The 71,392-nt window shown below is 35.4% G+C and overlaps 7 protein-coding genes across 7 annotated transcripts; 3 read left to right on the top strand and 4 right to left on the bottom strand.

Annotated features, from left to right (window-relative positions):
* Positions 1–297: 297 nt before the first annotated feature.
* Positions 298–2,734, top strand: LOC144559837 (DUF538 family protein (Protein of unknown function, DUF538)). Its single transcript, XM_078308984.1, has 3 exons — positions 298–519; positions 1,093–1,147; positions 2,091–2,734. The coding sequence occupies exons 1-3, from the start codon at positions 433–435 to the stop codon at positions 2,468–2,470; spliced, it is 522 nt and encodes a 173-aa protein (XP_078165110.1). The 5' UTR covers positions 298–432; the 3' UTR covers positions 2,471–2,734.
* A 1,721-nt stretch (positions 2,735–4,455) lies between these two features.
* Positions 4,456–8,132, bottom strand: LOC144559836 (26S proteasome regulatory subunit 8 homolog A). The gene is made up of 9 exons (XM_078308983.1): positions 7,785–8,132; positions 7,403–7,500; positions 6,703–6,927; positions 6,293–6,355; positions 6,037–6,200; positions 5,701–5,857; positions 5,149–5,247; positions 4,951–5,061; positions 4,456–4,837 (listed from the first exon to the last, which is right to left on the bottom strand). The coding sequence occupies exons 1-9, from the start codon at positions 7,978–7,980 to the stop codon at positions 4,697–4,699; spliced, it is 1,254 nt and encodes a 417-aa protein (XP_078165109.1). The 5' UTR covers positions 7,981–8,132; the 3' UTR covers positions 4,456–4,696.
* Positions 8,133–11,094: 2,962 nt separating this feature from the next.
* Positions 11,095–13,175, top strand: LOC144559226 (uncharacterized). Its single transcript, XM_078308222.1, has 2 exons — positions 11,095–11,413; positions 12,404–13,175. Exons 1-2 carry the CDS (start codon positions 11,206–11,208, stop codon positions 12,991–12,993), a joined length of 798 nt encoding a protein of 265 aa, XP_078164348.1. The 5' UTR covers positions 11,095–11,205; the 3' UTR covers positions 12,994–13,175.
* Positions 13,176–20,922: 7,747 nt separating this feature from the next.
* Positions 20,923–22,108, bottom strand: LOC144559419 (nodulin-related protein 2-like). The gene is made up of 2 exons (XM_078308438.1): positions 21,762–22,108; positions 20,923–21,402 (listed from the first exon to the last, which is right to left on the bottom strand). The coding sequence occupies exons 1-2, from the start codon at positions 21,949–21,951 to the stop codon at positions 21,083–21,085; spliced, it is 510 nt and encodes a 169-aa protein (XP_078164564.1). The 5' UTR covers positions 21,952–22,108; the 3' UTR covers positions 20,923–21,082.
* A 1,659-nt stretch (positions 22,109–23,767) lies between these two features.
* LOC144559861 (nodulin-related protein 1-like) lies at positions 23,768–25,122 on the bottom strand. The gene is made up of 2 exons (XM_078309013.1): positions 24,815–25,122; positions 23,768–24,234 (listed from the first exon to the last, which is right to left on the bottom strand). Exons 1-2 carry the CDS (start codon positions 24,993–24,995, stop codon positions 23,864–23,866), a joined length of 552 nt encoding a protein of 183 aa, XP_078165139.1. The 5' UTR covers positions 24,996–25,122; the 3' UTR covers positions 23,768–23,863.
* A 5,707-nt stretch (positions 25,123–30,829) lies between these two features.
* Positions 30,830–32,481, top strand: LOC144559751 (uncharacterized). Its single transcript, XM_078308864.1, has 4 exons — positions 30,830–31,067; positions 31,278–31,367; positions 31,458–31,554; positions 32,121–32,481. Exons 1-4 carry the CDS (start codon positions 30,908–30,910, stop codon positions 32,257–32,259), a joined length of 486 nt encoding a protein of 161 aa, XP_078164990.1. The 5' UTR covers positions 30,830–30,907; the 3' UTR covers positions 32,260–32,481.
* Positions 32,482–41,770: 9,289 nt separating this feature from the next.
* LOC144559357 (F-box protein At5g07610-like) lies at positions 41,771–44,055 on the bottom strand. Its single transcript, XM_078308375.1, has 4 exons — positions 43,992–44,055; positions 43,403–43,510; positions 42,163–43,277; positions 41,771–41,875 (listed from the first exon to the last, which is right to left on the bottom strand). Exons 1-4 carry the CDS (start codon positions 44,053–44,055, stop codon positions 41,771–41,773), a joined length of 1,392 nt encoding a protein of 463 aa, XP_078164501.1.
* Between the last annotated feature and the right edge of the window lie 27,337 nt (positions 44,056–71,392).

Here is a 71,392-nt window from a genome sequence, read left to right on the forward strand (position 1 = left end):
ATAAAGCTCCAACTGCTTAATACGTACTTCTGTAATTAGCGTTACTTTGCATCGTAATTGTGGCCTGAAGTGACGAACCCGTATCCTCTCAGGTATTGCACCATTATTGCAGAGGATCACTTAATTTACGGTTTGAGATTAAATCTCAACCGGCTTGGGATTCGGGTCACTGTAGGGGGCCCCATTTTTGTGCTTTGAGATTCGTGCCAAGTTAAAAAGTACGGTTCAGATCTAGTAATTGTAAAAGATTCCCTTATCAGGTATTGGAGAGGATGTGAATTCCTGAAGTGACTGGGAGAGTGTGCCTTCGGCTGGTATAGAAAAAAGAAAAGGCTGGGAGACTGGAACAAAACAAAGAGAAGCCTCTTTCTCTGAGCCACTTGTCTCTCTCCCCTCTTTACCAGAAAAGGAGAAGACGGTGAAAGGGGCGAAATGGAGAAAGCTCTGACGAAGTTGAGTAGCTTCACTATCTCAAAGAAAGCCAAAGAGGAGATCGCCTCCATTGGAGAGGATCTCTCTGTGAGTGTCTTTTTATCTTTTTTTGTTTTGTTTCTATTTTGCTTGTTTCTTTATGGTTTTTAATTTTTGAGCTCTGGTGTGAGATATTTCCCTGCAGATCTATTTCATTCGGTTGATTCGTTGGAATTAGTGTCCTTTACTTTACTTTTTTTTTTTTTAATTTGCAACGTAGATTCCTCAAAATTTGGATATCCTGTTTTGGTTTCTGAAAATGCAGATGTCTGATTCATGTTACTCTATTATGCTTGCAATTGGAGCTATATATCTACTGCTCCAGCTTCTTATTTTGCTTGATTTTCCAATTTGAACTACAAAAATGTGAATTGTTTTAATTACTCGTGTTTCTATTTTAAATGAGACCTGCTTAAAATTCCCGTTCTTTCTAGATATACAGACAAATTCCAATCTGCTAATTCTCTTCAATTTTGTTATCAGCGTGGTTTGATAATTGAATTTTCTGTTATCAGCATTGAGGCTTTTGTTTTGAGGTATAAAAGTTGCTCTGTGCGGAGGAAGTATGGTTTTATTTTAACATTATCAGTTACCAACAAAATTTTGTTTTTGAATCTACAGAGATTCTCAAGCACTGTTGAAGAGAAAGCAAAATGGGTCTTTGAGAAACTGAAAGGTGCATATCAAAAACCACCTTTTCTTTGTTGCTCATCTTCAGCATAATTCAAATTTTGCACAAATCTACTATAACTGTTTCAGACAAGAGATGTCTAGCTTTGTGCAGATTCTTTCTAGTAGGAACTTTTTAGACTACGTTTTAGTTGGTGCCAGCCTTGTATCCTTTAAAATATTGTTAAAATGAGAATCGTTGAACTAATGCCCTTCACTAATGTTTGGCTTAAAAGTATCAGATCCAATCACACCCTTTTACTGGTCCACTTTATGTCCTTTAGAACCAATGCCAAAATTCTTCATGTGAACCTTGATCAAAGCAACTTTTGCTTGCCAACCTTTGTGCCCAAACTACCAAATTTATCTGGCAAACAACAGGTTTATGCCTTTGTTTTGTAGATTATTAAATACTAGGTGAGCTATGCTCACTTTTGTCAAAAAAAATAAAAAAAATTAAAACCCTAAGTTGTAGTTTGCAAAAAGGAACCTGGCAACTAAAACATTGCATAATCTGCACGTAAATTCATTTGCTAATTTTTTGAATACTTTAAAACATTTTTATTAAAATAAAGGGATATAGTGACAACTCTGACAAGTGACAACCGATAAAACGGTTATCAAACTAAAGAAATTATTGTAGATCATGTTTTCTGTAGTATAGATAGGTTCTATATCAATTTTGGTGCAACCGTTTGGAAACCAATCACTTGTCGAGAAAATTGCATCATTAATTTTTCAAAGGGTACAATGGATGCCAATCGGGTTTTCCATTGTACCGAATTTGATACACAATCTGTCTAAATTATAAGGAAGAAATCTATACTTTTACTTCTTTGATTTTTGATAACTGTTTTGTTGGTTATCACGGTTGTTAAACAAATTTATTGTCAATATAACCTATCCTTTTTACTAATGATCTTAATTTTATTTTTATATTATATCTCTAGGTAAACCGTTAAAGTCCCTGCCAGATCTCTTGCGTGAGTATAACCTACCGCCTGGCATCTTTCCAAAAAACATTGTAACCTATGAATTAGATGAATCAAAATCCAGACTAGTGGTTCACCTCTCTTCTCCATGTGAGATTAGCTTCAAGGACTCCTCCATCATGAGGTATGCATCCCGCGTGAAAGCTACTCTCGCAAGAGGCAAGCTGTCAAACATTGAAGGAATGAAAACCAAACTGTTGGTTTGGGTCAAGGTGACTCATGTTGGCGTCGAAAGCTATAAATCTGACAAGATTGCATTTACAGCTGGTGTAAAGAAATTAAAAGCGAAAGACGCATATGAGGTGCCCCGCGATGGAATCAGAGTTCAAGAGTTTTAGCTTAAATTGGATTGCGGAAATGTTTGATTATGATGGTGTTTGTGAATTGTGATGGGTTATTTGTTCTTGATTATATGGGAACATGATTCTTTTTATTTTATTTTCTCTATATGGTGTCCTATGGAGTCTGAACTAGTTTACATTTTTTGTGAACTGGGTTTACATTTTTTTAGCGATGCAAAGCTGTGATCTTTCACAAGGATTTGTGTTCTGGGGAATTTGTGGAGAGTATTTTCTGAAGTAACTTCAAATTTGAGTTTGAAATTTGATCTGTCTATTAAGAATTCAAAATAATTTGAAATTTTATGCGACATATTAATAGAGAGCAGATAATTTTAAGATTCGTGTCAAAAAATGACCGGTTCAAATTCTTCACAAGCAAACTCAAAATTTGAGTTAAGCATAAGCGGCTTAGTTTCTGAGGATGATGATGTACATCTTTCTGTCTCTGTTGTCTCTCCAAATCAAAATGAAATCGTCAATGTAAGACTTGAGCAATGTGATCTAGATTGATATTGGATTGTTGTTTTAAATAAGAACAGAACAAATTTGGCAAACGCTGCATTTCGAGACTTTTCTACCGGACACCAACTGTGGGTAACATGATGGTGTATGTTAGGCTTTCATACCATCCACGGGTGAGGTATCATTCTCTGAAGAAAGTACAAGTTACCAGGATGCAATCACTCTCTTCATCTCTGAAGAGAGTAGAAGTTACCAAGATGCGAGGTTAAAAACTTCTGTTTCGCACTTTCACAGTTTCGGAAGGACCACCACCTACCTATTTGTCGTCTACCAGGTTCGGCCTTTTTTTTATTTCTCTGAAAGGGAGTTTTGGGAGCCTATTGAGTAGTCAACAACTTGAATTCAATCGAAATAGGAAAAATTGCCTACTAACTCAAAGTTTAATAATGTAGTGTGACTATGAATTCGGATTCCCTAAAGTAACTCAAATTTTGAGTTTGAATCCGAAACTTACATTTTACATTTTATTTTTGCACAAATATTAAAGTCACCCTACATTCCACTTCGAACTGAATTGACACAGATTTTGATCGGACGGTCCGGATGTAAACTCAAAATTTGAGTTACTTTAGGGGATCCGAACCCATGTGACTATAGGCAAAACTGGAATATTATAAATAGAGTAGAATTAGGGTGAGTTTTTAAAATCGCCAAGTTTCTTAGTGAGCTTAACTTCAAAACCTATCAAAATGATTTCAAACGACAAATTTAAACTGTTGAAAACAAACATTAAAATTTTTAACCTATAATTTTTTTTACCACTTGATTTTACAATAAATTAATTTATAAATTTATAAATTTGCATCCAGACACATTACCGGTGAATTAGATTGGTTTTTACGGTTTGAATTCATCTTTTGAAGCTAATTCAATATCTAAAGATTAACTCCAAAACATATCAAATTGAATTCAAAATATCTTAATAACTTATCCAAACAGTTACAACTGTTCTACTTGAATCAAATATTATTAGCTTGGCAAAAGCTGCATTTCGAGACTTCTCTTTTTTGGTTTGCTCAGCAAAGCAAAGAATACAATCATCAAAATATTTTTTTAGGTTAAATTTTTGATCCAAAGAAGATTTGAACAAGATAATTTCCCGTTTAAAAGAGCTAGCGTTCCTGTGTGGCCCAGCACCTTTTGCTTTCTTGCTAGTTTTCTTTGGCAATGGGAATTTCATCAAAGAAAGACTAGACGCCATGCCAACGCTATTGCGCGTTTTTTTCATGCAGCAAGTGCTATTAAAGTTTTCTCATGCAGCTACTACTATTTCCTAGTTCTCTTAAATATACTATCATGACATCCACACGCTTGGCTGCATCAGAACGCAACAGAAAATCCAGAAATAACAATGTCCATTCTTGAGGGAGAATTATATTAAAGTTGTAATTTAAAGTGTACGTATACTTGCGCATATTCCTGAGTCCCCACGGATAACTCCATATAGACTTAAGAGGATCTGAATCAGAATAAAACAATGTTCTGAGAAATTGGTAAACACCATCTTGTACAACCAATACAACCTTGTGCAACTAAATGCCTACAAGGCACGACATCCTCAACTTTGCACAATCAAACTACCAGTACTAGAAAGTAGAACTACTTGTTTTAACAGTACAGTAGAAGTCATTTAGCAATAACAAAAAAATAAAATATAACCCTATTTCCAGAGCATGCAAAGCCACGAGTTTTTCTCGGTCCCTACTTCCAGAGCTTGCGAAGGGACATGTTTTTGTCAGTCTCTTTCTTCATCACCTTCGCTACTGCCATCTCGAAATCTTCTTGTGTCACATGGACCCTCCTTTCTCTCAGTGCAAACATACCAGCCTCAGTACAAACCGCCTACAGAGAAGATGTCAAACTCAAAATCAGATTAAAAAGTGGTCAGAGCACCAAACAACAGGTACACACCAACAAAGGCGAAAGCAACAAGATCAGTGGGAGGGAAAGAGTACCTTGAGCTCAGCGCCAGAAGCACCATTCATCTTTCCAGCTATCTTTTTTAGGTCTATACCCCTCATCAAATTCATCTTCCTTGAGTGGATCTTCAATATGTCAAATCGTGACTGCAAATAATATAAAAGTTAAAACCTAATGATGAAACAAAATGACACTATTAACTGAGTATGACTGAAATTTGACAACAACATTACATCTTCATTGGGGTTAGGAAACTCAATTTTCCTGTCGATACGACCAGGCCTGAGAAGAGCTGGATCCAGTATATCTATTCTATTTGTGGCCATCAAAACCTGCAAGACAAGGTGAAATTAACATTTAAAGATGACAAAATATATCATTATGTGCTAAATTCAACAAAATAATCTGTGTGGATGAACTCTTCCAAAACCTATAAACCATGAGGACCTCCCTCGCTCCCAACCCTTCTTTTCTCACTTGTTCTTCAAAATATTTTATGATGTGCTAAATTCAACAAAATAATATCCATGGAGATGTACTCTTCCCCCAGAAACCTTGAGGGGCCCCGTCACTCCCAGGCCTTCTTTTCTCACTTGTTCTTCAAAAGAGAGGTGGTTGTTTGGGCAGATTACTGAAGGAAAACATAAGTGGAAGCATGAAAATTTTCATACTTCCTTACTAATGTAACATACTATTTGCTTTTGTGGGCCCTATGGGTGAAGTTCGAGATTCTGAAGGGGTAAATTCAAATTTTCCAAGAAAAAAGGCAATGTTGAAAACTATACTTTGATCTTGTTGGAAGCTTCAAAACCATCAAGCTGGTTGAGGAGCTCGAGCATAGTACGTTGCACCTCGCTGTCACCATTGCCGCTACCTGATTCCATACGGGCAGATCCAATACTGTCTATCTCATCCATGAAGATAATAGATGGGGCATGTTCTCTGAATCAAACTCAAACAAACTCAGTAATGTACTTTTAAGACAAACATAATAAAAAGAAAACAGATCAGAATTGAATCATTCAACCCTAACAATTTGCCAACTAAGCACTACCATTCAAGGCACAAAAGATAAATAGATGCTATAAAAGCATTTCATGGAACAGAAGTGAAATATGTACCTGGCCATGACAAAAAGCTCACGAACCATACGTGACCCTTCTCCAATGTACTTCTGTACCAACTCTGAACCAGAAACCCTAATGAAGGTACAATCGGTGTGGTGGGCCACTGCCCTTGCCAACAATGTCTTGCCTGTACCAGGAGGTCCATAGAGCAAGACTCCCTAAAGAACAAAAAAAAAAATTGTTTCTTTAAGAAGTCCCAAACCCTGATGATTTCAAAGAAGTAGAGAAACATTTCAAGTTAGGACTGTACCTTAGGTTGAGCAATCCCAAGGCTTTCGAATAATTCAGGGTGCTTGATTGGGAGCTCAATAACCTAAAACAAATAGCATACCATTAGCATAACATAAGATTTAATTCAAACCAAAAGAAGCTCAACTGCATTTTTTCATAAGAATTGATTAATTTTCCAATGTGACCTTAACCATAAGATATGACCCAAGATAATATAACAGTAGGATGATAAAGGTATTGTCATTACATTTTCTATTTATCTCCTTGACCTCAACTTCATCTGATATATTCGCTTCAATTTTAAGGTCAGTTAACAATTCATGTAAAAACTTATTAGAGGTCTAGACTTAAAGCTTCAACCATAATAAGAGATTTAAGGAAAAAAAAAATACATGGAAAAGGTGTCAACCGGATACAACAAAATATTACCTCCTTGATCTCTTTAATTTGCTGGTCGAGGCCACCAATCATGTCATATGTTGAATCAGGAACCTTCTCGACTTTCATCAGATTAACCAATGGATCAACCTTGCTTGGCAGGATCAAGTGCAGAACATAGCTATCGTTACGCAAGGCAACCCTAGTAGATGGAGTAATTTTGGTTATGTCGATGCTCTTATCAATGTCAACAACATATTTCCCCTCCGGATGAACCTGAGAAAAGAGGTACAATTATTGATCCAAGACCGGATTGATGGAGTATAATAGGGAATTATGAAAAAAATAATTATATTCAGCCCCACCTATCCCCCAGAGACACAACTTCTGGTTGCATGTTATGAATAATAATGTGTTAATTGTGATTTTGTGAATAATTGACATCTTTTATCTAGCATGGAACATGGCAGCACAGATAAGGAAATTTATCAATTCCAGCATTTAGTATTAGTTAGTTTTAGTTTTACAGCCTTAATTTCACTCAATTCCTAAAATGTTATTCATTGTTTTGGAGGACATTGGGATAGAGTACGGCCTACTACTAGCCATTTCCAACAAATAACCTCAGAGATTGTAAAATTACTGTTAAATAAAATGAATGTTACTTCGATGCAGACATTTTCAACAAAAACACACACGAGAATGCAGGAAAAAACCCAAATAGTATGAGTACAATAAAAAAAGTAATTACCTTGACAAGAACCTTGGATTTACCCATGACCTTTACCACCTCACCAACATAGGAACCAGGCTCTTGTAGCAGCTGTAACTCCTCTCTAAGCATTCTAACTGAAATTTCAGAAAATTAAAAGTAATAAAAGTAAATAAATCCACTAACCAAATTAGGTTATGCATCTATGTAGTATTTTTTGATGTATCCCCTAATCCCCGTGTCAACAGAGATTAAAGAGCCAAATCCACAATAATTCACTACCATTATTTTGTAATTACTCCCTAAAACTAAAATTAAACACACGACCAAGATTATCAGAACTTTGCTTGAGGTACCCATCAGAAAACCAATTAAAATCCTACAATTAACCTAGGGTTGATATGCAAATGGGAATCTAAACCTTTTGAGTTGAGATCGTTTCTTTGCGCCTCAAGTCGCTGGAGATTGTGCGTCTTCTGCCTGACCTGAAGTGTTAAATCGTGTATATGTTGCAAATAATACTGCCTGAGCCCCTCGCCACCGCCTCCGGTAGCTCCCCTCTCCTTCTCCCCTTCGTTCACCGCCTGCTTCTTCACCTCCACGGCCGCCGTCGCCATTTCACAAGATTCCCGACGATCTCGTGCAGTTTTCTTGGATAGGTCGTTTGGGTCGGAGAGGAGAGAAGTGTTGTTTTTCTTTGGGTAAGAGAGAAAAGATCTGTAAATTATGAGGTTTTATGTCTTTGAGCGCAAGCAAGCATGGAGGTGAAGCTCCGAGAGAACGAACCGTCTGTATATAAAACAAGCCCGAGTGACCTTGAGGCCCAAATTCATTCAGGCCCAAGTATATTCAGCAAGGTCCAACCTTTAAAACTTTAAAAACTTTAGTAAATTCAATAGACCACCATGCTATTTGAATTATTTATTTATTTATTTATTTATTTATTATTATTATTATTATTATTATTATTATTATTATTATTATTATTATTATTATTATTATTATTATTATTTTTTGCTTATTTTATACTACCCATTTGCACCTCTCGTGTGGTTGCACGAATCACGGTTTAAATTAATCGGTCTGAAAGAATAAGATTAAGATGTTAGAAAATATATATCTGTCAATAATAGTGAGACAAATGAGTGTAAAATAAATTAATACATCTGAAGAGATGAACATACATAATTAAAATTATACTAAATTACTAATTCGAAATTTACTATATCTTACTTCTTTACTCTTCGTATGACAGTTCGTATTTAATTACTGCTTAAATTTAAAATTAAGCTTATTCTTACTTCATCTACTTTTTATATTTTACATCTTATTTGACAGATTCAGCTATAACATGAATTAATCCATCTGAAAGAATAAGATGTTGCAAAATAAATATCTATTTATAATAATGAGCTCTACAAATGAAATAAGTGTAACATAAATTATTATCTAAAAATATAAAATAATTTACCTCTTATTCCATCTTACTTTTGTTTTACTCTTTCTTTGTGAAATCTTTGCAGCTTAAAAGTATGTTCACCTCTTACTCTGTAGCTAAATAGGAAATAAATATGTTTTGAGATTCGTTCACAAAAACTAACTACTTTTGAGATTCGTGTATTCCAATAAATAAATGGTTGGGATTGAAATCGCATAACCTTGCGATCCTTTGGAATCACAGCAGATTTGCTTCCAACTAAATATGACCATACGGCTTTGGAAAGTTCCTGCAGATATGCGAATAATTAAGCATCCTTATGTGAGCCCTATCTGACGGTCAGATGCTGCATTCTTCGTCCATTAATTCAAACTGGTGGCATCATTTTTTGCTCTCTTTTCAACTGGGATTAAATGAAACTGGATTTACCTTGGCTCAACGAACTGTCCACAATAAAATCTCAAATAATATTCTGCTGAAAAGTATTTCTGCGCACAGAATGGGATTCTTCTCGCCATAATGAGCCGCTCATCCGTCTTTTTCAAGCCCAGTAGCCACTAGACCACTAATGTTGTAAACTACCAACTCCGCTACCTCTCCATTGTATACCAAAAAAGTTCCCCTCCAGTTCATTCCATAATAAAAAATAGGCTCTTCTGAATATTCATCGAAAATTTAATTTTGTATTAAAATTAATGAAGGTTGAATAGTTTGTTCGTGAAATATTATATACTAATCTGTATGAACAAAATGTTTAATTTTGAAATTTAGATTAAAAAATCTAAATAATAAATAATTTATAATTATAAGACAGATATCATGATTGTACATGTCTTTTCATATTCGAATGGTTGGCTAAAATAAAGTTTTTTTTATTATTGGAATTTTTTCTTATGTTTTAGATTTTGAACGATGATTCCATTCGATAAGCAACATTTGTATTTTTTTTAATACTAATCATCTTTCAAAAATCCCAAAAGAAGTAAAACAATTTCTATAAATTTAAAACGAGGTTTTATACAATTTTTTTGATATTTAGATTATATCGAACGATTTAAATGATCTGTTCTGATATGAAAATATAGAATTCGAACAGTTAACATTATTAACAAAATCCTCCATTTTTTTTAAACACAACTGAAACAACAAAAGCTTGTTCGTTAAAAGTCTCACTGAACTTTAATTTATTCTTTCTCGGTAAGAAACACACAACATTCAACATAATTGGTGCTATTTTAAGAAGAATAGGAGCTTGTTGCTCTTCATTTTTCTCTCTCTCTCAAAAAGGAGGAGAGGGAGAGGAGAGAGAAGATAGAGAGATAAAGAGGAGAGAGATAGAGAGGAGAGTTGAAAGAGTAGGAATTTTGAAAAACAGAGGATTTCGTTTCATCAGGATTACGAGAATTAGCATCTCAACGACACTGGATCCACTCTCCTTTATTCGGATAAATATATTAACAGAGATAATTTAACTCCATTCAGTGTATCAGTTACACATTTTTTTCATTTCATCTCTATTTGTTGTCACTGCGTGAAGCTAAACTAATTCTGTCAATATATTTACTCCATGATTCACTCTTTGATCCATCCATAGAAGGAAATATCGGCCGATATGTATCGGTATTGGCCGTGACCGATCCGATATTGGGGATTCTGCATTTTTCGTCCAATTTCTGCTATTTTGGTCTGATACTAGTCATTATTCGACTAAAACAGAATAAACTATGCACATCCATTATGTACCCGTGATTAAATAGAGGAGAACCCGTGATTAATCAAGACAGAGAACAACCACGAAACAGTGAAAGAGTGTGTTTATAGTTTTAATGCATGTATTATATTGTATTAGTAGATTATTTGATTATAATCATTTATCTAAACATAAATTATTAACAAATTATTTTTTTATCAATTTTTTTTTCTATTTTTTGGGTAAAAAAAGTTTCTGATCAAAAAGTCTAATTTTTTGAGCTAAATTAGCCGATACTTGCCGATATACCGATCTCGAATCGATAGGCCGAGATCGATCCCGATACCGATACCAATATTTCCTTCTAGGGATACATCCCTTCTGAATCACTCTTTACGGTCTTACCATTAAATTCAACAACAGGTCAACAGCTATCACATTCACACCGGATAAAGATATTAACAGATATATTTTAACTTTATGCAGCGAATCAGTATTATTTTTATTCATTCTCTCTATTTGTCGTCACTGTGGGAAGCTAAAATAGCTCTGTCAATTACCTTTACCCCTTTATTCGCTCCTTTTATCCATCCCTTCTGAAATTTACCCCATTAAATTCAACAGCAGCTATCACATTCAAAGTTCTCGGTTTCTCTCCTCTTTGTAATCTCCAAGCCTCTGTACAAGAAAAGATCCAGTTCCTCTAACTCAGCCATGGACTCTTACACACACAACACCAAACCCCAGAAACCCAATTCAAGCGGCTTCAGACATGAAGCCACTTCTCCCACTGATCTCTTCTCCAGTGCTCAGGTGCTTGCTGACGCCGCCATGTCGACCTTCAGGCATGAATCAACCAAGGTCAACAAGTCCAAGGCGGCAACTGCTGCCGACAACCTCCTCCATGCTGCCTCTCAGTATGGTAATTCAGTTCAGTCAATTCAGTTTCATTTACAGAATTGATTGAACCTGGTAAGAAAACCAAAATAATTTGGCTACTTGGAAGACCATTTGTGTGTGTGTGTGTGTGTGTTTTTTTTTTTAAATTACCTTTACCCTGCTTTGCTAGAAGGATTTGGATTATAAAGTTGTGTGTGGGAAATTAAGAGAGAAAAGTTTCTCTCTTATTACCTACGATGTGCACAAAATTAAGCCAAATAAAATTAAATTCTTTCAGTTTTAGGCCTGAGGCTATTAAATACATTTATATACTTTCTTTTTGTTTGCTTTGGCAACCCTGTTGGTTATATTTTCGAAAAAAAGGCGAGAGGTTAACGGTTGAATAGATTCGTAATTTTCTAAAGATTCCACTCTTAGTTAGTAGTTAATATAAATTATGTTTTTTCAGCTTAAATTTGTGGTTCAATCCTTGTTATTTATTTGGGTTTATTTTTGAAAGAGTGATTCAATCGTTGTTGGTCTATTCAATCTTTAGGTGAATTCAAACGTTTGGAATTTAGTTACCTTGGTTGCTATCAGTACACAGATACAACAAATTGTCTAATTACATATTATTTGGGACAAGTATATAAGAGTTGTGTTACGGTGTTTCACAAAGCAAACATGTACCGTTGTATCTCGCATAAATCTTGATATTTGAGATTCAAAATAGCCGATCTAATATCCTCAATTTGATCCACATATTGGAATATTGTTGGATTTTTTTATTTTTAGATTCTGTTTATTATCTTGTTAGATAAAACTATTGCTGCTAGCCGGTCTACAATAATATTTTTTTTCCCAACTAAAAAGATAGTAAAAAAGTCTAAAAATATAAAATTTGGTTTCTAATAAAATTTCAATACGCAGATCACATTAATCGACTCAGATCAGCCATTCAAATTTTAATATAGGGCATAATATTGGTCTATTTCTACTCCATTAAACACCATAACACAATATCCAATGATAGGCCATCTCGAAGAGAAAAGCTTCGGCAAGTACATGGGGAAAGCTGAGGAGTACCTCCATCAGTATTCCGCCCCTTCATCACAGCCACCTTCTCACGGTAATAACCCAGGCAAAAAGTACCAACAAGAAGAAGAAGAATATGAAGAGGAAGCGTATGCAAGCAACAAAACTTCGGCACGACCAAATTCTTATGCTAGTGGCAAAACTAAATACCAGAAAGATGAAGAATACGGAGATGAAGAGGAAGCGTACGCAAGCCACAAGACTTCAGCAAGACCAAATTCTCATGCCAGTGGCAAACCAAAATACCACCAAGAAGAAGAATATGAAGATGAAGTGGAAGAATACACAAGCCACAAGACTTCGGCTAGACCGAATTCTTATGCTAGTGGCAAAACTAAGAAGCACCAAGAAGAAGAAGAGGAAGGAGGATCAGGAGGTGGAATTGGGGATTACATGAAGCTGGCACAGGGACTTTTGAAGAGCCAAGGAGGAGGGCATTCTGGTCATTCGGCTGGTGGCGAGTCAGGTGGTGGTACCGGGGTTGGAGACTACATGAAATTGGCTCAGGGTTTCTTGGGTAAGCGCTGAGTTTACTTCTTGGTGCTTGGTTCTATTGTATCAATTTGGGCTTGTTAATTGAATGTCATATATATGTAATGGAACAATATATGGTGCCTACTTAATCGTTGAGGAATATCTGAATATGGGTGTTATGATTGAAATAATGTTTATGTAGTCCGACCTCTATTTTAGTAGTTATGTCACATTATGTATATTTTGTTCGTTTGACATATATTTTTCTTCTCTGTTGATATGTACAATCTAATGATTTATATTTTTATTGGATTATAGAAACTCTTGTATTTGTGCTTTTATGAAATCATTATTGTCAGGTCATCTTATTTAATGTATGAAATTGAATTATTATATTATGTGAATTTTTATTGAAAAATTTCCGCATATTTTGATATTGTATTTAATTTAATAGTCTTTATTTCAATACAAAAGTTCAACATTTTTTATAACATATGTTTCTGTGCATATTTTGATATGAATCTACATTGCAATTTGCAAAGTACCATACTCTCACTCTTATAACTAATACAATACACAAGCAAAATAACTAAAAAAAGTATATACAAGGAATCAAGGACACTGTAATCCAAATCAGGACGGCTGCTCATTTATAACAACTCAAACAAAAGTATTTATGCAATTATAAACGCCACCCCACTTGTATATGAATCCATATCCTTCAAAGTAACAAAATATTTTTGTTTGGATCACAGCCGTCCGATCAGAATCCAGACCAATTCTCTGAAGTGAATGCACGAAGCAGCTTTAATAGTCATGCAAATTCTTATTGGACAGTCCAGATCTAAACAGATATATCCTGTTACCTTAGCCCTTACAGAGACGTGTCGCAACGGATCCGTGATCTCTCTAGCATGCATCACGTATAATGACTGGAAAGAAATGTATCCCGTGTCTGAGTGTGATGTCTCAGGGTTGTTACCAGTTAGAACTACTTTCTGTTTCTATCTATATGTAGCTAGATATGTATTAGGTTATTTTAGTCCTATATTTACAATATTATCTACATTCGAAAATTTAATTTGAAAATTTTAATTTTAAATACTTCTTGATTTATTTATTTGACATAACTATATAACAAATTAGTTATCCTTAATCACATGAAAACAATGATAGTACTCATCGAAATCTTATTACAAATATAATAAATTTATAAATTGAGTGAGGCTACGGTGATATGCCCCTGTTATGGATCTATGATTTCACATGCATATTTCAAAACCACTCAACATGATTTCATATAGAACTGTATTTAAAATGCAGACACAATTTTATATTTCTTAAAAAAATTAACTACTTTTTTAAGATGGTAGGAAAGTCACAGTTTTTTGATGATTCAGAATCTTTAGGTAAAATGATTTTTTGTTTATAAAAAATAGTAAAAAATTATAAAATTTAATTTATAAGTATATTTTATTTTGGAAATTACATTGTACGGTTCAGATTGATTGTTAAAATTAAAAAAAATAAAGATATAAATTTATAGTGCGGATCGCTATGCAATATAATATGTACATTACCATAGCTACCAATTGTAGCATATTTTCTTTATACGTTTAAAATATTTATATGTGACTATCATAATAGTGTTAAATATTGCGTCATTTTTTTCTTCTCCCCACTCACTCCCATGATTCCAATGAAAGATCGCATGAGTATCAATTAATTATTGTATTCTTTATCTTTTTCAATTTTGTAAATTAAAAGCTTGACGAAAGTAATTTTTATCAAATTCATCTCAGTAACAAATATCGTGAGTTCAATTATTTTATTCTTTCTTTAAAATAGGCTGTAGGAACTCATTTATCTATCATTATATTTTTTTTATAAAACTGCAACTGCAACGCACATTAGTTTTATTAATTATAATTATTAGGAGCAGCTACACATTCTAATGTGCCAAATAATATATGATGAAACATGAACACTTATACTGTGAAAATAAAAGCATAAACATGCTGCAATTGCATTCATTATTTAATGATGGTCGATTTAGATTTTGTACAATAATGTAAGTGAACTTGTATAATTTATCTATAGTTTGTTGAGGCATTAATTTAGTGCACAGACAATCCTCCGGTAAATTCTCAGTTTATCTCATTATATAAGTCAATTCCATGTGAACTTTAATAATTAGGATTAACTGCGGACACAGTCTTTCAAGTAAAGTTTTGTGGTTTTTCTGAACCGAAATGGCACATGGCTTAACGGCGCATTTTTTGTAATTATACCACTTATATACGAAGAGAAAATAATAATAATTAATACTATGTGCAATTATCCAATCAGAGGATGGAATATACATAATAATAATCAAGGCTTAATTTGATCATTAATTGTATTCTTATTTTTGAAATAATTGCATTGTCATTTGAGTTTTAATGATTATGAAAACAAATGAAATCAAGGCGATATTCTATCGAATTGAAGTTTAAGTTGTTTCATATAACCTAGATGTAAAATTTACAGTACCAGTAACCAGTGGCAGATTAATTAATAAAGAAAAATAGTTAAACTCCATTTAATTACACTGCTACCACTACCAGTATGGCAGTAACTCAACTAGCAGTCTAGCACAAGATTATAACCAATTATGTTATAATTAAGCCACATAAATGTTACACTGATTCTGGTAGCAAGAGGTCCTATTTATAATACAAATTTATGTCAACCAATGAAATTTGCCAAGCTTATTCTGTCGCAACTCGCGAGTTACTAGCTAATGTTTCCTTTTTTGAACCTTTTTATGAACAAAAAGCAGTGTAACTTTTAATGCTTCCCCACCCCTTTTCTTTGACCAAATTAAAGTCTATTATGGTGTATTGATGTAGTAACTCCTGTAGCGGGTTCATAGCATGTGAAATGCAAATACAGTTGGTTGCGAGGCAACTACAAAATGCAATAATAACTATAATGCAATTTTTTTTTTCTGTATGTCTGAAATATATTTGTAAAGTAAAATGCTACATTGCAACAAGTAAATTTTAAACAAACTCTTTGTTAATCCCATAATATATGTATTAGTTATTTTTTCCTGTATGTCATTAAGCCAATTTTTTTTTTTTCTGTATGTCTGAAATTTATTTGTTAAGTAAAATGCAAGCTACATTCAACTAGGATTGAATTTGTTATACAAAGCACCACAAAAATTAATGCATCACAAAAACCATGTTGAATTTTGATTCTATCTTCCCATTGTCGACCGTATTTAATGTATAAGGTGAGAAACTTGTGATTCTTTTTCTAAAAATTAAGATTTGTTTGAGCCATATCCATCCATTTGTAAAGCTATAACCTTCTCAATTCTTCATCCATATCACAACCTACCTACACCTCCTTTCAATCCATTTATAATCCTGTTTCCTGATCCAACATGGATAAAGATACAAACCATAGTATCCAAAAGAAAAACCCTAACCCTATATGGGACTACAAGAGCATACTGATCTACGATTCGTTCGAATTCGTATCGTTCAGCCATTATCTCGATTCCGCAATTACAAACTGATCTCTCTCAATGCCGCATTTGTCAAGTCTGCCCGCACCGCCACTAGCCAGTGCATCTGCCAAAAAACGATTATGGCTGTCGAAATTATTGAACAAGTTATTTGGCAAGGTGTTTCGGCTAAAGCGAACATATAGTATGCCGGCTGGGAGTTATGATCATTATGTCGAAGATTACTACTACCGGGGATATTATTCCCTATCAGGTCGAGCGCTTTCTTCAATACCGGAGGTGTCCGAGGAGTCGCCAGATGTTGCACCAATAGTGCGAAAGGTCCAGTCGGAGCGACTTACTGACGTCAATAGCATGGTAGAGTTGGAAATGGTTTTATGATGTAATTATTCACTGATTCAAATTTTTTAGCATGAAAATATATAAGAATAGTGGCGTCGAATGTACATTAAGTTGACAAAATTAATTAGGTAATTATGTATGTCAACTACACAAGTGACATTATATTGGTTTGGATTATGTTTCTCCTTTTTATGCTTCGTTTAGTTCAAGTAGTTTAGTAAGGAGAACTAATGTATTTTATATAAAAGAAAGGGGGAGCATGGCTGCTAGAACTATTGAGTTAATAGTATTTTGCACAGCATGATATGCTTGGTTTTTGAGGTGTGTAATTATGGTCTCTGAGTCGATAATAAGTCCACCTGTTCCATTTGATTGCAAGGTGAATGTGGAAGTTTGGATTGACAACTTAGTAGTCCCAAGAGATATCCCTTGTAATGAAATATAGTAATATTGGTTCATAGGACTCTTAGAAGGGTTTTTAACGAATGGAGTTGATTTAACAGAAGTTCCACTAAATTTAGACGAAGGTCCAATTAAGAAATAGTGTGCTTGTGCTATTAGTATCAAGCAATGAAGTAAAACAATAGGAGAACATGGTAGCATTCAGTTGTGAAGGCAAGGATAATTGACCTCTTTTGAAAGGGATAAGTTAAGCACTGCATGGGAAATATACTTCAGCCGAGCTAAAATTATTTCGAAGTCTGTTTAGATTATGAGTATAGGGTAAAAAAGTTCCACTGGTTTTTGATATAACCAGTACCACTATATTTGTTTATCTGTTTTCAAAGTACAAACAGTCGATTCAAACTACTCAATATATATGATTTCATATTAAAATGTGTTTGGAGACCAAATTTTATAATTTTTTAACTAATTTTTTAGATAGATACAAAAATACTGTTTTTGAATGGTCCAGAATCTTTTGAAAAATAGTGTTTTTGTACCTAACTAAAAAAATAATATAAAATTTGATATAATACATTTTATTAGTATGGAGATCATATTGAGCTTTGAGCAGTTTGAATCTACTATTTAGACTTTAATATCGAGAGAACTATGAGGGGCATGATTATTTAATTAGAGTACAAAACCAATGAGGCATACATTTTAACCATACTCTTAGATTATAGGGGCCTTCTTTGAGATTCGTGCTAATTTAAATGAACGACTCATATTTCATTCTACACGGTCAGGTATTGCACTGATTTCTATCAGAAGTGAGTGTAGTGGGGGTCCGCCGGTCCGATCATTCTGACTGGCTTGTCAACACAAATGTTATGATTCAAAAGTATAAATAAACTATTTTTGCAGGTACGTTTGGATGAAATAAGGAATAGAGCAAGAATATAGTTAATTTTAAATTTGAGAATAGTAGCTAATTCAACTTTTGGTTTGGTTATTAGATGAGAGCTAGAATAGCAAAATTTGAGAATAGTAAATAAGAATAGAGAAAAAATAGTGATTTATAGATTAGTGTGAAAATAGTGCTATTCGGATTAGTAAAAATATTATTTGGATTGTATATTTAGAATAGTGAATAGTTGTACCGATAAATAATAGTGTTAATAAGGTGCTTAAGAGAAAATATAGGCAAGTGAGGTCTTATATGAATTGTCACAATGTGGAAATAACATAAAGTAGTGTCAATTTTGTCATTTTGGGAGTGTGTTGATGAAAATCCAAAAAAGAATTATTTTTCCCTCTCTCTTCACATTTTTGAACAGTAGCTATTCCAACATTTACAAAAAATAGAGAATAATAACTATTCTAACTATTCCAAATAAAAAAAATGTTGTTTGGATGCACATTGCTATTCCGAATAGTCGCTATTCTAGAATAGTCTCTATTCTTGACACATCCAAACATAATAGTGAGTTAACCCATATAAGACAAATAAAGAATAGTGGATCAGTGCTATTCTTGCTCCATCGAAACATCAAATAGCTCAAAAAAATAGTACTATTTTCGAATTAGTGCTATTCTTACTCCATCCAAACGCACCCGTAGTATTTTTGAAGTAGAAATCTCGAAATATACATCTTATCCATTTAAGATGTTGTGATGAAAAAAAATGCATGAATATTCATGATTGATATATTAAAATTTGGTTATTTTAATGATTCTTATCCATTTAAGTGGTTCTTACAAGACTTTTGTAATGGACCAATTAATGAGTCCCTCCAAAGTTAAAATATGTCCTATTTTATGTCCGATTGATTAGGATCAATTAGTATGCAATGTATAAATAGAAATAGTTATCCTCACGGATATTTTCAAATTTTTAGAATTGGTTTTAGTATTTACATGACCTTATATGAAAAGAGAAAAAAGAAAGGAAAATAGCGTTTGTGCGTTTTAGTTTTGTTTTATACAATGAATATCAGTGGGTCTTCTAATTTGTCTTGTATTTCTTTGAAAATTTAAATTAAGGTATAGGCTATATATATTAACTACATTAATAATTACTAGTTGGGTTGCACTGTGCGGATATATTCTTTGTCTTACAATTTATAAGTTAATTTTCATATATTTATTTTTCATTATTTTTTTAACGGCTGAATTTTAGGCTCAATTAATTTAAAACTTAATAAGTTTGACAAATTTGCCATTTCAAAGGTTGATCAGTTTCAATGGTTTATTTGCCATTTCAAGTTAATTTGATAAATTTTGAAGTTAAGCTCACAAAGAACTTGGTGACTGAAATTTGGTGAATTAATTTGTGTATAAGCTTTATTTCTCAAATCTTAAATATCTATTTAAGGATTTACAAGGCTAATTTAGCTGTTAATTTAATTATATTAATGGAAAAATAGTCGTTCAGAAAGGACCAAAAACATAAACTTTAGAAAAAGGAGAGAGAATGGATGTGGGGTATAATCGACTAGTGCAAATGGTAATGCTAACTGTCTCCAACTGAGAGCTCTCCAGACATATAGGCGCCATTATCTCCGACAATGAGCTTAATTCTACTCATATATAATAAGAATATATATACCAGTGATAAAGAATTACACCATACAAAATATAAATAATCAGCAAAGTTGTTCCTTTCTTTATTTTACTTTGTGTTGTAAAAAAATAGATTCAAATTCTATCTATCACATATTTGTATGTATATATTTTACATTTCAGCCTCCTTAATCAATTTTTTTTTTTAAATATGCCACTGTGTCCATATATATATATATATATATATATATATTAAAATCACAATATGCTAGAGATATCAGCACAAGTCTTAATACAACAGTGCCCCAGATAGCAGGCAGTAAGCTCATGTGAAGTTTGTAATCATATTTCCATTTTCATTACGATTTAAAAGAAAGGAAAAAGGGAAAATGCATCTCCACTTATTTTTCTCTGCCGGTGTCCTGTGGCTTTCAAGGCCAATGCTATTAAAAGATATCATCGCAATTGGTCAGTACAATCTTTTTTTTTTCCCTCTGGGATTGGGCCTATCTTTTTGTCAATTGTTCCCACTTCATCAATCGTGTGTGATGTAACAGCTAACCGTAAATTCAAATGGGGAATTCAAATCTGCTCCTCTTCTGGAGGAAAGGAACACTGTCCTATTCTTCAATTTGAACCGTTTAAAATTGAACAAACGGCTTCAATTACTTTTTTATTTTATATCAATATAATTTATTAAAACCAGTGTTCTAAATAGTGCGTTATAGCGTTTTTGAACCCTAAACGTTAAGCTATGGAATAATAATACGCTATTTGAGCTACGGACGCTATAGCGGTAATAGCGGTCCACTATAGCGCAAATAGCGCCCGCTATGCAACATGAGCTGTTCTAGCTATTATTTTTTTGCAACCAAACATACCCTTAAAACTCAATATTTTTAAACTGTCTCATGAATCTAAATTGTCCGCACGTATATTAAAATAATTTGTCATAATCTACATATATTAATAAAATTAGTTTCACTAAAATTAAAAATTAGCCCTATAAACAAAGTAGATTATTTTTTATCTATCCTTATTTAATTGAATGATGTAAACTAATTACTATTTTTTTGTCATAATTACTCTAAAAATTATTATTAGTCACATACATATATATTATTATTACTCCGTTTACATTAGATAAGGTATATCTAATTAAACATGTACAAGAAACAAACAGAACCAAAACAAAGTATATATAACACAATCCCCTTGATCAGTACATAGATACATTAAACTGACCCCAACCCAACAAAACATACATGAAAATTAAAAAAAAACATAACCAAAACACACAAACAATTACATAATCCTACAACCATAACTAAAATTTTATTTGAATAAACCCCCGGCCATCTTCAGGGCACCCCCAAAACCTCCTCCGGATTCATCGGCTGGCTTAGAATCACCTCCTTCCTTGTTCTTCTTGTTCACCAAACCTTCGGCCATTTTGACATAATTTGCGACCCCACCGCTTGATTCTTCTTCTTTCTTCTTGGGCTCCTTTGCACCACCATCCTCCGGAGCCGGTGCGGCTGTCTTCACCTTCTCGCCCTCTGTGGTTTCTTTAGTGGCGCCAGGTTCAGAATACTGGTGGAGATATCCCTCAGCCTTCTCTATGTATGTGCCATAGCTCGTTTTGTCAATCTTACCTGTAAGTTTCATTAGTTTAGTACTGTGAAAAAGCCAATTGTGATCTGAAGTTTTAACTGACACATGCCAGTGCCAATTTTCTTTTGCTGTTATCAGTTCTTTGTCTGCTTGATTAGGTAACAAGTGAACCAAATGAAAAAGAAACGATGCATTGCCAACTTCAAACTCAATTATAGAACAACTGAGGCAAATTAGTCATTTAAACATAACTCTTCCAGCATTGTCTATGAATTTCTGTTAATAAAAAAACATAATATGCCCCCAATTCAACCTTGCTCAATTGAATATTAATTTATCATGCCTTTGAGTCATCTGTCAACTATGTTTGCCGATTGAAAAACATAGTTAATTATATTACCATACTGATTGGCTGCTTCGAGAAGGTCTTCTGCTGCAGCGGCGGCCTTGGCCTTGTCAACCTTATCTGTGTCTTTGTTAAAGCCCGATACGGCTGCCTGTCCGAGATATTGCGCACTTGAGAAGAGTTCAGTTGGTGAGGTGCTGGATTCTTTCTTCTCAGTCTCAGCGTTTGTGTTTGGTGGATCCATCACAAATTAAAGAGAGCTTGATTAGTTATAAAAAAAATTGTAGTAGAGGAGAGTTCAAGTAATGGCTTTGTTGTTGCATTCCTCTTTTAGCAATGTTACCTCAATATATAGGTAAAGAAATTATGAAAATGAAAATATCTTCCACATCTTTTTGTCCTATCCACCAGCAACCACAAATTAATGATTTCGGATCTTTTGCTTTTGGATAAAAGTGGGGGCAGTGTTATCTTAATTAAAGATGATTCTATGCTTTAGACGAAAAATTGAAATTAAATCTTTAAATTAATCCCCGTCCATGTCAATATAGCTTTCAATTAGGGGCATAGTGTCGGTCCATTAATTATGTAGTAGATGATCTATATGTGGCTTCATTATTTGATTTCACATGCAGCAAGCATATCAACATTGTATGGATCTGAGTCTCTGACCGATAATAGTAGCATTCGCAACAATTGGATTGCTTTGTTTTATGCGTACAAACCGTGTCTGACATTTAAATTAAGCTGTTAATTTGTCTGTACCTTATGTTTTTGTCGTATGTAAACAATAATTACTGGGAAAAAACACTAAATATATAACTGAGATTTTTTTGGTAAAGATTTTAACAGCAGTTTTGATTTCACGTAGCACGCGAATTATAGAAATAAAATAGCGCTGCATCAAGATAAAACTGCTCTGTTAATTTTTTTGTTTGGGGCGAATGTACTGTTTCCGTTGACATTTGAAATTCGGTAAAAAAACATACATAAAAAACAGCCCGTTGCCATTATCTCTAAAAAATAAAAGAAAAGAAGACAGCCCGTTACAATGTGGACCTTACACGAACTCATTAAATGTAAAAGGTAGTTTACTGGATTTAATGTGTTGGCGCCTCATTTAATTGTGGCCCGCTATAATATAGATCTCATGCAATGATAAAAGTTAATGGGAGATGCATAACTTTATTATTTGGGACTATTTCCTCCGTATTAGGATACAGGGATGTAAATTTTTGCCGTTCTCTGTTGTGATTAGTCAAGCTGTAACTTGGGTTATTTGCCATACCGTGATCAAGTTGGATTTCTACGTGCCGTGCCATGTCATGACTAAATTCGAAGAGACAATCATGGCACATGAATGGTCCCATATTTGTCACTTTTAGTCACATTAAATTATTTGTTTTCTTAATTTAAGTTAGATTATTCAATATTCACAATTCGATCAAGACATAACGGTCCTGATCACGTGTGACTGGTGTGTCTTACATATCGTGCCGTGCAACAACCAAAGCAAACCGTGCATCGTCCCAATTTTTCAAAAAATAATAATATTACGCGAATGGTCACAACACATGACACACGAGTCACAAGATGTCGCGAACCGTACTGTACTACTGTACCATGCCGTGACGTATATAGTCACGGCCTTACTATTTTAGTTACTAACTCTCCCTCCAGAGAAAAGTTACTGATTCAATCAACGCTTTTGATTATCTAAATTTCCTGGTGGTGGTGTTTACTACCAGATTTATGGACCTGTTGGTACCAGCAAGCAGTTGTCGGTTGGAAGTCATGTTGACTCCTTTTAATTAATCTTTTCTGGAGGCGGCCTAAAATGACAGCATTTTAATCTCTGGTATCCTAATTTGCAAGCGAAGTACACAATGGGGATTAATTATCTGCTGTTGTGCTTAAGCTAAATTTCAGAATGTCATACTTCAATCCGATGAAAAGAAGGTTAAAATTGTCAGTTCTATTCATAATTCATGTAATGGAAAAAAAAAAAATGGTGCTATGTAGCAAACTAAATGGTACACTTTTTTGTAACTGATAATATATTTCAGAAGTGAACTTCCCCTCCTCTCAATCAAATGTACATCAATTATCACAGAATAAATATGAGAAGTAAACAATTAAACAAATACTTAATCAAGTTAATGTTTCTTCATGAACCCCTGAGCAAGCTTGACATAACCGCCAACCCCGCTGCCCCCGTCAGAGTGACCTCCACCAGAGTGGGTCCCACTTTGTTTCCCCAAGAAGCCCTGGGCCAACTTGATATAATCTCCGACTCCCCCTTCTGATTTCTCTTCTTCCTTCTTCTTCTTCTTGTCACTGCCATGTGGGGCTGAGGACTCGTGTTGAGATGAATAATGTGGCTTAGATGAATTGTGTTCGTCTGATGAATGCCCGGTCGGTTTTGTTGTGGGGCCGGCAGTGGAAGTCGAATGCGAAGACTCGTATTGGTGGAGATATCCCTCGGCTTTCTCGATGTACTTTCCGAAGCTCTTCTCTTCTAGTTTACCTGTTTAACCATTTATTTAGTGTGCTTTATTTGATGATGGAATGATTGAAATCTAAGAATTCTTATTGATCAGCACGCACAGAAATCCAATTTGCAGATCAATGTTCATTTTAACCCAATTTTTGCTAGATTAAATGATTAATGCTCAATTTAACTTCTAATTTTACAGATTTTATTGTTAGACAGCTAGTGCAGATACCTGAGGTACTGATTGTACCAGAGTTAGCTAGGATCAGTATCAGTGTGGTACCGATTCTAATTTGCATGATGCAGATAGAAGTATTTGTAAGAACGCTTTATATTCAATACAAATTCTTGGTAAAAAACTAATTGTACCAGAGTAATCAGACAAACAGTAACGGTAAAGAAAGAGCTTTAATTTTTTTCCTTTTGGAAAATAATTTGGTACAGAAATTGCTTCCTCAAAAAAAAAAAAAATTGATAGAGAAATTGAACCTTCGTTTTATTCTCACATAAAACTAATTAATAGCAAATGATACTCAACCAATCAAAAGTCAAACCTTACAATTTCTAAGAAACAACATGATACTTTACAGGAATCATTGAATTAATCAATTACCATAATGAGAGGCAGCATTGAGTATATTGGCAGCAGCACCAGCAGCCTTGCCTTTGTCGACTTTGCCGGTGTCTTTACGCAATGTTGACTTCTCCACGTCGGCCACCACTTGCGCGCTCGAGAAAAGATTAGCCGGTGAGGGTTTCGATTCATGCTTTTGTTTGCTGTTCTTTGACTCCATATTAGTTGAGAAAGAATACCTTTTCTTGCTTTGATTTTTTGTTTGTTTGTTTGTTTTTGTATTGGTTTGCTCGTTGGATGCTGGTTGGCAAAGTATGAAGGAATTCTTATATGTGCAGGAGGGGTGGTTTCTTCCTTCACCTACTCGGTTTCTTACTTTTATTTTAATATTTTGTATAAAATTTTGGATTACTTAGAAGCGTTGGCCACTTTTATTGACAGTTGACAAAGAAGATCTATTAATAAAAAAAAAACAAAGAAGATCCTGCTCTGAAACTTCTATTATTAATAATTTAGATTTTAGATTCTGTCTTGAGGTGTTGACAGCGTGTATCGATCGGAAGCGTTGACGCGGTTTCATAATGAATTCGTATCACCTGAGTAGCAGAATATTTCTCTTTTGGCCAAAAAATAATAATATATATTTCTGTTTGGATCTGGACCGTCCAATCGGTATTTGCACGATTATTAAAGTGACCCCATGCGTTCTACCTTAAACTGGATTAGTCCAGATTCCAATCGGACGGCTATAATTCAAACATAAATATTTTGTTACCTCAGAGGATATGGATTCGTTTCATAATTCGGGGCTACCAGGAAGCAAATTTGTCCGAGTTGTTCTATGTAATTGCCTTTGTTGTTGAACACATGAATTTTAAAGATAATGTTGTCAATATAGTTATATATTCTTGTTCGAATATTTTTTTTTAACTCGTTTCTTAAGTTAACAGGTTTTCTCGAAAATGGATTTTACTTTAAATTGTGCTTATAAAAACATGTTTGATAACTACTTCAATAGAATCCTCACCTATTATATTTTCATAAACTTTTCATGCACAGAAATGCAGATATTTAACATGAGGAGGGTTCAAATACCTCCATTTTTTGTGTCTCTATATTGCCTCCATTTTTAAAAACTTTAATAACTCATAATTTAAATCTTAAAATTCAAAATAAAATCATTGGATATGAAATACATCATTTTATCTATGCACGTGTAAAAAATTATGGCATTTCAACTTTGTTTTGATTGTCATCTTGAGCTTGTAAAAATGTATACTAATGTGGATAATTTCTAGACGTTGATTTTTTAATTTATTGATTCACATAAAAGCAAAATCAAAATGTGATAATTTTTTATGGTCACATATAAAAAATAATATAGATCACATCTAACGGTTTTATTTTGATGTTTAAGTTTTAAATTTTGAGTTGTTTAAGTGTCTAAAAATGAAGGCATAACGGAGGCATTTCAACCCTCCTCATTTAACATATTTATTGTATCGATATAAACTTATTATGCTGATGTTTTAATCAAGTTAAAAGGTGTTTTGACAGTGGTCAACAGCTGTTTTGATTTTTCAAAATTACTTTTCGAACCTTCTAATAAAATACACTTAATAAATTACTCTTCAATACATATTTGCAAATTACACCAATACACACTAGACTATTTTCAAATACACAATTGCTATTCAGTTTTTTCTTTTTTAAACCTTGGTAAAAAATAATTAAAAGCTGTTTAGAGAGTGATAGATTGAAGCATATATATTATATTTCTAATTAAAAAAAATGAGCCCAATAAACACTTGCTTATTGCTTATTCAGTTTTTCCTTTTTTAAACCTTGGTAAAAATAATAATTAAAAGTTGTTTAGAGAGTGAGAGATTGAAGCATAATAGCATATATATTACATTTCTGATTAAAAAAAAATGAGCCTATGCATTTAGCGTCCCTTCTATGAATCCGTTTTGAGATTTGTGCAGAGATTAAGAATATAACTCAGATCTCATTCTACCTTGCTAGGTATTGCACTGGATCTGAATTCCATAAAAAAGCCACCAAATATGACATTACCATGCCACCATATATAGCCAGGATGTCGACATTGTGACATTACATGCACACAATAATAAATACCGACCCAGTGATTTATTGTTCTAGCGTGGAGATTCATAACAATAAAAGCGATCCAAACAGTTCTCTATCCATTTGCTGTACCACCAAACTTGAATTTTGAGAGGGTAGATCCTGGAGGAGTGTTCTGTGAACACAGATTGTCGTCTTCTACTTGCAGTTAGTTGCCAAGTAATACTCACCAAAGGTGCCCTCATTGCTTCGGGAACAATTTGGTCTGACGTTCATAGGATTCAAATATGAGTCTAATGGGTTTTCAATTCGTCTGATCCATTTTAAAATCTGTGCTCGCCACTTTTGCAAGAATAATGAAGTGGACCTATATAAATATTAAAGCGGCACGCACGTATTTTAAAACTGATTAGACGGACTGGAAACTCAGCATACTCAAAACGTTGGACCCAAATTATTCCCCATGGCCTCATATGTATTCTGTGTTCTCAGGTCACCCCTTCGGTCACACTCCTCTGCATAATAAATAGGTGGTATGATTTGAAGTTTATCTAAGTCGAGTGCATACTTCCTGCGGTACGGAATAAAATGAAGTCTCAACTAAGGTATGTTTTAAATATAGACTAATAAGGACTGGTAAAAAAAAATTGTGGCTCGCTCGAACTCTGCTCGAGAAAAGTTAATAATGAGTTCTCTCGATTTTGGATCGACTCGTTAAAAAACGAGTTATAATCCCTTGGTTAATGGGAAAATTTCTAGTATGCCCATACAAACTTTTAAAATAGCCAATATTTCCATCAAAACAACATAATATACAAAATTTCCATACAAACTTCATGTTATTTCTTATATCCCTTTTATCTATTTATTTTAAATATCAAATTTACAAGTATACCCTTCTCTCTATTAAGAAGGAGGTGTCCAGTGCTCTCCCCAGTTAATTTTTTCTTATCCTCCCCCTCTCAATCACCCATGTCTATTCTCGCCATGGCTCTCTCTTCCTTCTCTCTTATAAGTAAAAAATCTTTTGTCCTACCTCTTCTCCATCGACTACTTTAAACATTTCCATTTCTTCATTGAACGACAACTTGATTAAGAACAGAGAGAGAGAATGAATAGGTTTGCTTGGATCAAAATTTTGACTTGAAGACATTGCTCATTTGTTTCTTTTCAACAACAATAATGAAGTGACTACATTTTGCTTCTCCCCTCCATTTGAATCCAATGGAGAAGGATTGTGATGGTGAAGCAGTAGGTTTTCAAGAAAAGAGTTAGATAACAAGATATGTCTCTGTATTTTTTTTTTTTTTTCAAAATTGCCAGTTAATGAAGATTTTTTATTTTTAAGGTTTAATGAAGAATTATTTACACAAAAAACATTTCGTCTACTGCATCGAGAAAAACTTGTAATGCGTGCATGCTTCAGCTGCTAACATTTTTCAGTTTAGTGCCTCGACCCTTCATGATAATCAGAGAGGAGATTCCTATCCATCGATTGCTACTCCCTTTCTTTAAAAGTCTATTATCCCTGGAACCAAAAAGAAAAGACATCCGGCCTCCCTTAATTAATTCTCTTTATATGTGTGTATGTGTGTGTTTCCCATCGTCACAGTCAAGAATTTGAAGAAGAGTAGAATAAGAACAAGGAAAGTGTTAATTTGGACTGATTTAGCAATTGAATCCACAAGAAAGGGTTAATTTGGACTAACGAAGGTGAAGTGAGGAATCTTGCCAAACAGATTGTAAACGAAGCGAACTCAAAAGGGAAACGCACCAACGCCATATAAAGGGTATATTTGTCATTGTAATATTTAAAATAATTAAACAAAAAGTAAAATAGATAAAAGGGAAATAAGAAATAATATCAAGTTTTTATGGGCATATTGGATACTATTCTGTTTTGATGGGTATATTGGCTATTTTGAAAGTTTTGATGGGTACACCAGAAATTTTCCCGAAAGATAAAATGATGTAGAAAACGTTTGTGGTTTTAGATTCGCAAATTCTTCATTAATCATCAGAAATATAGACGGGATTTAACAGAATAAAATCCACCACTAAAAACGTGTATGCCCCCACCCCCATGTAATTTGAATGGTCCCCATAGATATTTATGGTGCGGGAGGGTTTGGAGAATTTGGTTGAGAGTATAATTATTTACGTATCTTATAGGTATAAATACTTATATGCATAGGATTAAATAGTTGAAAATGTTAATATTAATACTTTATGAAAAAAAATTTCAGTATTGAAGTTTTATGGTCTCCCAGCTAATTATGGTCCCTACTGATGGTTATGGTGTGAGAATTATCCAAATATTTTAATGCGGATGTTGTTATTAGAAATCTAATATATTATATTAGAATTTTAGATCTGGAAGCGAACTATTTCTAGAACTAGATGCTTTCTTTTCAATACTAACGCCAAAATTGATTTTAAATTCACAATTTGTCACCTGTTATTGAAAGCGTCCTGGTAGGAAAATCAAGTTGTTGAAAATATTTATTCTACCAACTATATAAAACACATGTTTTTTCAATGTTACTCATTCTTCCAAAAATAAATTATTTGGGGTCAAATTTCGGTTTTTCTTATAACTGTTTTCTTTTTCTTTCTTCCTTTTGATGTACAAGACTACAAGGTGTCCTTTTAATTGTTACAGACATTAATTTTAGTATCATACTTCATATAAAGTAGTAGGATGTAATTTAGACAAACCAAGTCACTCTCAAGAGTGGACTCGAGAATTTAGCCAGAGGCACATAATAACAGTATCTAGCTCAAGAAATTGTTGAACTGCGAAAAAAAAAATGAGTTAAGAAGTATCAGACTTAGGGGTGCACAAAAAGCTCATGACTCGAAATTCAGTTCGGAATCAGTTTAGATTCAACTTTACTATAACTTGAGTTAAAACTGACTCAAGTTTACTAACTCGGTTGATTTATGAGTCGATTCCAAGTTACTCCAAACTCGGTTGGATTCATCACACTAAACTCTAATTCATATATTTCCAATTTTTGAGCCCCAAAACCTTATACCTGCTTTTCAGATTGCCGCTTAAAACTTAAAAAAAAAAAAATCAGAGAAGCGACTAAACCTAATCCCCAATTCCCCATTCCCCACTTTGTGTCCGCCTCGCTTTTTCATATTATGTGATATTTTGGTATTTTTTTAATTTTTAACTATGTGTTAGCCATTATCTCATTATGTATTGCCTTTAATTGTGTATTATTTTGGTAAATTATGTAATATTTTTTTTGTTAGAATTGAATTAGACTGTCTTCAGGGGCGGAACTAGAATATTGAGATGAGGGGGGGCTAGAAAATAAATGGTAGTGTAATTTTATGTTATAAAGGGGGCTAAAAGTATTACTACATACAAAAATTATAAAATTCAATGGACAAAATTATAAATTTTCAATGCATGGGGGTGGCTTAGCCTCCTTTTAAGTCTATTACCTTCCGCCCCTGACTGTCTTACTATGTACTACATTATGAGTCACGCGACTCGAGTTGCTTGCGAGTTGATTTCAAATCGGAGTTTTTGACTCGGAACTAGATTAGCGACTTGGACTCAACTCGATTCATGAATTCGCGAGTTGAATTCAAGTTATTTTCAACTCAGACTCAACTCGGCTCATGAGCAGCCTTAATCAGACTCCAACAGCCACCAAAAATATGCAAAAAAGTTCAAGAGGTAAGTACTAAGCAATAATTCAAAAATACATAAACTATTATTATATTTTTAATCCAGAAATAGACAAGCCTTCCTAGGCCTGCCCCCTGATCACTCTTAAATATCTTAAGAGGTCTATTACAGAAATAAAACTATGCAAGGGGTGGTGTCAGTTGCTTGCTTTATAATTAACCCACAATTACCCGTCACAGAGGATCCGGTTCGTAGCTGCCAGACGGCAAAGAGACACGATTAACAAATAAGAGCCCTTGATTTCTCTTCCCTTCTAATCTATCCAAATTCCAAACAAACACTCGGGAAAAACAAAAGAAAAGGAAAAAATAGAGCTCACTTTTACCCCACTAACTATGGTTTCTACTTCATCCATGGTTAGCTCCAATCCAACCGTTGCCACTCTATCCAAGAGAAGCTCCGCCTCCTTGCCAAACTCCAATTCCCCGTTTAAGTCCCGCGTTGTGGCCTTCCCTCTGGCAGCTTCGGTTTCAGTGCTTCTCTGGACAAATCCAGGTATCATTTGTTAGCTAAGCTGTTAATCTGTAATGAAGTTAGCAATAACATAAAAAAAATTGATATTGTGGAAAACCAAGTGTTCGTGCCAGTATAATGTAACAGTTTCTCTGGGTCAAATGATCGACCACTTCGTCTGCATGACATAAACACTGAAATTTAATCATTTTTTATTTCCTGTGAATTAATTTCTTATACTATACATTGCAGTGAATGCTGGTATTCTTTCGGGATTTTCTGGCTTGGAATCTGTACCTGGCCCGCAGCTGCCTCGAATTGATTTCCTTAATAAATGGAATGGTCTGCTTTTAATTTTTCTGCATATATAATTTCATTTGTACTTAATATTAAAATCAAACAATAAACTTTGTTTTCCTTGTTAATTTAAAGAGGTTAATCAGAAGAAGTATGAGGACCTTGATTCACAGTTCAAATCTTCAAAAGTGCTCAAGGAGCTTCTGGAGAAATCCAAGCAGAACAAAGAAAAGTACTACTTAGTGAAAAAAATGCCCCTTACATTAATGTTTTGATTTTGCTCCTATTAATTTGATGCACTTGCTTAAACTCCAAATTGATGCACTGAATCCAGGGTTCCCCTTTTTTAAACTCCCCATCACCAAAAAAAAAAAAAAAATAGTTGACTTAAGCTGTTTTCCTCACGATAGGAACTCGATATGAAAATTACCAAATTGATCCAAAAAAGAAAGTAACATTCCCTGTTACAAGGACAACAAAAATTTCCAATTGTATGCATATTGCTAGATTTTTAAAGCACGGTTAAGAAGTTTTCTGGAGAAATCCAAGCAGAAAAAAGAACCATACTGTTTTATGAAAATATGGTCATTTTATGCTGTTTTTCTCATGAAAGGAACCGTATATAGAAATTCACCACCCATTTAAACAGAAATTGTTATGCATTATTGTAAGTACAACAATTTTTTTTTTTCCATTTTATTTATAAATTGTTAGATTTTCATGTGTTGAGAGGAGTGATAGCATGGTCAATTGAAGTTCTTTTTCGAGGTGCAGTGTTTTATTATTATTTTTTTTCAGGAATCAGCAACTTATCCAAGACAAGTATTGCTTACGCGGGGCCGAGTGGGGCATAGGTGACTGCTCTACTCAAGGCATGACTGAACAAGAAAGGAATGATTTTGTCACTATGCTAAAGAAGAAAACCGGCGAACAATAAATTTGAGCTTAATGCTCTACTCTATGGTTTAAATGAAAGAATTCAGAATTCCATTATCTTTTGGTTTTTACTTCTATGTTAATTCATGGTAGAAGATAATAGAACTTGTGATCTTTTTGTAAATGAATACAAGGTGCTATGCATATTGCATAGCACCAATTGGTATGTAATTGTTCTCTAATTCTAGATTATATATGTTCATGCAAGGTTGTTCAGTTTCATTGAATTGAAAATACAAGTATCCCTGTTTGATAATTTTTATTGTGTACATGTGTGGCTTTTGTTCTAAAATGTCATTAGACACTTAGCATTAACAAAATTAATTATGGGAAGAATTATGTCTTTTTCGGAAAAAGAGAGATAAATTGATACATAGATTAAAGGTTAGCTGAAGCTACTGAGAAAAAGGGTCTCTACCCGTTTTGTTTACTGGTAATCTGGTATATTCTTAAATTTATTAAATGATAGGGAGATGTTATTAATCCTACATGTCTAACAACATGAAAAGTTTAATAAATTAAAGTATGTTATTAAATATGTGGTGGATGCTACGTACTTATCCATGCAATCTCGTACTGTATAAATATGTGTTCGCATATATGATCTACACAGTCGTATTTTAAAATAAAAAGTAGATCCATGGAGTAATTCCTGCAGTAAACAAAGGAACTTCCACTTGGATTTATCAGGATTTATAGTAACAACCCTTGCCTTTGTATGATTATTTCTTCATTTCCCATTACTCGTATTTATTAGACTTTGTTGTGCGCTTTAGCATTCTCTGTTTATACTAACTTTCTGAGTAAGTTGTGATGATCTCGATTTTTACCATCTTCCCTTATTATTGTTTAAAAATTTTCAGTTTACTAGAATATAGATAAAATTTCTAGTGTACCCATGTAAATTTTTAAAATAGCCATGAAAACACTATAATATCCAATATCCTCGTCAAAACTTGATATTGTTTTATCGAGTAGAACTAGGGTGTTCTTTAAGCTCACCAAAGTGTTTGGTGAGCTTAACTTCAAAACCCATTAAATCGATATCAAATTACGAATCCGAATCGTTGAAACCCGCCTACCTTACGAGTGATGAGTCTACATGTGAAAATTTTAAACATTCAAATTAATTTAGTATAAAGTCAAGCGGTCAAAAAACGTTCAAAAAATGAATGCACTAAAATTAATTTATTAACCTTCTAATTTTGACCGATTGACTTTATACTAAACTAATTCGAATGTTTAAAAATTTCACATGTAGACGTATCACACGTAAGATAGACGGGTTCCAACAGTTCGGATTCAACATTTGAAATCGATTTGATAGATTTTGGAGTTAAGCTCACCAAACACTTTGGTGAGCTTAAGAACACTCTAGTTCAACTCTTGTTTTATCTATCCCCTTTTATTTATTTAACCATTTATATAATTATTTTAAAATTTTAATTAACAAGTATATCCTCTAGTATTCCCTTCTTCTCTACTTCTCTCCTCCCAGACAACTAAATTTATTCAAGGGGTTGGAATGGAATGGAAATATGTTTGAAACTCATGGTATCACCTCTTTTGACGGGACATCTCTCGGCGTGTTCAGTTATTTATCATTGACTGAAAGTTTTTGTACTAGCGTGGTGTTACTACTTGTCTGACAAGGAATAATATTTTCTACTTACAGATACCCTTTGCTTTTGCTTTAGATTGAAGCCAACACTCGGTATCTTCCAATCACGCATTTGATCATGTCAAAATAGATCCGCTTCTTCTTTGAACGGGACCCAGATCGTAACATACTCATGATCAATTTACAGAAAGAATGATCAGATGCTTCAAGTAGTGAAAAAGAGACGGTAGATAAATATTTGTTCTAAAATTAAGTTATAGGAATGAATATTCTAAATTTCAAGTTTCGTTGTAGCAGTACAAAGGATTCTTGGAGGTCTTATTTCTTTTTCCATTTGGAAAGTCAACACATCGGACCCTTTGCTTTCATTTGTCTTTTGAGATTGTGTGGACGTGAAGACGATTAGAGTGAAGGAAGTATTAGGCAAATATCAAGCGTTTTTTCCCCTCTTATTCAATTTCAGTTAGAATTTAAAGGAACGTCTTTATTGAGCATGAAGGGCAATTTTGTTATTTCAGATTTTAAAATAATTAAATAAAAGGGGATGGAAGGAAATATGTTAAGTTTTCATAGAAATATTGGATGTTGTGATATTTTGATAGGAAAATTGGCTATTTTAAAAATTTACATGGGCACACTAGAAATTTTCCCTACAATATAATGTAATGTTATGTGTTTTTCATGCCATAAATTCATAATTTGCATGTATTCCAGGATTATATTTATGAATATTTGCAGGTTTTATATATTTTGTATTTTGTATATTTTGTTATAAAAAAAACTTAATTTTATATTATACATGTTGTGTAATGCTGTGTTTTGACAAGTGTTGTAAAAAACGGTCTAAACGGCTGTTTAATCGTTAACGGCGGTCAAACCGTTATGAATATACTTAATGGATGCCTGTTTGCAGATGAAAACGATTAATTGGCCGTTTTCTGATTAATCGGCCGTTTTACAGTTTAATCGTCCATTTATTCCTGTTTATTCCTGTTTATTCCCGTTTATTCCCATTTATTCTCGTTTATTTTCATCTATTCTAGTTTATTCTAGTAAATATTTATTTTCAAATTTATTTTTTTTCTTCTGTGATAATGTGTGATAATAAGTTTTATAAATCATGTATTGTAGTTTTATTTGTGTTTGGAGATACATCCAATATTTTTTATTCTTACTGACTTTGAAATTGATTAATTCTTTTGTTATTTATATACCATATATTTTTCTTACTTACTGATGTATTTTTTTTCAGTTAGTACTACATGTTTATTTATGAAACTAATTAAATTGTCATCATAAACTAAATTTAGTTATTTTATGTTAGAATTTTTCATTTCTTTCAAATAGTATGTTATTAATATTTGAAAAAGCTTAATTCTTGAATATTTTTTTTCATTAAATAAATGTATTACTTATACATGTAAGTGCTTATTGAATTAAGAAAAAATAAGCGTAGTATCATGTTATAATAATATAACTAAGTTAAATTAAATTTATTTCATAAGTTTAATGAGTTAAATAAATTATGATATATATGCATAAATTTAATAAAAACGTTAAATTGTCTGCATAATTCCGATTAATCGGCCGCATAGTGATTAATCGCTTGGTGGTACCTCATTCGTCCGACGACTGCATACCGTTATTTACAACACTGGTTTTGACACACATCTTATCTTGAAATATTCTATAATATTGTTGGAGTAAGGCTACAGTGCTATGGGTTGCATAGAGGGCTACGACTCAATATTCGAATTTTCAAAATCCTAACGGTCGATCGGAACCGTTCATCTTGTTCTCCATATTAATATGTGTTTGGAGACCAAATTTTACATTTTTTGGAAAAAATTTACTATTTTTTTAGATAGGTAGAAAATCAAATATCTGAATGATGCAAAAAATTTTAGATCAAGTGATTTTCTACCTATCTAAAAAAAATAGTAAAAAAATTCCAAAAAAATGTAAAATTTGGTCTCCAAATACATATTAATATGGAGAACAAGATGAGTGGTTTGAATCGACCGTTAGGATTTTGAAAACTCAAATATTAAGCCATAACACCGTAGCCCTCTATGCAACCATAACACCGTAGCCTTATATTGTTGAACACGTACCTTAATATGGTATGTGTTTGATTATGTCAAATAATATGCCGTGCCGTACTGTGTTATTTCAACACCCATACATGCAAATTTTTTTTGTTGAAACTCTGACATATAATGAATAAAATATCTTTCATTTTTCTAAAAATAAGGACATCAACCATATATTATGAAGAGTGTTGTGCTTATGTTTCTTAAATAATTTTAACTAAATAAATTGCCATCATTGATAAATCTGTTCATGTCCATAAATGTAGGGCTAAATGTAATATGCAATTTGTTTATGCTTTGAAAATTTCAGAAATCCTGAACCGGCATCGTTCAATAGAATACAGAATATTAGTAAATTGCTCAAACTTTGTTCCGATTCAACTTTAGCCCAACAGTTCAAATGATGCGAGTCAAAAGATAAATCATACAATATGGAAGATGGTTCTCCACATCGTAGGATATACACAAGAAGATGTATTGAAGATGTATTGATGTCATAGTCTACATGACTACATTGCTACCTCAAAAAAAAAACAAGAGGCAAAAAGGAAATCAATAGTATTCCCATACCAGGCTGTATTAGGTTTAGAGGTGATTAATGAGCAGTGTAGTAATATTAGGTTTCTATGTGGTATGCGGAAGGGCACCGCATACCGCATATACGGTATGCGGCCGCATATGCGGATTTCTATGCGGATTTATATATGCGGATTTTAAAATAAGAATTCATATATATTTGAAAATTGAAATACATAGTAATACAAATAGTAATAAGAATTTATGAGTACAAATAGAAATACATAGTAATGACAACATGCCAATATCATCAGTAATAGTAAATTAGTAATACAGAGTAATACAAATAGTAATACATTTTCTTGAGAATTACAGTAACCTGTTACTGTTATTCCGATTCCAACATCAATGAAATCCAATGGTTGGGATCTAAATAACAGGTTCAAGGAATAACAGCTGATTTATTATCAGTTTGGTCAGGTAAAAACCAACAAGTTCTGTAACAGTACAAATATATAATAATACATAGTAATACAAATACAAATACAAATAGTTAGAACAAATAACAGGTTCAAGGATTATATGCGACCTGTTAAAACATATGCGGTCAAAAATATGCGGCCTAATATGCGGCCGCATATGCGGAACCGCATATTAAACCGCATATTGATTTTCTATGCGGTTCGGAACCGCATACGCATATGCGGCCGCATATGCGCCGCATATTACCTAATATTACTACACTGTTAATGAGCAAGCATGAGCGAGTTGGCTCATGAGTTATGAGTATCAAAATTTAACAAATTGTCATAATTCATTTAAATAAAATAGAATAAAAATTGTCACAATGGCGGAGAGGCTGCTGACTTTGGGTGATTTGGTTTAGGTTTTGAGTGATGGCGGAGAGGCTTTAGGTTTAGGTTTTGGATTAGATGCTATCGACTTTGTTCTGTTGACTTTACAAAAATATGAATGTATGAATATGACATAGGGATTTAAGGAGGCAAGGCTGCAATAATGATTTAATGTTGCATAAATTTAGTTCATTGATTTAATGCTATAGAAATTTAGTGCTGCGGAAATTTATTTGGGATTGTATGTGGCATCAATTAGATGTGACAAATTCTTAATGAGCGAGTTGGAGCATGCTCATGCTTAGGACTGGCAAAAAAGCTCGTGGCTCGCTTGGTATTCGCTCGTGACTCGATCGGTAACAGCTCGTTCGTTAGTGGATCGAGTTAAAATTAGCTCGCTCGCTACATACTCGAGCCAGAATTAATGAGTTTGAGTTTGGTCTGGCTCGGCACGAGCCAGCTCGGTCGTTAACGAGCTATTTAATATACATAGTTTAATAGTATAATCGGATCCGTTCACTTCAGATTGGAGATATTATGATGTATGAATGTTATAGCTAATGTTATGGCAATTGCACTTTGGACTGTGTTTAAGGTTAATTTGATAATTTTGTATGGAATATGTGTGAATTAATTATAAGTAATTAAGTTAATTTGTATGAATTTGTTTAATTTGGTATGCATAAATTTATTCTATGAATATGTTTGTATGAATTTAGGATTTTGATATATTTGTATGTATGAATTTAGCTGTAAAGTTAATTTATAGTAGTTGATTTGTTTAATTACAATTGAATTAAGAATATTCTTCAATAATTAGTCATATAAATATTATTTTTTTTTAGCCATAATTGATAAGATATGTTATGAAAATTTAAGATATAGCAGGAAAGAAAATATACAAATTTATAAATCTGCCAAGTTAGTAACGAGCTAGCTCGGCTCGCTCGGACAAGTCACGAGTCGGTCTTGAGCAATAGTTTTAGCTCGTGACCTGAAATCCAAACTCGCTCGCTCAGCTTGATACACAACAAGCCGAGTTCGAGTGTGACCTAGCTCGCTCGTTAACAGCTCGTTGCCACCCCTACTCATGCTCGTTCATTAAGTAAATGAGTGAGTTGTTAATAAGCGAGTTGATAAATGAGCAAATTTAAGTGAGTATTTAATGAGCGAGTTTAAACGAGTTGATAAATGAGTGAGTTTAAGTGAGTTTTTAATGAGCAAATTACAAGTAGCTCACGAGTTATGAGCAATTTACTCACTCCTAATTAGGCCCAAATTGATACTTATGTAAATGGTAATGCTATTAACAGAGCTATTTTGACTTCAAATAACCGTCCGCAGCACGCTGCTGTGCGAAGCCCAAAATATCTCTGTACAATATATTACCATTTGGAAAGGGTAACCCAAATAAAAACGCAAATAAAAACGACTTGCTCATCTCTTTTATAGTTATTCACTTATTCTACACTTATCCAACAAATCAAAGAGGGGTTGTTGCTTTTTGATGTGAATAACCAATAAAAATATGCTCTCATTGGGTTTGAAGAGCTGTCTCTTCTCTGAGCTCTCTCATTTTCAATTGGGTAGAAGAGAGGCAAGGCGGTTCAGGCTCTCCATGAAAGCGAAGAAACCGAGCTTTGGTGAAACCGCCAAACAAACCAATTCGGACGCTAACTCTTCTCCCTTTAAAATTTCGAAATCCTTGATTGCTAGAGCTGGTGTTGTTCTATTTGCTCTTGGATTTATTGATGCTGGGTAAGGTTTTTTTGTTTTCCTGATAAGACTCGTTATTTATTTTATTAGCATTTATAAGAAAATTGCTTGAAACTGATATGGGGCATTGAGGTTTCGAATAATTTACAAAAAGAAACAAACATTAGGTGCTTGTCTGATGAGGTTTCGGTTGGGAATAACTATTGATTAACAATTTTTGAAGTTCTATCTTAATTTGAAACCACCTGTGAATCTTGTGTTTGAAGTGCTAATAATTGGCAATAATGCATATATTAAGACTTTGAAATTGAGAGAGAAACTTATTTTGCCAATAAGATAACTGTGCTGATAAGAGGCGTGAAATAGTTGTTCTATTGGTGTAACTAAATTTCTTGAAAATATTTTCTAGATGGGTCTATTGCTCCTGACTTTTGTTTGGTGTTAGTGAATTTTTTTTTCTACGATAATAAAAGTTAAATGTCTTTTGATTTTCCTATTTGCTTTTGTTTTTGTACAAAAAAAAATCAGAGTTTACAAAAACGTTACGTTTTATGCCTTTATCATAAAATTTTGATGGTAACTTTGCTGCTGATTTGGTCCCAAAAATCATTTATCTTGCATAGAGGCAGCAATTTGGACAGGTCAGGTCAGGCTGTATAAGGATATTCAGTCTGTCTCATGCCTCAATTTGTTTCAGGTTTTCACCTTTTTAGGTCTCAAGTCTGATTTCTTGTTGCGGGGTTCGGTAAGTTCATTTAGACTCGTGGGGTTCGGTGAAGTTCGTTTAGACTCGAATGGGTTTAAACTGGGGCACAAGTCAGATTGAATGGGTTTAGGCGGTGTTAAGTTCTTTTATACCAAGTTCTGTAAATTTATGATGGCTACTTAGCTACAATTTAAGTACAGCTTAAAATAATCACATTGGTAAACAAAAAAGATAATACATTAGAAAGCCAGCTGATGAGGCAAATCACAGTATGCGGTTGAGTAATCTGGAACTGGTATGCATTCAGCCATTCCACATTAGTATTTGCTGAAGTCTCAGTATAGCAACAACTGGGTGTAAATTAAAAATTAAAAAAAAAAAAATTGGGTGTAAATTTATATGAGTGAGGTTTGAACCTTTTGAAACTTAAACCGATTTTTTTTTTTTTCTTTCATTGTGCAGGTATAGTGGAGACTGGTCGCGAGTAGGTGTCATTACCAGAGAAAATGAGGAGCTGCTAAAATTTGCGGCTTTTGTTGTTATTCCATTATGTATATTTCTATTAATTTCAATTCCAAAGGATGAAAAAACTTAAAAGCAAGATTGTGTTGAATCTGGATTGTTGTAAAATTTAATTTGCTGTGTACAAAAGTGTGACTAAAATCTGTTTTTTGCACTGTATTCTCTCACACTTCATGATGGACAATTGGATTCTACTTGCACAGCAGTGATAGATGGAAAATATTATGATCCTACTAAGTGATCTTTAAACTCAAACCTAAATAAAAGCAGAAAAACAATCTTATTCTTCAAAGCCAAATTTTACTATATTAAAATGCGGTTGCAGGCAGCTTCTGCGAAGATTTAAAAATAAAATAAAATGTGCTTGCTGATCAAATTTTATATTTTTTGAATTTATTTACTATTTACTAAGTATTTTACAAAATCGTTGTTTTCAAACCATTGGAATTTTGTATCCATTTTAATAAATAGTAAAAAAATTTTAAAAAAAAATGTAAAATTTGATCTGCAAGAACATTTTAATATATTTATTATGTTGAACGGTTTGAATCGACTGTTCGGACTTTAAAAATGTAGAGTGTAATCAAGTGTCACCAAAAAATAGTGTAAGTGGATCCTTCCTCTTTTTAAAATTCATTTATTATTTTTTAAGTAAAAAGTCACTTGATTTAAATATTCTAGACCATCCGAAAATGATGATCTTCTATCTATCAAACATAACAGAAAAAATATCTTTAAAAAATGAAAAATTTGCTCTCTATGTATATTTTATATAAAAATTATGTTGAACTAAAAACAGATATATTAATCAATAGCATATATGGCCTGATCTATAATATGCATATCGCCATAGCTCTTGTAAATATTATCTTGTATAATAAGATTTACTTGAGCTAATTTTAATCAATGCATCAATTTTCACGCTTGTAAAACTGCTGAAATCATTTACAGACAATTTTAATTGAGAATCTATGTTCCTTTTATTCAAATAGGTTAATATACTCCTCTCAGGCCTCATATGCAAAGAAAGACACCAATCAAAGTATTAAATGTATTTATTTTTTCATACCCGGAACTAATTTAAAAAAGAATGTCTTCAAAGTTTTGTTTTTTAGTACTTATGAGAACCAAGACCAATTTAGGTTTCAGTACTAAAATAATAATTTTCTCATAATAAAAGTATATCAAATTTCATTGTAGTATAAAAAATATTACTTGATTGCTTTATTTTAGTTAATTTACAATTAAGATGAAACTGAATTTACATCCTACAGATCGGAAAAGACCAATATAAAAGAGGAGATGCATAAATACAAATATCTAGTGCTTTTTTTTAATAAAGATTGGTCAGGTTTTATATACATAAGAAATTCCAATTAACTTCAAACATATATACCACATTCCACAAAAATATAAACTGTTAAGTGTTCAAATATAATCAGCGTTTCAAATTTCCATGAAACAGTACAAAAGGCCAAAGGTCTTCATTGAAGCAAGCAATCCCCAACTAGAGAGGAACATATCAGTGATTTCCATGAAAGAGCACAAAGGCTCTCATTGAAGCAATCAATAACTAACTTGGAGAAACACTGAAACAGGCAATAATAATGACAGATAAGGACTAGAACGCAAAGATAAGACAACAGAAGCACTAATAAATAACCAAAAACAATAATCCAGTGTTTACATTGCCAGTTATCCACATTCACAAGCACTAAAAATAACAAAATACAAATCACAGCAGCACAAGTTTACTACAAATAAATCATAGTACTCTAGTAATGTATCTGGATTGAAGAAAGGCGCCAGAGCTAAAATACCAAGCATTTGATAAATCATATCAAATCAAGTAGCATGGCATGTAAACCCAAAAAACCAGCAAGGAAGTTCGTGGTAGATTACAGAGCTCTCGTCGTCTTCGGGTCGTCAAGTCAAAAGCCATGAGCTTTCCTCTTGCCGAAGGGACGAAAAGAACTTCTTCTTCTGGGTGTAATGCTACCGGGTTCTCAACATTTAGAGAAGTAAAAAACATCTCGTAATTGAGAAGCCCGTAACCCGGAACTCCAAATACTTGATTAAATATCAGGGCATGCTTCAATGTCCAGTGTTGCTGGCTATTGAGAATCCAAATCTGTAATGTCTCATGAGCCACTGTGATGAAATGCAGATGCCCCCGAGATTGCCCAATTTGGGGCCGCAAACTATTCATGATATTTGGTCCCTGAATCACTTGAAATGAATTGTTGCTTGGATCAACACTTACAATTTTATTCATGGCTGCCAAGCGACACACCTTCCCGCCAACAAATGTGCCATTAGTCCATAGTTTGATAGTACAATCTGACCCCAATTTTTTCTCAGATCTCCATTTTCCTGTTTTGGATGAAAAAGTCTGAAAAAAATTCAGATCTACTCCCTGATGTGTCCAACCCCTGAAGCACACGATATAAAACTGTGACGGAACTCTTGGATCGAATGCTAAGGAGAAAACTTCATAAAAGCTCCACCAATCTCTTGGCGGTGGCACGGACCATGCGGCTAACATGGTATGGGTAGTTGGGTTGTAGACATAAAGGTGCTTATGGACTGGACAGTTCCAGGCTTGGACGAGGAGTAGGCCATTGCAGCAGTCGACTATCCTCATGTTATGATGTCGGGGCAAGACCTTGAGATCAATATCGATATCTTGACTTGCTATCGGCGACACTTCTGCGTAGTTGGACCTTAGATCTCCACGCCAAGATAGTGTGTCGTTGAAAAGACCAGACACAGTTGGCCGGAAGCACTTGTTAAGTTGAAAGGCCTCCGTTGACAACTCGAGCAAGGATTTGGAGACACCCTTGCACCGAAAGAAGGCCTTCGGTGGCAGACGAGACATGATATCTCTCAACAGATCGTCCGGAAGCATGCTCAACGATACACCGTTTTTTCTTTTTTGATTTTTCTTCCTGCAGCGAAAGGAGTTCTGGTTCGAGGATGTGGCTAACCCTCCTGGAAAAATTAAAAGATTAATCTCAAATTTCATATAAATAATATATTAACAAAATAGCAAAGTTTTTGTTTCTTCAAAAGAAAAACAATTTAGAAAAGAAATATAAGTTTGTGATGAAACTAACGTGTTGTCTCCTTCTGTTGGGATGCAAGATTTGATGCGGCTTTGTTTTGAAGCCGGATTGACCTCCGAAGAGAGGTGGTTGCGGTTGCAGTGTCACATTGACGAGAAGCTACAATGAATTATAGATGAAACCGATTAGTTACAATTTACTGGTAAAGCAATGAGCAGTATCACAAATATATAGTTAGTTCTACACATAATTAAGCTTCTGAAATTAAGTGATGCGTAAACATTCATGAATTTTATATAGAAGAAAGCATACACATAATAATTATATATGTATGTGTAATTTTATTTCATTTATTATTAGAAAGATCAAAAGACTAAAATATAAACACATCAAGTTAATTAGTTGAAATAGGTAAATTTAAACGTGCATAGTTTTTTTATCTTATAAAAAAGCAAATTCAGGAAGTTTATTAAATTTCACATAAAATTGAATAAAATTTCAATATTAGCTAATACTCAGATATTAGAGTACCTTCCAATTTCATACCAACTCTGTATTTTTTTTTCAAATGCTAACTAAAAAAAATCGGTGGAAAATTACCTACTAAAAATTATAAGGTGCATGTGACAAAAATACTAACCTCCTTGTAGCTCATTGTGTGGAAGTGCAGCACTGGGGGTGGCTCCATTGTTGTTTTCCATCATGTCTGGTACAAATTAAACAGCAGAAGATTCCTAATTGAATAGCAAAAAGAGACGAAAAAAAACAAGTTGTATGAGAATCAACTATGTAATTAGTAATGAATAACTCCAATTGAGAAAGTAAGAAGAAATTTGATGTAACCAGCTGAATGAACCAAGATGCTTGATAATTTATAAAATTCTAAATTAAAAGAATCAACTAACGATTTGGTTTTGTCATCTTAATCTTAATTAAGACTAGTAACTAAGGAGTTAATTTAAATTCTTACTGCATTTCTTGGAAGAAGGATCTACTTCTAATAGAATAGCTAGCTAAGTAGAGAGAAGAGATGGAATTGGAAGATTGTTTTTCATTGATCAAGAATGTTGCAATTACATTGTTTGTATAGACTTCTTGACTCTTGTCTGTCTAGGAAATAACCAACTTGTCTAACTGCCGTATTACAATCCTCTATCTTGTCTAACTAACAACATAACTGAATTCTGTTTTGTCTCATTCTGTTGAAGACTTGTGAGCTGCTGCATCCTTGTAATGGGAACTGAGTGCATCCAGTGGGATTATTGTATTAACTTCAAAATGTTTTTTGTCAAAGCGAGACCAGTAAAATGAAATCTCATAGTTTGCACCCGGATTCGGATTTGAAAATTAGATACGGGTATTCGATATTTGAATATCCGTGCGAATACATACATACATACATATATATAATTTTATATTTTAATTATCCGTATTCGAATAGTAGCTAGATATATACTATATAATTTAATATATATTATAAAAAAATTATGTTATTCACAATTATAATTAGATAAATATTATAAAATTTGATATTTTTTTAATAATATGTATATATTTTCTTAATAACTAAGAGTATTGAAAAACTGATATATGATATGTATCCGTTTAATATCCAATTTGTATCTGTCTACATATCTAAAAATTGAAAACATATAAACGTATATGATTTTACCACTATCCGATCCGTTTGCACCCCTAGCGGATCAGAATAACTATTTTTCTAACTTCCAAACAACATAAATAAATAAATAAATAATGATCATTCAATGTTATGCATGTACATAACAATCACTGCATGCAGATAGCAAAAAATCAATGCAGATTGCCTATGCGGTTGTATTAAAAAAAATAATAAATAATAATAATAATAATAATAATAATAATAATAATAATAATAATAATAATAATAATAATAATAATAATAATAATAATAATAATAATAATAATAATAATAATAATAATAATAATAATAATAATAATAATAATAATAATAATAATAATAATAATAATAATAATAATAATAATAATAATAATAATAATAATAATAATAATAATAATAATAATAATAATAATAATAATAATAATAATAATAATAATAATAATAATAATAATAATAATAATAATAATAAGAATAAAATAATCAATGCAGTCTTATATTTATATACATCAAAAATCCTAAAATCAAGATTTTAAGTTTCAAGTCTTGATACTCGATCACCGAACCAAAGTTGATATCGAATAACTTTGTATTCATATAATAGGATAATAAATTAACATAATTTATCAATATAATTTTCCTTTTTATGTCTTTCATCAATTTATCCTTTCTTTAATTTAGGAGTAGAAATAACGTAATTATAAATGATCTCGATATATGTATCTTCAAGTTCGCAAATTAAATCCAAATTCTATAAATTGATGAACTAAAGATCCACAAACTTCAGCCTTGGCTTGCTCTAAAGAGTGAATAGCCCTATGGTACTTTATCAATAGTGTACCATACTCACAGTCAGATCAAAATTAATTCGACGTCTCTTTAATTAGAACATGAAAGGAGGCGGGTCATTTCAAAAATTTTGCTATATTAAAATGGACGACTCAGTTCTCATTCTACACGGTCAGGTATTTGGATTGGATATGAATTCTGCCCTTGAATAATTATGTTTACTTCAAATGACGAATGCAAACTTAATTTACTTCACAAGCTAATTAAGTCTTAACATCCCAACTTTTAAATTTTTTATAGTTGGTTTGTATAAGACTAAAATGTTGAAATTATTTTTTAGTTGTGCTACTTTTAAATAATTTCTAATAAAATTTTGGCTCTTGATCTCATACAAATTATAAAATAATAAAAAGTAAATCCTTGATTTTAAATCAATCGTAAATGCTTCTCTTGATATGATAATTTTAGAAGTTAAAATCACGAAGCCTTTTAATAAATTTCAACTCATATTACACTTTACTTAAAATATAGTACCAATCACCTAAGTATGGAAAAATCTTCTCTAAATTAATTTTTTTTTCTATAGAAAGACAATTTATTTAAGCTTACCCATAGAGTTATTGTGTCACAATTAAATACATACTTTTTTACTCTTCTCTATATTCTTGTTGAAACAATATCTTTCCTATATATTCTTATTCAGATTCATATCAAGTAGATTATTGTTATTACACACCTAGAAAAAATTTTAATAACTAAAAATTAGAAAGAAAAGTACCGTTTAGCCTTCTAGGAGATGAAAGAATGGAACGAGGGAGGTGAAGCGAGAAGCGTTGTGTGCTTAATTTAGGTTTAGGAATTTGGCGGCGCTGAGTGAACGAAATTAGGGTAAAATAAGAGAGGAGAATAAGAGAATATAAGTGATAAGTTTTGATTAAATGCTTTCACTAAATCTCGAGAAATATTATTGACGTGATCGACCGTTAAATAAAGATGTGACTAAATCTTTACTACCGATTGCTATGAAATTATTTTAGATTCGTGCACGGATCAAGTACTTTTAGAAAAGAAAAGAAAAGAAAAAAATCTTTGTTATCCACCGGAGGTATCATATGTCGAGTTGGATCAATATTCTTTAATTGTTTTTCATACTAAATATATCCAACCTAATATTCATCCGCAAATCCTGAGATTTTTTTTTTTTTTGTTGTTGAGAAAACAGCACGGGTCTAGCCTCTATTTCATTAATCTTCATTGATTACATGCTGTTGAGTTTCTAAGAATGAACCCGGCCCGGTAAATCCTGAGATTTTAATATGCATCTGACTCGTAATGATCAAGGTCGAAGGTTTAGTAAAAATGAGCATGGAGGTGTTGGGTTTGATTTCATGTCAAAGTGTTGTTCTCATTAGTAGCACTTCCCATTTAACCCATATATATATTTTTAGCTTTCTGGAAACAAGTCTGAAACAGTTCATGTCAAGTCGGATCCCATATGTCCATATCTGACGCATGGACCCATTAAATATGTTTAAATGGCCCAATTGAAACCATCTGGCTAATTCAAGTCGGATCCCATATTATTCCGAATTTTTTTTAGCTACCATTGCATAAAAATAAGAGAGGACCTAGCTGTATCCAGTAACTTTTTCTCATTTTTTTCTCTATTCATTAACTACTAACTATCTGAGATGGTTACTTACTATTTGGAAACTGTCTAATATTTAAAAGATTTTACAACTGGTGCGCACAAGTATGCATATATAATAATATCAAGTATTAATATTGAATACATCAAGTATTCATACATAATATATAATTATTTTAAAAAAATTGGACACATGACTCATCCATCTTTTACACTTTTTAGATGTGGTTTTTTTTCTCCGTTCAATTTAACCAATATTTCTAACGATATATGAGAATTTTTACAAATCTAAAACCACGAACTTCTTCTACACAATTTTCTCTTTTAAATGATATCCATGTGACATACTTTTGAGTTGTCAATTGCACAGATATTCATACCTCGTCATGCAAGTATATATACCTCGTCGTGTAAGTGTAAATAATTCATGTATCAAGTGTTTTGTGTCTAACAAATTATATCAAAAAAATTCATATGACATTGGATGATGTCTGAAATTAAGTATTAATATCAAGTATTGAAAGTATTCATACATCGGCATGCAAGTGTGAATAATTCATGTATCAAGTGCTTATATCTAACAAATTATATCAAATTTTTTCCATAAAAGCAGCCAAATAGTATTGAACATTGCTTTATTGTTTTCTAGTTCAATTTTATTTTTTGAAAATAAAAAATAGTGACCAATGTTTCACTGTCGAAACAAAAATAATATATCAAATTTTATAGATCATGTAATTGAAATGTTACACAAAAAATATATATATATTTAAAAGAAACAAAATATACTTCATTGAAGTATTCATACATAGATGATGAAGTGTTCATACCTAAAGAATCAAGTATTTATTCATACACGTTGAAGTATTCATATCTAAGATATAAAATATTCATTCATACATCTCTATTTGTTTTTTTTTTTGGGTCATTTCTTAGTACTGCATGAGGGAGAGGAACATAGACACGAAAGGGATAAATTACATCCACAAAGATAAAATTAGTTGAACTTGATCCATTTATCACTCATTGACGGTCGACAGTGATGGATTTGATCCGGCAGAGGCATGCTTGATTGGGATGGAGTGACAGATGATCTCCAGCAGAACGTCCGCTGGAGCGGGAGTAGCAAGCAGAAATGGAAAAGTGAAGGCGGAGGTGGAAGAGGAAGGGAGCTTATCATATTTATCATTTCGAGGTGTGAGAGGGTGGAAGTTTATCGATAAAAAAGCAGATACAGAGGCAAAGGTAGAGAAAGATCAGGGAGAGAGAGGAAAGAAATAAAGTGAGACAAAATCTACTAATTAATTTGTATGGACCACCAGGTAATTAGAATTGGTAATTATAGCTAGAAATGAAAGTTAGTTAGTTGGAAGAAGAAATTAAAAAAAAAAATGGGGAAAGATATAATTACCCTAAAAATAAATAAAGAAATTAGTTGTCACTTTTTTAGTAAATTTTCAGTTTTACAAAGAATGGAGTTTTTTAGTTGCGCTCCCAATTTGTTATTAGTTCAATTGAGAGCACAGTTGCTGCATCTCTGATATAAAAGATGGTAACTAAAAATTCATATCAATTATGTTTATTATTCATTAAAAGATGGTAACTAAAAATATCCGGCATATTATTCACTACTGAGTTAATTCAAGTTATTTAATTTTAAATATGTGTTTATATAGTTGGAACCATTTGTCCAATCCAGTGGTGGGGCCGTTTAGGATTGAGCATAAGGCCTACTTTGAATTTTGAATTTTTTTTATAAACTTATATTATTATAGATTGTTGATTTACTCTATAATCTTTTTCCCTGCCATGTAAAGTTCAAATTTCACAAATGAATGATGCAATATATAGTTATTAAATTTATACTTTAAAATTTTGATGAAATTTGAACTATTAATATTTTTGTCCATCTTTAATTTACATTCTGACTACGCCACTTGTAAGCTTACAAAGGTAGGCTACAAAGTCTCAGGTACAGCAAGCTATACCAGTTTAAACCTTGAATCTACTCTCGTCTAGGGTTGCAAGTGCACAACCCTATCCGTATAGTATATTAAGGTATCGATCCTCAGGGACGGTTTAATTCGATTCTAAATTCCTACAAATCCGAGTTAGGTACTAGAAGTGTGAAGAGTTGGGTTTGGTTTGTCTATATTTCCTAATTTCAAGTAGCAATTCGATTAATAGTGAATGAAAACAATTAAAGGTTTTGGTTTTGAACAATGATAAAAGGTGCTCCCAGGGTTTCAGGTTTCATCCCAAACCTTGCCTTCTCTGGACCTATCATGCGACTCGCATCATCTCTGATGCGACCCGTATGATGCGACTCGCATCATCTCTGATGCGGGTCGCATGGCCCTCGAGCAGAGCTGACATGTGTTTGTATCTAAGTTGATTTCTTGTGCGAGGCTTCGACCTGTGGCTCTCACCTACTGGTATCTAACCTAAATTGATTGTCTGGTTTGCTAGAAGTATCCACAACCTTTCAATTATGGAAAATTCACCTCTCGGCTACTATTGATCATAAATCTACTTCAAATACTAAATCTCAATTGCAAGAAACATCAAAGTCAAATTATTAGAAGAGATGCTATAGACATCTAACAGTAGACAATCAAGAATCAATCAAGCAATCAATGAATACTCAAACAAAGAATCACACAAGTTCAAACTTAGATCAAATCAACATGCAACTCAAAGACAAAGTTATGAGACTACATCCTAACCCTAGGAACTAAAGATCTACTCAGTCATGATGAAACAAAGCATAAAAGAGAGATAGAATAGGCAGATCATGATGAAGCTCGAAGATCCAAGGTGGATTGGAGAGAATCTTGCAATCTTCTCTTCTCCTCTTCTTCAAGTAAGCTCCAATCTCCTTCTTCTCTCTTGATCTCTGCTCTCTAAGTGTTCTGGAAATGTCAAGGGGAAAAAAGCTCCCGAAATTCTGGCATAGGACCTCCTTATATAGGCAACAGATCTGACTTGGGCTTGTCAGGTTTAATTTGAACTGGGCGGCAACAGTTGATGCGACTCGCATCATATGGGTCGCAAAGGCTGGGATGAGGGTCGCATCACCTGGTCTTCAAGGCTGTAATGAGGGTCGCATCACCTGGGTCGCAAGGCATGAGTGAGGGTCGCATCATAGGTTCCTGAAGTCTGCCAATTGCCTGATTTTGCCCAATTTCGCCTGATTCCTGCAAAGTAAGAACCAAAACTTACAGTACCACATTCTATGGATATTCAATGTAAAAGACACTATTTGTTGGTTCAAAACATAGATTTTTTTGTATGGAAACAAATCGAAATGATAGGTCTAATAATGTGATAACAAATTCCCCCAAGCTTAACCTTTGCTTGTCCTCAAGTAGAGATCTAAACATTGGTACCGGTTTGGACTCTAAATGCAAGTTTCCTAAGTGCAAGAATTTACATGAGTTGTTTTAATTAGGAACTTCAGGAATCATGTTAGTATAATTTGGACTTTCCCTATTTAACCTTGATTCTCCACACGAACTGACCAACCAAACTTCAAATTATGAAATATTTGAATACTTGTAAAACTGAGTACTTGAATTGATCAAGTTGTCATGTATCAATTTAACCATTGCCCTCTTTTGTGGAGATTTTCCCTTTTTACCCCCCCCAAGCTTGGAACAAGCTTAGGTCAGAAAGTTGCGGACTTCGTGTGTTGATATGTGCAAAAATTCATTTCTTTTCTAAGTGGGAGACGAGCTCAAAGGCGCCCTAAAAGGACTTATTGCCAGTACTCTTATGTTCTCCGTCTTTTCAATTCTTCTTTTCTAAGTGGGAGACGAGCTCAAAGGCGCCCTAAAAGGACTTATTGCCAGTACTCTTATGTTCTCCGTCTTTTCAATTCTTCTCTTTTTTTTTATTTTTTTTTATTTTTTTTTTATTTTTTTTTATTTGCACATATCATGAATACACACACCCATTGGTATTCCTTCATACCAATAAGTATCCCAAATCTTTCTTTATCAATAATCCCCATTTCTTTGTTTGGAAAGGCACAAGTCAATTTCTAAATGAGTTTCTCAAAAAATTTCGTCCTTATCGGTTCGTTTGGTCAATTATGGGATAGTTCTAATCTCCTAGGGTCATCCTAATCAACACCAACAATTTTCAAGAAGTTTCCAATCTAAACAATCACATAAATTCCTACCTAAAAATGCAATAAACAAGCAAACATGGTCTAAGTAGAAGTAAATAAATCCTAAAGTCACCCCCCCCCAAACTTAGTCTGAGCATTGTCCTCAATGCTTCAAGACTCTAAGATAAAGCAAGGGAAAGGGGAAAAGAAAATCAAACCTGCTCAGTCATCGGAGGGGTCGAATCTCCAATCGCGCAAAACATCCTCAATGTCACCCACTCTGCGCTGTAGATCATAGAGAATGGCACCCTGCTCACGCCTCATGTCATAGACGAGGCTGTAGACATCCTGGATAGTGGGTGAGGGAACGGGAGGTGGATAGGAGGTGCCAGCGTAAGAGGTGGATGGGCCAGCATAGAAGGTGGAGTCACGGAAATGTGCAGGAGAGACAGGAGGATGCTCAGTGGAGACAGGAAGATGCTCAGGAGAGACATGGACATCAGGCATGGGCTCATCAACATGGGCGGGAGAGTAGGGCTACACAGGAGGAGAAGGTGGTGCTGGCATGTCTGGCAGAGGCTGGGTGAAGAACCAGGTGCTCTCGTCATCAAAAGACAGGGGTGCAAGACGGAGGGGCATCAGATGCGAGCCATGACCCTTCAAAGCCCAGAAGTAGCGAGGACGGTGGTTGGCAGGGCCGCGCTCGATCTTGAGGAAAGTCGCCCGCTCGTAGGCCTTGGCATCCAGTGTGAGATGGCCAGTAGAGAGAGTGAGGCCTGCGGTCGAGACGCCAAGCCGATCAGCGATCAGGGTGACGTAGGCGCTAATGCGAACAGATCCTCCGACCTTCGTATTGCGCTAGATATCCAGCCAGTGACGGACCATGAATAACATCAGGTCGGGTCGCGCCAACTCGGCCTCAGGACGGAGCATGTGGTCCAGCAGACAGAGATCCTCATTGACACGGGCGGCAGTCTCGCCGCGTGCGAAGATGGAACAGCCGAGGGTACGCTGGATGCACCGCAGTACCGGGTGAGAAATGGCAATGCTGCGGTACTGGGCACTGGTGGCACTCATCATCCCTGTGATCAGACGCCAGAAATGAGCCTTGTCGAACCCCACGCGATGGTCAAGGAAATCCGTATCGGGGTCGCGCTCAAAACCGAACCACTCGCGAAGTCGGGCAAGAGTGACCCGGCGCGTCTCATTTAGCATCTGAAATTTGATGTAGTAGCGGCCGCTCAAATCCTGTCGAAGCTTGAGAGAGGAGAGGAACTCGAGGGTAATCTCCGTGTAACAGTTACGCTCGATACCCCAGAAGGCGGGAGTAAACCCGATCCTCCCAGTGAGACGGAGAAAGTCCTCGCGAACCCCAAAGGTCTCGAGAGTGTCGAAATCGACCCGGCGCATGTTCTCATACGTGCGCTGCCGGAGGATGAGAAAGCGCTCCATCATGCCATGGCTAGAGACAGAGAAGTGAGGGGATGGGTACTCTGCTGCCCGAGGAGTTTCCTTACCCGAAATGGGGTCAGAGTCATCAGAATTGTACTCTACAGCGCCCAACCCAGCCCCTACATGTGAAGGAGAAGGATGATAGGAAGAATGAGAAGAAGAAGAGTGAGAGGAGTTACCACTGTTACCAGCCGAACCCGAGCCTTGCTGGGACCAGTTGGGCTGCTCAGAAGACTCAGAAGGAGAGGGAGTGGGGTCTGGTATCCCCTGTTGGATTCGGAGATCCCTCTGTCGGCGGAGCTCGGCTTGACGGCGCTCTTGGTTTCGCTTAGATCGGAGCTCTCTGCACATTGGTGATTCTGGGTCATCCATGGTGGCTGAGATGCGAGTCGCACTGTTGTTGATGCGAGTCGCCTTGTGAGTGGTGCGAGTCGCCTTGAGGTGATGCGAGTCGCACTGAGTGTGATGCGAGTCGCACGGACTGGTTCTGACGGCAGAGGCGATCCGATTTAGAGGAAAAGAGCGTGGGTTTTGATGGTGAGTGGAGAAGGTGGAAAGGTGAAAAGAAGAGGTGTCGGTAGGGATTGATGGAGAGGGGTGTGATTGGTGGAGAAATAGGGGAGCCGGCGGGTAGAGGAGGGAGAAGAAGTTAGGGTTTTGGTTGAGGCTCGCACGGAGGTGATTCGAGTCGCAACGAAGGAGAAGAAGTGGAGATCGCGAAAGAGAGGAGAAGAGAGGAACAGGGGGTGCGGATGAGGATTATGTGGTGAGGCTCGCGTCGTTTCGAAGCACCCTTTAATGCTGCGACGGTTACCCGTGATGCGAGTCGCATCAAGAGGGATGCGAGTCGCGACATGAGGGATGCGAGGCGCATCACGAGGGATGCGAGTCGCATCAAGCATCATTTTGGCAGGAAGGACAGAATAGATCGAAATGACAAGTAAACAGAAAAGAATGTCTAACTAGTCTAACGAAAAGTAAACTAAAAGGGCTTGGGTTGCCTCCCAAGGAGCGCTTGTTTTAGGTCTCAAGCTCGACCTTCGTTGTGTTAATCCTTTGATGAGATGGGATCGGAGAGGTCCTGAACAACCCGCTCCTGATAGTCATGATCTACCACATAGTGCTTGAGACGCTGACCGTTCACTTTGAAATTCCCACATGCGTCATTCCCAATTTCAATCGCGCCAAAATGGTGCACCTTTCGTACCAAAAACGGACCCGACCATCTGGTTTTCAATTTCCCAGGAAAGAGTCGCAACCTGGAAATGAACAAGAGGACCAGATCGCCTTCCTTGAAGTCGTGAGACATGATACGCTTGTCATGAATTCGTTTGGTTTTGTCTTTGTAGATCCTCGCATTCTCGTACGAGTGCTGACGCATCTCTTCCAATTCGTGTAAATCGAGGATACGCTTCTCTCCAGCTGCTAACAGGTCCATGTTGATAGCTCGAGTGGCCCAGAACGCTTTGTGCTCAATCTCAACTGGCAGATGACACGGCTTTCCATACACCAGCTTGAAAGGGCTCATCCCAATCGGTGTTTTGAATGCTGTACGGTAGGCCCAGAGTGCGTCACTCAATTTCAAAGACCAATCCTTCCTTGTTCTTGCCACGGTCTTCTCCAAGATAGATTTGATTTCTCTGTTGGAGATTTCAGCTTGGTCGTTCGACTGAGGATGGTAAGAGGTGGAGACCTTGTGCGTCACTCCATGTCGCTGCAGGAGATTGTTGAATTGACGGTTTATGAAATGCTTCCCTCCATCACTGATGACAGCTCTTGGCACTCCAAAGCGAGGAAAGATGACATCATTGAATAATCGCTTCACCGCGTCTGAGTCAGCTCTTCGACAGGCCACTGCCTCGACCCATTTTGAAATGTAGTCAACCGCAACTAGAATGTACTCATTTCCACATGAAGCTGGAAATGGTCCCATGAAATCTATGCCCCACACGTCGAAGACTTCGACCTCAAGAATAGAGTTGAGAGGCATCTCATTGCGATTAGTGATGTTCCCAGTGCGCTGACACTTGTCACATGACATCACCAAGGCTTTCGCATCTTGAAAGAGAGATGGCCAGAAGAAACCACATTGTAAAACCTTGGCGGCTGTTTTGGAGAACGAGGCATGTCCGCCATAGGCGGATGAATGGCAGTGCTCGAGAATGGAACGTGTCTCTTCATGTGGTACACAGCGTCGGAGGATGCTGTCGATCCCTAACTTGAAAAGAAAGGGATCGTCCCAGAAATAGAATTTTGCGTCAGATTTTAGTTTTTTCCTCTGCTGGTAAGTCATGGTGTTTGGTAGGATCCCAGAGGCAAGGTAATTGGCCATGTCTGCATACCAAGGGTCTGGATACCTGCTCATGTGGGTCGCATTGACTCCCATGCGAGTCTCATCATGATGGATGCGAGTCGCATCACTAGGGTTGCGAGTCGCATCAAGGTGATCCAGGGTTGAAGCTGAGAATAGTTGCTCGTCGGGGAAGGAATCATCAATTGGCAAGTCGGCAGAACTCTCGTCATCCAAGTGAAGTCTGGAAAGATGGTCAGCTACTGTGTTCTCGACTCCTTTCTTGTCTCTGATCTCAAGATCGAATTCTTGCAGGAGAAGAATCCATCTTATCAGTCGAGGCTTTGCGTCCTGCTTTTTCAACAAGTACTTGAGCGCGGCATGATCGGTGTAGATGATGATCTTTGAACCAACCAGATACGACCTGAACTTGTCAAGAGCAAACACAACAGCAAGAAGTTCTTTCTCGGTAGTCGTGTAGTTCATCTGGGCAGGGTCTAGCACCTTGCTAGCGTAGTAGATGGCACACGGCATCGTTCCCTTCCTCTGCCCAAGAACAGCTCCTACTGTGTAGTCGCTTGCATCGCACATGATCTCAAAGGGAAGAGACCAGTCAAGTGGTTGCAGGATAGGTGCTGAGATGAGAGCTTCCTTCAAGCTGCGAAAAGATTTGACGCATTCTTCAGTGAAGACAAAGTCAGACTCTTTGATGAGCAGATTGGTCAATGGCTTAGCAATCTTGGAAAAATCCTTGATGAACCGACGGTAGAATGCAGCATGTCCAAGAAAGCTTCGAACTCCTTTGACGCTCGTCGGAATCTCTAGTTTCTCGATCACCTCGATCTTGGCCTTGTCAACTTCTATGCCCTTTGAGGTCACGACATGTCCAAGGACGACTCCTGACTGGACCATGAAGTGGCATTTCTCCCAGTTCAGAATGAGATGGACTTCCTCACATCTCTGCAAGATCTTGCACAGGTTTGTCAGACAAGTGTCGAAGCATGTTCCATACACAGAGAAGTCATCCATGAAAATTTCAACCTCTTTCTCAATGAAATCTGAAAAGATGGCCATCATGGCTCTTTGAAAGGTTGCTGGTGCATTGCACAGACCAAATGGCATCCTACGGTACGCGTACGTACCGTAGGGACAGGTAAAAGTGGTCATTTCTTGGTCTTGTGGGTGAATCGGTATTTGGAAGAAACCAGAGTAACCATCCAGATAGCAAAAATAGGAATGATCTGCAAGTCGTTCGAGGAGTTGGTCAACGAATGGCAAAGGGAAGTGGTCCTTGCGTGTGGCCGCATTCAACTTCCTGTAGTCGATGCACATGCGATGCCCTGTCACCACACGGGTTTGGACCAGTTCGTTCTTCTCATTTCTTACCACCGTTGCCCCTCCTTTCTTTGGCACCACGTGGACTGGGCTCACCCACCTACTGTCAGAGATATGGTATATAATACCGGCGTCCAAAAGCTTGAAAATTTCTTTCTTGACTACCTCTTTCAGGTTCGGATTGAGCCGTCTTTGGTGCTCAACAGATGGCTTGTGATCATCCTCCAAGAAGATTCGGTGTGAGCAGATGGACGGGCTGATCCCCATCAAGTCGTTGATCGAATACCCAATCGCGCCTCGATGAAGTCTCAATTTCTCCAAAAGCTTGGCGGTTTGTTCGGGATTCAATTCTGCGTTCACTATAACGGGGAGAGATTGATCTGGTCCAAGGTACTCATACCTGAGGTTGGCTGGTAGAGGCTTGAGCTCAAGAGTGGGTTTCTCTGCCTGGGCTTTTGTCACACCCCAAATCCACCGGGTCTGACAGCCTGCCGCGTGTATAAATCAAGCGTCACATATACACGCAAGGCAGTGGATCTTTTATATGCATTGCCAATATCCTCATCTGCTGCGTCCGAGTAACAAACCTGTAAATAATCGGGAGGGTGGGGGGTGAGAATAAATCCTCAGTGCGAAAATTTGCCACAGTTTAGATTATTGGACTTGCAATCAAACTCTATATTCAATAATGAAACCCAAACAACAACAATGCAAACAGTTATATAAGAAAACATAAATAACAGAATGCCACTACTCGACAACAGTTAATCAACCTGAAACACAGTTTACGGAATTTCCAAGATGAATCTCAAACACAACATATATTTTGGCTTAACTCGATTCCTAACTCAGTTCAGTAGGGCTTGTAGCAATTACAGATGTTCTTTCGAGCTGAACCTTTATCAAACCCACATCTGTAGGGTTACTGACACCTACAGATGGCCAACCGCTGGACCCTTTATCTGACACCCATCTGCAACCGCTTGGCTTAACAGTTTATTAAGGCCTGGTTCAAATCATGTAAAGAAAATCCACTTTAGAATCGTTTCCAATATTCGTCATATTCAATCGACCGTTCAAATGCATTAACACGTAGGAAAATGCTACCGAGCCATAGACGTTACACAAGTCAACCACGATTTCCAATCACACATCTCATAACATAATCACCCTCCCTCGTCCCAACCGGTACTGGGAATATCGAGGGCCGTTCACCTAAGGCCATTTAGGATCCTGGGAATCCAAGTCAGCATACAGCCCGACTTGGCAAATTCATTGGATCCAAGTGCTTAACTTCGTAAATCCATTCACATACATATCAAATCAAATCAAATCAATCGTGGTGACTTTCAATCAAATCAGATCATAATAGATCGACACAACCTACAACCATACCAGCATGCAAATCACTCAAGTCATATCAATTCGAGTTTAATTTGATTGGGCTATGCAAATGCTTTACACAATTCAGATGCAATCAATGATATTCAACATGACAAAACGAATACACTGTTTAATTCCTGAAAATAAAGTATCAAACAAGTCCAAGAATCCCGCACCTTATTATGACGAGCGTACCGCTTAATTTAAAGATCAGGCGTCTCGAATTGCCTCGCGAAATCTGGCTCGACTGAGCCTACACCTATATTATACGTATACTTAATTTAAATCATTGTTCGACAATTTATCTGCGTACTTGAGTGATATTATTTTCTTTATACTTTCCTTATCATAATCTTATTTAAAAGCTAAATCAAATTTCAGTTTCTTTTACATTCTAGCATTGGACTCAAGTATGCACAAATATATATATATATATATATATATATATATATATATATATATATATATATATATATATATATATATATATATATATATATATATATATCATGTCGTTAATCAAACCAATTCAAAGGCAAAGTTATTTAAACTATTTCATTTTAATTCAAGTATAGCCCAACAATAAAGTCACGGCCATCATTCCATATAAATTCACATCTTTTTCATATTGGTCCTCAATCAATATAAATTTCCCACAATGGCGTCTGCTTTGCAATTATACCGCTTTACTCTAAACATTTGCAATTCGATCCTAGTAATTTTTAAAATCATCACATCTACTTACTTTAATTAAAGGACCAAATTTTAGCAAAGGTTTAAGCCTCTAATTAACAATTCACAATTTACTCCAATTCCATTATTTTAATTCTCAAAGCCGAAATCCAATTCTATTTACACATACACATCATGTCATATTCATTTCAATATTTTAGCCCCTTTAATTCATACAAATCACTATGGTCATACATTTTACAATTCCGACCCTTAATAAAAATCATTTGCAACATAGCCCCTTATACTTAATTTATTCGAGCAATTCGATCGAGTCGGGAAAATCAACAACCCGTCCTTCGATAATTAGTCAATTCAAGTGCTACGACATTAATCGATTCATCAAAACACAAATCAAGAATTTTAGAAATTAACCGAAAAAGAAAAAGGTCGAAACAAGGGATCGGTTCCGAGGGTTTCGTCTCGCCTTGCGGCCATCTCACTCGAGCACAAGCGAGCACCATAGCAACACCAAGCCATCACCATCACGGCACCAAGCCAACACCGGGGCAGCACCCCGCCTAAACCCTAGTTTCTAGGGTTTCACGGGAGAGGAGGGGAGGCGAGAAAAGAGGAGGAGGGGCAGGGGCTTCGGGCGGGTCTGGTGGGTCAGACCGAGAAGGAAAGAGAGGAGAGAGTGGGGGCGGCGGCTGCTGGCCGTGGCAGCGGCGGAAGGGGAGGGGCGGGGCCCTGTTTTCGGTGTAGAAGAGAGGGGAGGGGCGGGTTTGGGGCTGTCACGGCAGAGAGGAAGAGAGGAGAGCAAGGGGAGCGGTTTCGGTGGGTTCGCCGGCGACGGGAGAGGGGAGGGCGGAGCCCCCTGGGGTTGGCGCTGAAGAGAGGAAGGGGCGGACAGGGGGGGGGGTTTCTGTTTCTGTCACGTAGAGGGAGGGAGAGGAAAGAAAGAGAGAAGGGAGAGGGGGATTAAATGGACTGCTTTAAGATTCGTGCAGGGTTGTAATCCAAAGGCCAAAACAATTCAAAGTATAATATAATTCATGAATTTGAATTTTAAAGGTTAGGATGATCAACCTATTTGTGTTAAATCGAATCGAACGGTTCAGACAATTCTGATTTTTAATATATGGTCTCAATTGGTTATTTTACGACATTCTATGTTACAAAAATTAGAATCAAGTCTCGTAAAATTTATCATATATTCGTTACAATATTTCATGTGTTAAATTCTAAATTTCAGATTCGAATAAATCGATTCCCTTTATATAAATTTTATATATTCCATTAAATCTCTAAAATTCCTAAATGAACTAATTTTATAAATTCAAAAATCCAATTGTACGAATAATTTCGTATAATCATGCTTTTATTTGGAATTCAATTTATTTATTTATTTACACGAATCTAATTAAATCAATTTCTTCTTTTACGAAAATTAAAAGGAATTGTAACAGATTTTCTAAGTTTCTAATTTACCGAATAATTATAATTTTATTCCTAGTGCTATATTTTATTTTATTTCTAAATCTCTAAATTTTATTATACATAATTTCATACATTATTTATATTACAAAATTTTAGTTTCGTTTTAGTCGGTCAGAAAATTTCTGAACGATCGTTATGTTAATTAAACTTTTTAATTTAAGCAAATTGATCGATTTATCAATTTAATCAAGTTTTAAAATTTCGGAATGTAACAGCTTTGATGCGAGTCGCATCATGCTCCAAGTGGGTCGCACGAGTTTGATGCAGGTTGCGTCCATGTTCTCCCAGTTTAGCTGCTTTCACATCTGCTCCACATGCTTCTGAATTTCCCGTCTCACCTTGCATTTCAGAAAGAAATTCGAAGTGTTCGTTCATACTCTCATTGGTCCGCTCAAGAAGGTAGTCTTCTACCAAATCTGTTAGGCATTCTTCGAGCACATCTACTCGGAAACAAGATTCGATTGAAGGATACTTCATGGCGCGGTCGATTTGAAAACACACTTTCTCTCCTCCGAAGTTCAAGGTCAGCGTTCCTTGAGAAACGTCAATGATTGCGCCTGCTGTTCTGAGGAAAGGACGTCCAAGAATGATGGGGACTTCTTTGTCCTCTTCCATTTCCATGACCACAAAGTCGACAGGTACAAAGTACTTACCAACTTGCACTGGTACGTCTTCCACAATGCCAAGTGGTAACTGCACCGAGGAGTCAGCTAGCTGTAACGTCATTCGCGTGGGTCTGAGCTCACCTACCCCCATTCGCTCGTAGATCGTGCGTGGCATGAGACTCACGCTTGCTCCTAGATCGCAGAGAGCTTTCCTGATTGTCGCCTTTCCTATGATGCAAGGAATGGAGAACTTACCTGGATCGTCCAATTTGGGAGGTAGGTCGTTCTTCAGAATGGTACTGCATTGTTCTGTCAACTTCACCGTTTCATTTCCCCCCAAGCTTCGCTTATTGGATAGAATATCCTTCAGGAACTTGGCATAGGAGGGCATTTGAGTCAAAGCGTCGGTGAACGGGATTGTGATCTGCAGGCCTTTGATCACCTCAGTGAATTTCGCGAATTGTGCGTTCAATTTGTTCTCAGCTAATCGTCGGGGAAAGGGCACAGGTGGTCTGTAATGTGCCAATTTCTCAACTCCCTTCCCTTTCTCTTTGTCAGACTTGTCAGACTCTCTTGATGCGGGTCGCACTGTACCATTGTGGGTCGCATCCACAGGTTCTTCTGGTGTCGATGCGAGTCGCACTGTAGTGGTGCCAGTCGCATCAGTGGTGGTGCCAGTCGCATCAGTTAGAATCTGATCAGTTGGGAAAGCTGGTTCATAGTACTGGGTCCCACTGCTCAGTGTGATCGCCTTAGCTTCTCCTCTGGGGTTTGGTTCTGGCTGCGCTGGCAGTTTGTCAGGTTGAGGTTGGCTGGAAGTGACGATATGACTCAGTTGCTCCAACAATTTGCTTTGGGTGGCCATTTGAGTTGCCATCGATTGCATTTGCTCCCACATCATTTGGTTCATCTTCCCTTGCTCGTGTGTGAAGTTCGTCGCATAGGGAGGCACATATGGTCTGGAAGGGCCGGCTTGAGGTGCTCGGTTGTTCTGATTGGGGAAGGAGGCGTTTTGGTAGAAGTTCCTGTTGTTGCCTCCTCCAGAAGAATTGTTCCAGTTGTTGCCAGATGATGGATTGATGAAGGAGTTGTTGTTGTTGGTGGGGTTGGTGAAAGGGGGCCTGGGAGCATTGTTGAAAGGCGCAGGGTTGTTTTGATTCCTATTCCAATTCTGTTGTTCCATTGGATCCTTAGAGTAGGATCGGTTGAAGGGAGGTTTTGGAAAAAAGGAAGGTTCATTGTTGATGGAGTTGACCTGCTCGCTCTCCTCATCAGCTTGCACCAATGGACATTGCTCGTAAGCATGTCTCTCATCACCACACATGACGCATGCTTGAGGTTGCTGTTCAACTGCTTTGACGCTGAGCTTGTCCAACGCTCTCTGCATGGCGTCCATCTTAGCGGTGAGAGCCGTGATGTGATCCACCTCGTACTTGCCACCTCCTTGGCTACCTCCTTGGCCTCCTCGTCGTCGTGAGTTGTCACGGCCGGACCATTGCTGAATCTGCGCCATGCTGTCTATCAAGTTCATAGCCTCTAAAGGCTCCCTCGACATCAGCGCGCCTCCAGCAACAGCGTCGACGTAAGCACGAGTGCTTTCGTTCAAGCCGTCATAAAACGTTTGGATCAAGAGCCAGTCCGGTATACCGTGGTGTGGGCAAGAGTATTGCAATTCTTTAAACCTTTCCCATGCCTCATTCAGGGGTTCATCAAAAATTTGATTAAAGCTGGTCAGGTCATGTCTTACCTTGGCAGTTCGTTTATGAGGGAAAAATCTGGTCAGAAACAATTTGGACAATTCCCTCCAAGTCAAAACTGAGTCCCTAGGTAAAGATCCTAACCATTTCTTTGCCTTGTCCCTAAGAGTGAAAGGAAATAGAGCAAGCTTGGTGTAATCAGCATTCTCATCGTTGGTTTTGATGGTTGTGATGCACTCGAGGAATGTTTGGAGATGGGAGTGCGGGTCCTCGTGGTCGAGTCCATGGAAAGTGTTCTGCTGCACCATGTTGACAACCCTCGGATTGAAGTTGGGTTGTTGTCCTAGAATGCGTGGCAGCCGGATTGCACCTCTCACATCTCCTGCCCTTGGCACGTTAAACTCTCGCAAGGTCCTTGGCATGAAGACATCTATGTCGTCGTCAGACTGGTCGGTCAAGTCTTCTCTTTCTCTATTTCTTTCTGCATCCCTGTCCTCCCTGCTCGGATGTTCTGACATTGTCTCTGTGATGCGAGTCGCCTCAGTTGTGATGCGAGTCGCTTCAGTTGTGATGCAAGTCGCGTCAACCTCTATGCGGGTCGCTTCAGTTGATGTATGAGCAGGAACTGTATCTTCTGCAGGTGTTTCGTCAAAGAGTGGTCCTCTGCTCCTCAGTTGGTAAGTCAGCTTGTATTTACCTGCAGGAGGGGGGATGAAAGCCAGTTTTTAGTAATAAATAAGTAAAGCAAAAGAAAAGATACAAACTAAAATCTAGATTAACTAAGAAAAGCAAAAATCTAGAAAAGAATTGATAGCCGTCCCCGGCAACGGCGCCAAAAACTTGTTCGCTTACAAAGGTAGGCTACAAAGTCTCAGGTACAGCAAGCTATACCAGTTTAAACCTTGAATCTACTCTCGTCTAGGGTTGCAAGTGCACAACTGTAACATTCTGTCACGTTAATTTTTTTTTTTTTTTTTTTATTATTATTATTATTAAGATTCAACATTATTAACATAAATTGTCTTGAGAGACTTAAAGGAAATAATAAATATAGATGTAATGTTACATAAATTAAAAGAAATAAAAATTTGAGCAACGACCCGACTTAAATTTTGTTTTATTAATTAAATAAATTGATAGGCCACAAGACCAAATCTAAAGGAGATGTCAGCCCAATTTATTTCCAGCAGCCCATTTCTCAAAATAATCAGCCTTTCAAAATTTAAACTACATGAACCCTGTTAACAGCCTTCCCTTCAATTTTGGAAACTACGCACCCCTTCCTAATTAAACACTAAACCCTAAACTAGGCACCCTTTACTTAATTACCTGCCGCCCCAATTTTGTTGTCTTTGTCTCAAGCCGCCCAACCCCCCTTCTGCTTTGATTTGTCTCAACCTCCTACTATCCATCTCAAATTAAACTACTAGTATTTCTAAACTTCATAATCTCAAGTCATCAAGGATGAATGATTTCTCTCTTCTTTCGTTCAGACATCTACACCTAAGGTAATTGAAATCATATCATTTGATATTATTTTGACACAATATGATTGATTGGGAAACGGTAATTAGATTATTTGGTTTACAATAAATTTTATTATTGAATTGTATAAATTTAGTTATAAGAAATTATTTAATTATATTAAAAATCTGGAATTTATTAGTAAGTATTTTCTTATAATCTAAAGATTTAATTTATTTCGTTACTTATTTTATAATATCAAATTTATTAGTAATAATCCTCTTTAATTATATTAAAATCTGGAAATATAATTTGTTAGCAATTCTTAATCTAATTATATTAATGTCTAAGATAAATTGTCTTTTGATTTTTATTAAATTTAGTATTGACGTTGTAAACATAATAGTACTGTTTTTGGTTACTTGAACTGCAAGTCTATTTCTTTTATATAATTTAAATATCGTTATAAAGAATTCCTTAAATTTTCTTCTTCGTTCCTGGGTGAGAATTATTCATACGATTATTGAAATCTCTTAATAAGGAGAAACCATACTAAAATAATATTTTTCCTAGATTTTAGTTTAATTTCAGAAAGTATAAAATATGGATATTTCTATACTTGAGTTAGATATAAATATATGATTTTCATAATTACTCACAATATTTTCATAGATGTAACAATAAATGCCAGTAAATATAAAATATAGAAAACCCTCATTTAAAGATAAATTCGAGCAAATATAAAATTTAAAGATCCCTTAAAAAAAAATAGTAATAGAATAAAAATAACAGAAAGAATTTGTCGTTAATTTCTTACTGGTTTATGTTAGGTTAAATTTATTTGCAATAAAATGAATTGTTAAAATAAACTAATGAAAGTTTATGAGTTAATCGATTAATAACATGTAAATATAATATTAATAATATAATCCAGGAGTTTTGGAAATGAGAACGAGTGAATATTATATTTATTAATTAGAGGTATATTATTGTATCAGATTCGTCTTTTAAAGATTTAAACAACGCAAGAGACGATCAAGAAAATTACTCCAATATCAGGTGCGGGTTTCCTAGACTTTTTGTAAAATTATTTACTTATTCCTTTGTGTGCATTATATTTTTACTTATGAAATTGTGCATGTTGATTCGAACAACCCCTTTGGCTTTGTTTAGAGAATAAATAATATGATTATTTTGTTTGGAACATATGATATGAATAGAATATATCGATTGAGTATAACATTAGCATAAGAAAACGAACGATCGCTGTGAGACGAATGAATGGAAAGGCCGATACGCGGGGGCTGTTAGTCGCGGTCGGGACCGATATGCGGGGAATGCTAGTCGCAGTCGGGTTCGATGTTGGAAAGGCCGATACACGGGGATTGCTAGTCGTGGTCGGGACCGATATGCGGGGAATGCTAGTCGCAGTCGGGTTTGATATTGGAAAGGCTGATACACGGGGACTGCTAGTCGTGGTCGGGACCGATATGCGGGGGCTGCTAGTCCCAGTCGGGTTCGATATTTGAAAGGCCGATACGCGGGGATTGCTAGTCGCGGTCGGGACCGATATGCAGGGAATGCTAGTTGCAGTCGGGTTTGAGATATAACGTATCATAAGCAAAGTAATGATCAGTGATTAATAAGATTTTAAAGTAACAAGTGTTCATATGAATGGTGGTAATTGCATGATAGGATAATATAGATTGCATTTTGGTTGTTGATTAAATAAAGTTGTTTAGTATATTTAAAAGGAAGATTTTACAAATATCCGGGCTGGAACTAAATCCCGCATTGAGAGAATGTTCGATCTCTCACCCGTTCCACTTTTATGTGGGTTCCAGAAAATGATGAGGCCAGGAATGAGCACGAATAGAAGGGACGTGGATTAGGAGGTCAACGAGCAGAGGAAATGAAGAAGGAATGCCTAAACAAAGATCGTGAGTAAGAGCAAGCAGAAGGATCCATATTTTATTGAATGCCACTTATGTTCATTTTTAAATTTGTATGTTTATTTTCCAGCAAATTTGATACACTTCAACAGACATGGTTGTTGTCATATTTTCAACCATATCTGTCATGATAATTATTGTAAGCACCTTTATATTATAAACATGATGTGGCATTTATGGATGTTATTGATAATGTATGTGATGTGCACACGCCTTACGTGTAAATACGTGGCGGGTTGTCTTGGGGTGTGACAACAACCCTATCCGTATAGTATATTAAGGTATCGATCCTCAGGGACGGTTTAATTCGATTCTAAATTCCTACAAATCCGAGTTAGGTACTAGAAGTGTGAAGAGTTGGGTTTGGTTTGTCTATATTTCCTAATTTCAAGTAGCAATTCGATTAATAGTGAATGAAAACAATTAAAGGTTTTGGTTTTGAACAATGATAAAAGGTGCTCCCAGGGTTTCAGGTTTCATCCCAAACCTTGCCTTCTCTGGACCTATCATGCGACTCGCATCATCTCTGATGCGGGTCGCATGGCCCTCGAGCAGAGCTGACATGTGTTTGTATCTAAGTTGATTTCTTGTGCGAGGCTTCGACCTGTGGCTCTCACCTACTGGTATCTAACCTAAATTGATTGTCTGGTTTGCTAGAAGTATCCACAACCTTTCAATTATGGAAAATTCACCTCTCGGCTACTATTGATCATAAATCTACTTCAAATACTAAATCTCAATTGCAAGAAACATCAAGGTCAAATTACTAGAAGAGATGCTATAGACATCTAACAGTAGACAATCAAGAATCAATCAAGCAATCAATGAATACTCAAACAAAGAATCACACAAGTTCAAACTTAGATCAAATCAACATGCAACTCAAAGACAAAGTTATGAGACTACATCCTAACCCTAGGAACTAAAGATCTACTCAGTCATGATGAAACAAAGCATAAAAGAGAGATAGAATAGGCAGATCATGATGAAGCTCGAAGATCCAAGGTGGATTGGAGAGAATCTTGCAATCTTCTCTTCTCCTCTTCTTCAAGTAAGCTCCAATCTCCTTCTTCTCTCTTGATCTCTGCTCTCTAAGTGTTCTGGAAATGTCAAGGGGGAAAAAGCTCCCGAAATTCTGGCATAGAACCTCCTTATATAGGCAACAGATCTGACTTGGGCTTGTCATGTTTAATTTGAACTGGGCGGCAACAGTTGATGCGACTCGTATCAGGTGGATGCGACTCGCATCATATGGGTCGCAAAGGCTGGGATGAGGGTCGCATCACCTGGTCTTCAAGGCTGTAATGAGGGTCGCATCACCTGGGTCGCAAGGCATGAGTGAGGGTCGCATCATAGGTTCCTGAAGTCTGCCAATTGCCTGATTTTGCCCAATTTCACCTGATTCCTGCAAAGTAAGAACCAAAACTTAGCAGTACCACATTCTATGGATATTCAATGTAAAAGGCACTATTTGTTGGTTCAAAACATAGATTTTTGCATGGAAACAAGTCGAAATGATAGGTCTAATAATGTGATAACACCACTGATTCAATCTGATGGATCATTCCTCCCATTTTCACATTGTACACGTATCATCCACATTTTTTTTAGAGAAAAGGTTCTCATTCACAGTCTGCTGTCCACAGTTTGTCCACAGACCTTATCCACTTCCGTCTAACTGTCTTTCATCAAAAATGTATTTCTCTTATCTAATTCGACAAATTATAAAATCACGATAGAAATGCTTTTTCCCAAATTTAGGGTTTAGCACTTCTCCTACCTTTCGCTCTTCGATTAGACTCGTTATCCCACGATGAATAAAAAAAGGATAGGATTAACAATCTTCACACGAGGAATGAACAATTTGCCCTATGTTCATTCATGATTTGGTTCGTATCTTCACATTTGGCTGCCTCGTGCTGGGTCCAAACGATTTGGTTAGAGCCGCTCGCTCGATCCCTTTTTCCATGACAACCTAATTGTTTGTGTTAAATTAGCAACAACTGAAATAGGAACCTTTGCTAAGTTGATAGCATCCGTATCTTCATATTTGGCTACCTGTGGTAAAAGATAATCAAGTATAGGCATGAAGAAAAAATTCACGAAAAGCTCATTGGTAATTAATTATACTTGTTTTTAATTTTGTATCTAAATTTTGTGTTTTTGATGAATCAATCTTAACCTAACATTCTAAAATATTGGATCTATCATTTATGAACTTTGATTTGAATTTTTATTTACTATTCAATAACAGATCTCGCGTTATCTCAATATCTGATTTTAATTTAATACTTGAATTCAAAATTGCATAGATCGTTTTCGTAATTTTGTCAATTTGAATTTTTTGATTTAATAACTTACAAGATTCGATATTTTGTTTTACAGTATTCGATTTCACTTTTGAAAGAAGAACACGACAAATCATCTCTGATCTTCAACATTTGCTATTTGGATTGAAGAGCAGCGACGATCTCTCTCTTCGCTGATCTCTCTCTCCTCCGAGTTCTCGGGATTGGAAATGATAACTGTTGACGTCATCTCTCCATGTGAGGCCTTATGCTCAACTCCTCCGTGTGAGTAATATAGGATCTCACATTATTTCAATATCTGATTTGAATTTTTTTATTTTGAATTTGATATTTGAATTCAAAATTACATATATCATTTTCGTAATGTTTCCGTTTTGAATTTTTTGATTGAAGAACTTACAGGATTTGATATTTTGTTTTACAGTATTTGATTTCACTTTTGAAAGAAGAACACGACGAATCATCTCTAATCTTTATCATTTGCGATTTAGATTGAAGAGCAGCGGTGAAATTTAAATTGAGTGGGTTATTTACGGATTTAAATTTACAGGATGCATGTAATCAATTTACAGGTTCTATACAGTAATTTACAGGATTGGTCAGTTAGATTTAAATTACTGTATAGTATTTTTTAGGATATGTTTCGTAGTTTTACATGATATATCATATATTTTACATGAGCTATGCATTGTATTGCTTTTCTTTATTTTACTGGATTTGTTTATCAGTTTCACAGGATATATATGCAATATTTATATGATCTAGTTAACAGTTTTACTGATTTAAATTTCCAGTATTTTTCTAATAGATTTAAAGAATCTATACAGTATTTTACAAGATATATGAATCAGGTTTAAAAGTTATGTAGATTATTTTACCTAATATAGTGTTAGTGTAATAATCTAGAAGTCAATAATACGATAATTTATCATAAAGCTTTGTTCATGAATTGGATGATTAATATCATTTTGTTGCCTTGAGTATTATTGAATTTATGGATCATTTCGAGTTCATGACTGAAATTGTGAAACTCCATAATATAGATGATATATACTATTAATCTTAAAAGGTCACTAACCAAGGTAATTAGCAGGAACACTAATTACCGCTATAAGGTTAGTATGTGGATTAAAAGATGGTTAAGTTCTACAAACCACCTGACACGAGATGTCATTTTGATCACATAGATACATGTTCTAGGAACATGGTATTTGACAGACCCCGAATGAAACATTAAATAGAATTGTGTTCGTGTCATTAATGTTTTTCATTCAGTGTCACGTTCTAAAGTATGAGGTATTTATCGTTCTCACTAAGAAATATGTATGTGTGATTGCTATCTACCGCTGTCCGTAAAAAGCAGTCATAACGGTAGCTTTTCCATATGTATAGCTTAGCTGAGGAAGTGATAGTTTACCAAGAATACTATTTGTCCCTCGTATCTCTATACGAGCTATAGCATCACTGGGCCCCTTGATAGAGTAAGATTATCTGCTAGCGGTATAATTACAAGAGTAATTATATTTGATAATCTGCTCAAGATCAAGAAAAGATTAAGTTAGCAAGGATGACACACATCTACCTTGAAACTAATCTGATAGCTATGAGACAGAAGAACAGACACAAGTAAATTGTTTACTGGATCGTGATATTGTACAGTACAGCATCATCTGTGTAATTGGATGGTCATGATGTGTTGCCAGACGCCACCCATGATTATAGAAGTTAAAACGGTTTTAACTCTATTTACCAACATAACACAGATCCTATTGGGTCACACCATATAGGAGTTAATCGGAGAATCTTATTTTGATTGATTATAAATTGGTTATGATCAATGATAAGATGGTTATAATTAATTATACATGTTATAATTAAATTATAAATGTTATGTAAAAATAACAAGCAAAAACATTGGTTAATTTATAAACGTGTATGACACGTTGTATAAAAGTTAACCGGTTAATTTATAAATGTGCAGGACACATTGTATAAATTACCGAAACAACAACCGCAAGAAAAATATATATAATTATTCAGAATAATTATACGAATATTATTTGTGTTCGGGCCGAGGGCATTCGGATCTTTTCAGATTCGTCCTTATCCGCATGACATGTCATCGATCCTACCAGATGACACGTCATCGACACCGAAACAAATAACCGAAAGAAAAATATATATATAATTGTTCAGAATAATTATACGAATATTATTTGTGTTCGGGCCGAGGGCATTCGGGTCTTTTCAGATTCGACCTTATCCGCATGACACGTCATTGATCCTATCCAGATGACATGTCATCAATCCTATCCACAAGGGCAAAATGGTCATTTCACACCTATGCCACCTTGCATGTGTAGAAGCATGGAGAAGAATGTGGAAGGGTGTGGAAGGGGTATTTTGGTCATTTCACATATAAAAGGATGAGGTGTCAATGGCATATCTTGTAAATAGGCCGAACTTGGAGGGCATTTTGGTCTTTTGCAACCGAATCTAAACACTATAAATAGGGGTGGAGGGGTAGAGAGAGAATATATATATATATATATATATGCACATTCACATGTATCTTTTCGTGCAGAAACGAATCGGTATTTTCTCTCTTTCTCGGTTTCTCTCCCAAATAGTGTTTCGGTTGAGAAAAGAAAGTTATACGTAATTGACGTATAATCTTGCGGGTTGTTGTGGAGAATATTTACGGGATTGATGAATAGTGTTTTACCGAATTTCGCGGTATGTCAGTTTTGCATATTGATGAAACTGAGCAACCGAAAATTCGTGTTTACGGGTTTTCGTCTTATTCCCGTGAATAGTGTTTTTGCAGAATTCCGCGGTTTATGGTATTTCTGGCAGAAGAAACAAACCGATCTCTGGTTAGTCCTGGTGGATAACCGATAGAGGTATCACACGTGTGATACTCCGAGTCGATTCCTTCCCTGGTGAGGCTCTACTCGCTCGGTCTGCATTCCAACTGTGATTTGGAAACAAGGTATAAATATGCTATATTAATCTATTTAATTGGTAAGTAGATTAAAGTTTTAGAAATCAATCATGGAGTAGATCTGTAAAGGGATTAAATTGGGTTTTGATGCCAAAGGAATACTGAAGGTGGACCGCCTTGGAAAGTTTCCTGACATACCCCGTTTAATCCTGAGCTTAAGTTGGCTGTAAAAA

The sequence above is a fragment of the Carex rostrata genome, chromosome 9 (assembly GCF_964058835.1).
Source record: "Carex rostrata chromosome 9, lpCarRost1.2, whole genome shotgun sequence".
In the NCBI taxonomy this organism is placed as follows: domain Eukaryota; kingdom Viridiplantae; phylum Streptophyta; class Magnoliopsida; order Poales; family Cyperaceae; genus Carex; species Carex rostrata.

What these genes read in the sequence shown, in the direction of transcription:
- LOC144559837 (XM_078308984.1), top strand. Translation starts at nt 433, where the DNA reads ATGGAGAAAGCTCTGACGAAGTTGAGTAGCTTCACTATCTCAAAGAAA. An exon ending in CCATTGGAGAGGATCTCTCT is followed by an intron (nt 520 to 1,092) that starts GTGAGTGTCTTT and finishes TTGAATCTACAG; the next exon opens with AGATTCTCAAGCACTGTTGA. An exon ending in GGTCTTTGAGAAACTGAAAG is followed by an intron (nt 1,148 to 2,090) that starts GTGCATATCAAA and finishes TTATATCTCTAG; the next exon opens with GTAAACCGTTAAAGTCCCTG.
- LOC144559836 (XM_078308983.1), bottom strand. Translation starts at nt 7,980, where the DNA reads ATGGCGACGGCGGCCGTGGAGGTGAAGAAGCAGGCGGTGAACGAAGGG. An exon ending in AAACGATCTCAACTCAAAAG is followed by an intron (nt 7,501 to 7,784) that starts GTTTAGATTCCC and finishes CTGAAATTTCAG; the next exon opens with TTAGAATGCTTAGAGAGGAG. An exon ending in AAGCTTCCAACAAGATCAAA is followed by an intron (nt 5,248 to 5,700) that starts GTATAGTTTTCA and finishes CTTGTCTTGCAG; the next exon opens with GTTTTGATGGCCACAAATAG.
- LOC144559226 (XM_078308222.1), top strand. Translation starts at nt 11,206, where the DNA reads ATGGACTCTTACACACACAACACCAAACCCCAGAAACCCAATTCAAGC. An exon ending in CCATGCTGCCTCTCAGTATG is followed by an intron (nt 11,414 to 12,403) that starts GTAATTCAGTTC and finishes ATCCAATGATAG; the next exon opens with GCCATCTCGAAGAGAAAAGC.
- LOC144559419 (XM_078308438.1), bottom strand. Translation starts at nt 21,951, where the DNA reads ATGGATCCACCAAACACAAACGCTGAGACTGAGAAGAAAGAATCCAGC. An exon ending in CGAAGCAGCCAATCAGTATG is followed by an intron (nt 21,403 to 21,761) that starts GTAATATAATTA and finishes TGAAACTTACAG; the next exon opens with GTAAGATTGACAAAACGAGC.
- LOC144559861 (XM_078309013.1), bottom strand. Translation starts at nt 24,995, where the DNA reads ATGGAGTCAAAGAACAGCAAACAAAAGCATGAATCGAAACCCTCACCG. An exon ending in CAATGCTGCCTCTCATTATG is followed by an intron (nt 24,235 to 24,814) that starts GTAATTGATTAA and finishes ATGGTTAAACAG; the next exon opens with GTAAACTAGAAGAGAAGAGC.
- LOC144559751 (XM_078308864.1), top strand. Translation starts at nt 30,908, where the DNA reads ATGGTTTCTACTTCATCCATGGTTAGCTCCAATCCAACCGTTGCCACT. An exon ending in GCTTCTCTGGACAAATCCAG is followed by an intron (nt 31,068 to 31,277) that starts GTATCATTTGTT and finishes TATACATTGCAG; the next exon opens with TGAATGCTGGTATTCTTTCG. An exon ending in TTTCCTTAATAAATGGAATG is followed by an intron (nt 31,368 to 31,457) that starts GTCTGCTTTTAA and finishes GTTAATTTAAAG; the next exon opens with AGGTTAATCAGAAGAAGTAT.
- LOC144559357 (XM_078308375.1), bottom strand. Translation starts at nt 44,055, where the DNA reads ATGATGGAAAACAACAATGGAGCCACCCCCAGTGCTGCACTTCCACAC. An exon ending in ACACAATGAGCTACAAGGAG is followed by an intron (nt 43,511 to 43,991) that starts GTTAGTATTTTT and finishes AATTCATTGTAG; the next exon opens with CTTCTCGTCAATGTGACACT. An exon ending in CCAACAGAAGGAGACAACAC is followed by an intron (nt 43,278 to 43,402) that starts GTTAGTTTCATC and finishes TAATTTTTCCAG; the next exon opens with GAGGGTTAGCCACATCCTCG.